General features: G+C 44.1%; 4 pseudogenes across 1 annotated transcript; 1 reads left to right on the forward strand and 3 right to left on the reverse strand.

The window, feature by feature from the left end:
- Positions 1-29,365: 29,365 nt before the first annotated feature.
- On the forward strand, positions 29,366-34,467 carry CYP4F35P (cytochrome P450 family 4 subfamily F member 35, pseudogene; annotated as a pseudogene). The gene is made up of 4 exons (NR_026756.1): positions 29,366-30,839; positions 31,455-31,583; positions 32,325-32,594; positions 33,465-34,467. The product of NR_026756.1 is annotated as a cytochrome P450 family 4 subfamily F member 35, pseudogene (transcript).
- On the reverse strand, positions 38,157-38,888 carry LOC100419891 (zinc finger protein 114 pseudogene; annotated as a pseudogene).
- On the reverse strand, positions 53,190-53,888 carry LOC729774 (SLX9 ribosome biogenesis factor pseudogene; annotated as a pseudogene).
- Positions 67,883-70,700, reverse strand: TERF1P2 (TERF1 pseudogene 2; annotated as a pseudogene).

Below are 72,089 nucleotides of genomic sequence, written 5' to 3' on the forward strand. Positions count from 1 at the left end.
GTGAAGGAGCCAAGATGGAGTCTGTCTGGCCCTCTCAGTTAAGGGAGAGTCAACCAGGTTGAAACAAGGTAGGGTATCACAAATGGGTTGGTTAGGTTGGGGAGGAGTAGGCTGGCAGTAGAATGGTGGGAGGTTGGGGGGTAGTAAGAAGGGGGAGTAGCGTGCTGTAGAGGCAAAGCCTCATGGGAAACCTCTACTAGGATAGTGCACCTGTAGCTTTGCAGGGTTTAGCTCCTGCATCTGCTCTCATGGGCTGGGCTTTTGTTGAGTGCCTGTAGCTTTTCCACAGTGGGTGTGAGCTTTTGGTGGGTCTATGAATCTGGGGTCTGGAGGTTGGTGGCCATCTGCATGGGGGCTTCAAGCCCATATTTTCCTTCCACACTTCCCTGGTAGAGGTTTTCCAAGAGGCTCTGCCTGTGCGGCAGGCTTCTGTTTGGAAACAGTGGGAGTTGGGGGTGGGTTGTTTTTCCTTCATCAATGTTTAGGTACCATGTTCATGATGCTGACCTTGTGATAGTGAGTTCTCATGAGATCTGGTTGTATAATAGGGTGTGGCCCCCTTTCGTCTCTCTGTCTTGTGCCTACGCCTGCCACATGAATCACCTCATTGCCCCTGGACATTCTGATATGATTGGGAGGCTTCCTGAGTCCTTCCAGATTCAGAAGCCATTATGTTTCCTTATGGCCTGCAGAATCATGAGCCAATTAAACCTCTTTTCTTTATGATCATAGAGAAAATTAGTGGAGCAAAGTGGAACTATTAAATGTCAATGTCTTGCAAATCAGCACTCAGCTTCTTTTCATTCAAGTATGTGAAGGCTTCATGAATTTTCCCCCTGAAAATGGACTTGTCTTCCTTTACCACATTGCCAGGCTGTGGCAAAAATAGTGATAATGTAGAAGCAGGTTCAGAAGGGAGTAGCGGACAGAGGTTGGGAGAGTTTGGAGGGCTTCAAAGACAAGAAGATGAATGAAAGTTTGGATCTTTGTAAAGAATTGTTAAACACTTGTGATCAGAAGGCTCACAGGAAAATGGTCAGTGAAAGCCCGACTTAGAAGGTCTCAGATGAAAATGAAGCACTTACTGGGAACAGAAGTCAAAGTTACTTTTGTTTCCTTAGCAAAGAACGTGGCTGCACAGTGACCTCGCCGTGGAGATCTCTGAAACTTTGAACATGAGGGTGATGATTTACTGAGTATCTGGTGGAATGAACTGGGCAGCAAAGCTCAAGAGGTGTCCTGTCTCCATCAAACAGCCTGTGCTCTTATGTCTGATGGAGAAAATGACCTCTGGATGAGACTTACAGTAAATGAGTCCCGACTCTTACATTACATGAGAAACAGAACTCAAAAGTTTGGCAAATTTGCAGCCCGGACATGTGGTCAAAAAGAAAAGCTGATTTTCAGGGGGAAAATTGAGGAAGGCTTCAGAAACTTGCATGAAAAGGAGCCCAGTGCTATTAGACAAGACAATAGGGAAAAGGCCTGGAAGGCATTTCAGAGAAGTTTGCAGCAGCCCTTGCTGTTAGAGGCCCTGGGGCCTAGGAGAGAAGAATGGTTTCCTGGGCGAGTTCCATGACCCCCCTCTGTGTGCAGCCTCAGGACACTGCTGCCTGCATCCCTGCAGCTCCAGCTCCAGCTCCAGCTCCAGTCATGATTGAAAAATGCACAGGTACAGCTTGGGTCACTGCTACAGAGCGTGCCGCCTAGAAGCCTTGGTAACTTCCTCATAGTGTTAAGCCACTGGTGGACGGAGCATGAGAATAGAGGCTTGGGAACCTCTCTATAGATTTTGGAAGATGTATGGAAATGCCTGGGTGTCCAGGCAAAAGCATCCCAAAAAGGCAGAGCCTTATATGAAACTTCTACTAGGGCAGTGCAGAAGGAAAACATGGGCTTGGAACGTCCACACTGGAGGCCACCATCCTGCAGACCCCAGATTCATAGACCCCCAACAACTTGCATCCTCAGTGGGGAAAAGTCACAGGCACTCAACACCAGCCAAGCCCCTGAGGGCAGCCTTGGGGCATAAACCCTGCAAAGCCACAGGTGCCAAGCTGCCCAAGGCCTTGGGAGCCCAGACCTCACACCCCTGTGCCATGGAGGTGGGACATAGTTTCAAAAAGGGTGATTTTGAAGCTGTAGGATTGAATGACTGGCCTTCTGGTTTGGAGTTTCTTGGGACCGGTAAGTCCTGTGTGTGTTTTGTTTTTTTCTGGCAAAATTATTCCTTTTGGCTGGGAATGCTTACCCAATGCCTGTGCAAGCATTGTGCCTTGGAAGTAGTTAATTTGCTTTATATTTCAGAGGCTCATGGGCCTAAGCGACCGTAGCCTTGTGTCAGATGAGACTTTAAACTTTGAACATTTGTATAAATGCTGTAATGATATAAGATTTTAGGAGACTGTAGGGAAGGCATCATTATATTTTGCAATGTGAGAAGGACATGTGATTTGGGGAGCCAGGGACAGAATAATAAAATTCAGCTCTGTGTCTCTACCAAAACTTATGTGGAATTATCATCGGAATGTTAAAGGTGGTGCCTGGTGGAAAGTGATTTAATCAGGGTGGAGAGTGGGGGTTGGAAGATGGGGCATAGGGAGAATGGGGGATTTATGGTGCGGGTGAGGAGTGAAAATTGGGGGTTGGGGGGCGGATGCTTCACAAATGATTAAACACTCTCCTTATTGTTGTCCTTGTGATAGTGAGTTCTCTTCATGATTTTGGAGCTGTAAGATTGAATGGATACTGGCCTTCTGGGTTTCGGACTTGTATTGGGTCTGTGGTCCCATTTGTGTTTTCTTCCTGGGAAATTCCTTCCCTTTGGATTGAAAAAGCTTACCCAAAGCCTGTACCATTATTGTACTTTGAAAGAAAAGAACATACTTTTAAATTCAGGGACTCATAGGCAAAAGGTACTGTAGACTTGTCTCAGATGAGATGTTGATTTTTTTACATTTGAGTTAATGTTGGAATGAGTTAAGACTTTTGGAAACTTTTAAAAAGGCATGAATATATTTTGCTCTGTGAGAAGGTCATGAGTCTGTGGGGATCAGGGTCAGAATAATATGATTTGGCTGTGTTTCTTTACCAAAACTCGTGTGAATTGTAATCCTTAGTGTTGGAGGTGGGGCCTGGCTGGAGGTGATTTAATCATGGATGGGAGGGGGCCGGAGGTGGAAGGAAAAGGGGTGGATAGGGTGAGGAGTAGATTGTTAGTAGGGTGGTGAGAGGGTGGTGGGTAGCAGGAAGGGGGAGTAGCCTGCTGCAGAGGCAGAGGCTCATGGAAATTCTCTGCTAGGGCAGAGCACCTGTGGCTTTGCAGGGTGTAGCCCCCATGGCTGCTCTCATGAGATGGGCTGGTATGGAGTGCCTGTAGCTTTTCCACGCAGAGAGTGCAAGCTGTTGGTGGGTCTATGAATCTGCAGTCTGGAGGATGGTGGCCTCCTGTGTGGGGGCTCCAAGCCCATATTTTCCTTCTGCACTGCACTCGTAGAGGTTCTCCATGAGGTTCTGCCTCTGCAGGAGGCTTCTGCCTGGAAACAGTAGGCGGTGGTGTGGTTGGATCTTTCAACATTGGTTAATCTTCCTGATGCTGATCTCCTGAGAGTGAGATCTCATGAGATCTGGTTGTATGACGTGGTGTGACACCTCTTTCCTCTCTGTGTCTTCTTCCTACTCCTGCCATATGGAACATCTCATTGTCACTTGGCCTTCTGGTATGATTGGGAGGCTCCCTGAGTCCTCCCAGAAGCAGAAACCACTTGCTGCCTTTACAGCCTGCAGAAACATGAGCCAATTAAACCTCTTTTAAAAATAATATTACAGAAAATTTGTACTGTAGAGTGGAGCTATGAAATGCCATCAAGGTGTTTTCCTCTTTTTTTTTTTTTTTACTATTAGCATTTGGCTTCTTTATATGGAAATATCTGAAGGCTTCTTGAATTTTCTCCCTGAAAATGGACTGTTCTTCTTTTACCACATTGCCAGGCTGCCACAACGGTAGCTGAAATTCGAGAAGCAGGTTCAGAAGTGGGTAACGACCGGAGGCTGCACAGTTTGGGGGGCTTGGAAGAAGACAGAAAGATGAGGGAAAATTTGGACTATTGTAGAGACGTGTTAAATTAAAAGGGTGAGAATAGAGACTTGTTACATAGCTATAATTAAAAGAGTGACTGAAGGATGGACAGTGAAGGCCAGGCTTAGAAGGTCTCAGATGAAAATGAGCAACTTACTGGGAACAGGAGTCAAGGTTACTTTTGTTTTGCCTTAGCAAAGAACTTGGCTGGATGGTGTCCCTGCCCTGGAGACCTCTGAAACTTTGAACTTGAGGGTGATGATTTAGGGTATATCTGGTGAAATGAAGTAGGCAGCAAAGCTCAATAGGTGTCTTGTCTGTTTTGAACAGCCTGTGGTCTTCTGTGTGACTATATATAAATGACCTCAAGTTGAAAGTTATATTTAAATGAGAAGCAGGGCTTAAAAGTCTGGAAAATTTGCAGCCTGGCCAGGTGTTAAAAAAGAAAAGCCGATTTTCAGTCGGAAAATTCAAGAAGGCTTCAGAAATTTTCATAAAATGGAGCCCAGTGCTAATAGCTAAGACAATGTTTAAAAGGTCTTGAAGCTATTTCAGAGACCTTTGCAGCAGAGCTTGCTGTCAGAGGCCCCGAGTTCTAGAACGCAAGAATGCTTTCCTGGGTCAGTCCCATGGGCGCGCTGCTGTGTCCGTCCTCAGGACACTGCTGCCTGCATCCCTGCAGCTCCAGCTCCAGCTCCAGCCATCGCTGAAAGATGCACAGGTACAGCTTGCATCACTGCTTCAGAGGTGCAAGCTTCAAACCTTGGTGGCTTCCACATAGTACTAAGCCAGCAGGTGCATAGAACACAAAAGTAGAGGCTTTGGAGCCTTTGTCTGGACTCCAGAGTATGTACGGGAACACCTGGGTGTTCAGGCAGAAGTTTTCCAAGAGGCAGAGCCTCATGGGAAACCTTTACTAGGGCAGTACAGAAGGAACATATAGGTTTGGAGCCCCCACACAGGAATGCACCATTTTCCAGACCCCAGATTCATAGACCCACCAACTGCTGGCACCCTCAGTGTGGACAAGCCACAGGCACTCAACACCTGCCCAGCCCATGAGGGCACCTGTGGGGGATAGACCCTTCACAGCCACAGATGCTGAGCTGCCCAAGGACTTGGGAGCCCAGCCATCCACCCCTGTGCTCCAGATGTGGAGTATAGATTCAGAAAAGATGATTTGGGGGTTGTAGGATTCAATGACTGGCTTGCTGTGTTTTTGAATTTCATGGGGTCTGTAAGTCCCATCTGTGTTTTGTGCTTCTTTCTGGCAAATTTTTTCCTTTTGTCTGGGAATGCTTACCCAACGCCTGTACAATCATTGCACCTTGGGAGTAGTAAACTTGCTTTATATATAATTCAGTGGCTCATGGTCAGGAGGGACTGTAGATTTGTCTCAGATGAGACTCTGGGCTTTGGGCGTATGAGTAAATGCTGGAATGAGTTAAGATTTGAGAGACTCTAGGGAAGGCATCATTGCATTTTGCAATGTGAGAAAGACATGAACATTGGGGGACCGGGGATAGAATAATATGTTTTGGCTCTCTGTGTCTACCAAAACTCATGTGGAATGTTAATGGGAAATGTTAAATGTGGGGGCTGGTGGAAGGTGATTTAATCATGTTGGAGAGAGGAGGTTGGATGGTTGGGGGTTGGGGAGGGTTGGGGGTGATTGGGTGGTGAGTAGGGTTGGAGCGATTGTGGTGGGGTTGGGGGTGTAAGGCAGGGGCTGGGGTGCATCCTTCACAAATGGTTAAACACCATCTCCTTAATGCCGTCCTTCTGATAGTGAGTTCTCTTCATGATTTTGGAGCTGTGAGATTGAATGAACACTGACCTGTGGGATTTTGGGTGTCCATTGGGCCTGTGGTCCCATTTGTGTTATTTTTCGTGGAAATTTCTTCCCTTTGGATTGAGAGAGCTTACCCAATACCTGTACCATCATTGTACCTTGAAAGAAATGAACACACTTTTAACTTCAGGGACTCATAGGCAGAAGAGACTGTGGCCTTGTCTCAGATGAGACTTTGAACTTTTTACATTTGAGTTAATGTGGGAATGAGTTAAGGCTTTTGGAAACTTTGAAAAGACACAATTGTATTTTCTTCTGTGAGAAGGATATGAGATTTGGGGGGGTCAAGGTCAGCATAATAAGATTTGGCTGTGTGTCCCTGGAAAATCTCATGTTGAATTGCAATCCCAAATGTTGGAGTTGGGGCCTGGTGGGAGATTATTTAATCATGGGTGGGAGGGTTAGGGGTGGAAGAAAAAAGGGGTGGGTAGGGTGGGGAAGAGTAGGCTGGCTGTAGGGTGGTGGGAGGGTGGTGGGTAGTAGGTAGGGGGAGTAGCCTGCTGCAGAGGCAGAGGCTCCTGGAAAACCTCTACCAGGGTAGTGCACCAGTGGCTTTGCAGGCTTTAGCCCCCATGGCTGCTCTCATGGGCTGGGCTGCTGTTGAGTGCCTATCACTTTTCCATACTGAGGGTGTGAACTTTTGGTAGGTCTATGAATCTGGGGTCTAGAGGATGGTGGGCTCCTGCATAGTCACTCAAAGCCCTTATTTTCCTTGTGCACTGCCATAGTACAGGATTTCCAGGAGCCTCTGCCTCTGCAGCAGGTTTCTGTCTGGAACGGTAGCCGGTGGAGATGTGTTGGGGGGTGGATCCTTCACCAATGGTTAAGCACCATCTTCTTGATGCTGACCTAGTGATAATGGGTTCTCATGAGATCTGGTTATAGGACGGTGTGGCACCTCTTTCCTCTCTCAGCCTTGCTCCTACTCCTGCTGTATGAAACATTTCATTGCTGTTTTCCTACTGGTATGATTGGGAGGCTTCCTGAGTCCTCCCAGAAGCAGAAGCCACTATGCTTTCTTTACAGCCTGCAGAACCATGAGCCAATTAAACCCCTTTTCATTATGATCATACAGAAAATAAAGTACTGCGAAGTGGAGCTATGAAATATCTTCAATGACATTTCCCCATCGTCTTGGCTATTAACATTGGACTTCTTTTAATGCAAATATCTGAAGGCTTCTTGAAGTTTCCCCCTGAAAATGGACTTCTTTTTCTTCTGCATTGCCAGGCTGCAACAAAGATAGCTGAAAATGTAAAGCAGGTTCAGAAGTGGGTAACAGCCAGAGGTTGGAGAGTCTGGAGATCTTGAAAGAAGACAGGAAGATGAAGGAAAGTTTGGACCATTGTGGGCACTTGTCAAATAGTTGTAATTAAAGGCTGGCAGAAGGATGGAAGTGAAGGCCAGGCTTACAAGGTCTCAGATGAAAATGAGGAACTTACTGGGAATGGGAGCCAAGGTTAAGTTTTGTTTTGCTTTAGCAAAGAACATGGCTGCAGGGCGACCTTGCCCTCAAGATCTGTGAAACTTTGAACTCAAGGGTGATGATTTAGTGCATATCTGGTGGAATGAACTTCTAGGCAGCGTAGCACAATGGGAGGGGGTGTCTGCATCAAACAGCCTGTGCTCTAATGTGTGACCGAGGTTATGTGTGACCGAGGAAATGACCTCAAGTTGGAAGTTATATGTAAATGACAAGCAGAGCTCAAAAGTTTGGAATATCTGCAGCCTGGCCAAGTGATCAAAAAGAGAAGCTGATTTTCAGGGGGAAAATTCATGAAGGCTCCAGAAATTTGCTTAAAATGGAGGCCAGTGCTAATAGCCAAGACAATGGGGGAAAAAGCCTTGGAGGCATTTCAGAGATGTTTGCAGCAGCACTTGCTGTCAGGCCCTGGGTCCTAGGAGAGATGAATGGTTTCCTGGGCCAGCCCTGTGACCCTGTTGCTGTGTGCAGCCTCAGGACACTGCTGCTTGCATCCCGGCAGCCCCAGCTCCTGCTCCGACCTTGGCTGAAAGATGCACAGGTACAGATTGCATCACTGCTTCAGAGGGTACAGGCCATAAGACTTCATGGCTTCCACATAGTGTTAAGCCAGTGAATGCACAGAGCACTAGTCCAGAGGCTTCGGAGCCTTCATGTAGATTTCGGAAGACATACGAAAATGCCTGGGTGTCCAGACAGAAGGCGCCAAAAAAGCAGAGCCTCCTGGGAAACCTCTACTAGGGCAGTGCAGAAGGAAAATATGGGGTTGGAGCCCCCACACTGGAGGCCAGCATCATGCAGACCCCAGATTCATAGACCCACCAAGAACTTTGTACCCCCTGTGGGTAAAAACTACAGGTAGTCAACACCAGCACAGCCCATGAGGGCAGCTGTGGGGACTGAACACTGCAAAGCCACAGGTAGAGAGCTGCCCAAGGCCTTGGGAACCCCGCCCTCATACCCTTGTGCCCTGGATGTGGGACAAGGATTAAAAAAGGATGACTTTGGAGCTGTAGGTTTGAATAACTGGCCGGCTGGGTTTTGGATTTTCATGGGACCTGTAAGTCCCGTTTGTGTTTTGTTCTTCTCTCTGGCAAAAATCTTCCTTTTGGTTGGGAATTCTTACTCAATGTCTGGACAATCATACCTTGGAAGCAGTTAACTTGCTTTGTATTTCCGAGGCTCAGGAGCAGAAGGGACTGCATCTTTGTCTTAGATGAGAGTTTGGGCTTCAGACATTTGAGTAAATGCTGGAATGAGTTAAGACCTTGGGGGTCTTAGCCAAGATGATGGGGAAAAGTCATTGAAGGCATTTCATAGCTTCACTTCACAGTACTAATTTTCTGTATGATCATACCAAAAAGGTGTTTAATTGGCTCATGATTCTGCAGGCTGTAAAAAAAAAGCACAGTGGCTTGGGGAATGGTACGTAAGGCATCATTGTATTTTGCAAAGTGAGAAGGACATGAGATTTGTGGGGCAGGGACAGAATAATAAGATTTGGCTGTGTGTCCCTATGGAAACTCATGTGGAATTGTAATCAGAAATGTTAAAAGTGGGACCAGGTGGAAGGTGATTTAATCATGGAGGGCACTGGGTGTTGGAAGGGGGGGATTGGGGAAAATGGGTAGATTATGGTGGGAGTGAGGGGTGAAAAGTGGGGGTGGGGGAGGATCCTTCACAAATGGTTAAACATCATCTCCTTAATCCTTTCCTCATGATGGTGAGTTCTCGTGATGGTTTTGGAGCTGTGAGATTGAATGGATACTGGCCTCCTGGGTTTTGGACTTGCATTGGCCCTGTCATCCCATTTGTGTTATTTTCCTGGCAAACATCTCCCCTTTGGATTGAGAAAACTTACCCAATGCCTGTACCATCATTGTACCTTGAAAGAAAAGAAATCCCTTTTAAATTCAGGAACTTATAGGCCAAAGGGTCTGTAGCCTTTTCTCAGGTGAGACGTTGAACTTTTTACATTTGAGTTAATGCTGAAATGACTTAAGACTTTCGGCAACTTTTGAAAAGGCATGATTGTATTTTAGTCTGTGAGACGGATATCATATTCGGGGGTTCAGGGTCAGAATAATATGGTTTAGCTGTGTCCCTACCTAAACTCACATGTAATTGTAATCCCGAATGTTGCATATGGGGCCTGGTGGGAGGTGATTTATTCATGGATTGGAGAGGGGTTGGATTGGAAGTAAAAACAGGTGGGCAAGTTGGGGAGGAGTAGGCTGGCTGTAGGGTTGTGTGTAGCAGGAGGGGAGTAGCCTGCCGCAGATGCAGAGGCTCATGGGAAAACTCTACTAAGGCAGTGCACCTGTGACTTTGCAGGGTTTAGCACCTGTAGCTGCTCTCATGGGCTGGGCTGGTGTTGAGTGCCTGTTGCTTTTCCATACATGGGGTGTGAGCTGTTGATGGGTCTGTGAATCTGGGTTCTGGAGGATGGTGGTATCCTACATGGGGTCTCCAAGCCCATAGTTTTCTTCTAAACAGCCATGGTAGAGGTTTTCCAAGAGGATCTGCCTCTGCCTCAGGCTTCTGCTTGGAAACAGTGGGTGGTAGATATGGGATAGTGGGCGGATCCTTTACCAACATTGAAGCACCATCTTCTTGATGCTGATCTCCTGATAGTGAGCTCTAATGAGATCTAGTTGTATAACAGGCTGTCGCACCTCTTTCCTCTCTCTGTCTTGCTTCTACTCCTGCCATATGAAACATTTCATTGCCGCTTGGCTTTCTGGTATGATTGGGAGGCTTCCTGAGTCCTACTATAAGCAGAAACCAGTATGCTTTCTTTATAGCCTGAAGAACTGTGAGTTAACTAACCTCTTTTTTTATGTACATACAGAAAATTAATGCTGCGAAGTGAAGCTATGAAATGACTTCTAGGCCTTCCCCCAATCTCTTGGCTATTAGCACTGAGCTTTTTCAATGCAAATATTGGAGGCCTTCTTGATGTTTCCCCCTGATGATGGACTTTTCTTCTTTTACCACATTGCCAGGCTACAAAAAAGATAGCTGACAGTGTAGAAGCAGGTTCTGAATTACATAATGGCCAGATGTTAGAGAGTTTGGAGAGCTTGGAAGAAAAGAGGAAGATGAGGGAAAGTTTTGACCATTGCAGAGACTTGTTAAATAGTTGTGATTAAAAGGCTAACATAAGGATGGACAGTGAAGGCCAGGTTTACAAGATCTCAGGTGAAAATGAAGGACTTACTGGGAAGAGGAGCCAAGGTTTTTTTGTTTTGCCTTAGCAAAGTAATTGACTACACAGTGACCCTTCCCGGGAGATCTGTGAAACTGAACTTGAGGGTGATGATTTAGAGTGTATCTGGTGGAATGAACTTCTAAGCAACAATGCTCAAGAGTTTTCCTGCCTACATTGAACAGCCTGTGCACCTATGTGTGATCAAAGAAATGACCATAAGTTGGAACTTATATTTAAAAGAGAAGCAGAGTTTAAACATATGGAAAATTTGTAATCTGCACAAGTGGTCAAAAAGAAAAGCTGATTTTCAGGGGGAAAGTCAAGAAGGCTTCAGATATTTGCATAAAAAGGATCCCAGTGCTAATAATTCAAGACAATGGGAAAAAGGCCTTGAAGGCATTTCAGTGACCTTTGTAGCAGCCCTTGCTGTCACTGGCCCTGGGGCCTAGGAGAAAAGAATAGTTTCCTGGCCCAGCCCCATGGCTCCACTGCTGTGTGCAGCCTCAGGACACTGCTGCCTGCATCCCTGCAGCTCCATCTCCAGCTCCAGCCATGGATGAAAGATGCACAGGTACAGCTTGCGTCACTGCTTCAGAGGATGCAAGCTCGAAGACTTGGTGGCTTCCACATGGTGTTAAGCCAGCAGGTGCATAAAGCAAGGACTAGAAGCTTCCGAGCCTTCATCTAGACTCCAGAGGATGTATCAGAAGGCTGATTGTCCAGCCAGAAGCTTTTTCAAGAGGCAGAGCCTCATGGTAAATCTATACTCAGGCAGTACACAAGCAGAGTATAGGGTTGGAGTCCCCATACAGGGAGGCACCATTTTCCATTCCCCAGTTTCATAGACCCACCAGCTGCTTGCACCCTTAGTGTTGAAAAGCTACAGGTACTCAACACCAGCCTAGTCAATGAGGGCAGCTGTAGGGGAAAGATTCTGCAATGCCACAGGTGCAGAGCTGCCCAAGGCCTTGGGATCCCAGCTGTCATATCACCCTGTGCTCTGGATGTGGACATAGATTCCAAAAAGATGATTTGGTTGTGTAGGATGGATGACTGGCCTGCTGGGCTTTTGACTTGCAGGGGGTTTATAAGTCCCATCTGTGTTTTGTGCTTCTTTCTGGCAAATTTCTTCTTTTTGGCTGGGAATGCTTCACCAATGCCTGTACAATCATTGTACCTTGGAAGTAGTTAATTTGCTGTGTATTTCAGAGTCTCAGGGCAGAAGAGACTGCAGCCTTGTCTAAGAAGAGACTGTGGGCTTTGGATATTTGAGTAAATGCTGGAATGAGTTAAGACTTGGGGGATTCTAGGGAAGGCATCGTTGCATTTTGCAATATGAAAAATACATGAGATTTGGGGGACCAGGGATAGAATAATATGTTTTGACTCTGTGTCTCTACCAAAACTCATGCGGAATTTTAATGGGAAATGTTAAAGGTGGGGGCTGGTGGAAGGTGATTTAATCATGTTGGAGCGTGGAGGGTGGATGCTGGGGGTGGTGGGGAGGGTTGGGGCTATAGGTGGGTGGGGAGGGTTGGGGTATTGTAGTACAGTTGTGGCTGAAAGGCAGGGGTGGGGGGTGGATCCTTCACAAATGGACATTTCAGTAAATGCTGGAATGAGTTCAGACATTGGGGGACCTTAGAGAACACATCATTATATTTTGCAGTAGAAGAAGGACATGAGATTGCGGACCAAGTGGAGAACAGTATGATTTGGCTCTGTGTCCCTTCCAAAACTCATCTGGAATTGTAATGGGGAATGTTAAATGTGGGGCTTGATAGAAGGTGATTTAATCATGGTAGAGAATGGGGGTTGGAAGGGGGATGTGGGAGAATGGGGGTGCAGGGTATGGGTGGGGGTGAAACGTTGGGATGGGCGGCAGATCCTTCACAAGTGATTAAATACTATCTCCTTAATGCAGTCTGTGTGATAGTGAGTTCTTATGATAAATGAATGCTGTCCTGCTGGGTTTTGGACTCGCATTGGGCCTGTGTCCCATTTGTGTTATTTTTCTGGGAAAAACTTCCCTTTTGTTTGAGAAAGCTTACCCAGTGCCTGTGCCATCATTGTAACTTGAAAGAAAAGAATTGTCTTTTACATTCAGGGACTCATAGGCAGAAGAGATTGCAACCTTGTCTTGGATGAGACTTGAACTTACTACATTTGAGTTACTGCTGGAATGAGTTAAGACCTTTTGAAACTTTTGAAAAGGTATGTTTGTATTTTTCTGTGTGAGAAGGACATGAGATTTGGGGGTGTCAGGGTCAGAAAAATATGGTTTGACTGTGTTTCCCTACAAAAACTCATGGGGAATTGTACTCCTGACTGTTGTAGGTGGGGCCTGGTGGGAGGTGATTTAATCACAAACGGGAGGTTGGTAGGGGTGGAAGGGAAAACAAGTGGGTAGGGTGGGGAGGAGTAGGCTGGCAGTAGGGTGGTGAGAGGGTGGTGGGCAGAAGGAAGAGGGAGTAGCCTGCTGCAGAGGCAGAGCCTCATGGAAAACCTCTACCAGGGCAGTGTGCCTGTGGCTTTGCAGGGTGTAGCCCCCATGGCTGCCCTCGTGGGCTGGGCTAGTGTTGAGTGCCTGTAGCTTTTCCATACTGAGAATGCAAGCTGTTGGTGGGTCTATGAATCTGGGGTCTGGAGGATGGTAACCTCCTGCGTTGGGCTTCCAAGCCCATATATTTTTTCTGCACTGCCGTAGTACAGGTTTTCCAAGAGGCTCTGCCTCTGCCTGAGGCTTCTGCCTGGAAACAGTGGGGTGTGGGGGTGGTAGGGGACAGATCTTTCACCAATGGTTAAGCAACATCTTCTTGATGCTGCCTCGTGGTAGTGAGATCTCAGGAAATCTGTTTGTATAACAGGGTTATACAATGTGTGGCACATTTTTCCTCTCTCTGTCTTGTTTCTACTTGTGCCATATAAAACTTCCCATTGCTGCTTGCTCTTCTGGTATGATTGGGAGGCTTCCTGAGTCCTCCCAGAGGCAGAAGCCTCTAGGATTTATTTAAAGCTTGCAGAACCATGAACCAGTTCAACCTCTTTTCTTTCTGATCATACAGAAATTTAGTGCTGTGAAGTGGAGCTATGAAATGCCTTCAAGGCCTTTTCCTTATTGTGTTGGTAATCAGCACTCAGCTCCTTTTCAGGCAAATGTCTGAAGCCTGCATTAATTTTTCTCCTGAAATGGACTTTTCTTCTGTTACCACATTGCCAGGCTGTGACACATGTAGCTGAAAATGTAGAAGCAGGTTGAGAAGTGTGTAATGGCCAGAGGTTGGAGAGTTTGGAGGTCTTGGAAGAAGACAGGAAGGTGAGGAAAAGTTTGGATCAGTGTAGAGACTTGTTAAATAGTTATAATTAAAAAGGTGACATAATGATGGACAGTGGCCACCAGGCTTACAAGGTCTCACATGAAAATATGTGACCAAAGAAATGACCTCAAGGTGAAACATATTTAAATGACAAGGAGAGCTTAAAAGTTTGGAAAATTTGCAGCCTGGCCAAGTGGTCAAAAAGAAAAGCTTATTATCAGTGGGAAAGTTCAAGAAGGCTTCAGAAATGTGCATAAAATGGAGTTCAGTGCTAATAGCCAATACAATGTTAAAAAGGCCTTGAAGGCATTTCAGAGACTTTTGCAGCAGCCCTTGCTATCACAGGCCCTGAGGCCTGGGAGAAAAGAATGGTTTCCTTCTCCAGCCCCATGGCCCCACTGCTATGTCCATCCTCAGGACACTGCTGGCTGGATTCCTGAAGCTCCAGCTCCAGCCATGGTTGAAAGATGCACAGGAACAGCTTGGGTCACTGCTTCAGAGGGTGCAAGCTGCAAGCCTTGGTGGCTTCCACATAGTGTTAAGCCAGCAGGTGCGCAGAGCACAAAACTGGAGGCTGGGAATCCTTTGTCTGGACTCCAGAGTATGTATGGAAAAACCTGGGTGTCCAGGTCGAAACTTTTCCAAGAGGCAGAGCCTCCTTTACTAGGGCAGTACAGAAGGAACATATAGGGTTGGGACCGCATACAGGGAGGCACCATTCTGCAAACCCCAGATTCATAGACTCACTAGCAGCTTGCACCCTCATTGTGGAAAAGCTATAGGTACTCAACAGCAGCCCAGCCCATCAGGGCAACTGTGGAGGTTAGACCCTGCAACGTCACAGGTGCAGAGCTGCCGAAGACCTTGGGAGCCCAGGACTCATACCCTTGTGCTCTGGATGTGGGATCTGGATTCAAAAAAAATGATTTGGAACTGTAGGATTCAATGACTGGCTGTTGGATTTTTAACTCCTATGGGGTTTGTAAGTCCCATCTGTGTTTTGTGCTTCTTTCTGGCAAATTTCTTCCTTTTGGCTGGGAATACTTACCCAATGCCTGCCTGTACAGTCATTGTACTTTGGAAGTAGTTAACTTGCTTTGTATTTCAGAGGCTCAGGTAGAACATATGGCAGCCTTGTCTCAGAAGAGACTTTGGGCTTTGGACATTTCAGTAAAAGCTGGAATGAGTTAAGAGATTGGGAAACTGTAGAGAAGTCATCATTGTATTTTGCAGTGTGAGAACAACATGAGATATGGGGGCCAGGGTCAGAATAATATGATTTGGTTCTGCATCCCTACCAAACTCATTTGTAATTGTAATGGGGAATGTTAAAGGTGGGGCCTGGTGGGAGGTGATTTAATCATGGAGAAGAAAGGGGGTTGGAGGTAGGGGAGTGGGGAGAATAGGGGAGATTATTTTGTGGGTGGGAGTGAAAGAAGAGATTGGGGGCAGATCCTTCACAAATGGATAAACACACTCTCCTTAATGCTGTTCACATGATAGTGAGTCCTCTTGATGATTTTGGAGCTGAGAGATTGAGTGAGTACTCTCCTGCTGGGTTATGGATTTGCATTGGGCCTGTGGGCCCATTTGTGTTATTTTTCTGGGAAATTTCTTCCTTTTGGACTGAGAAAGTTTACACAATGCCTGTACCATCATTGTACCTTGAAAGAAAAGAACTCCATTTTAAATTCAGGGACTCATAGGCAGAAGGGACTGTGGCCTTATCTGAGATGAGACTTTGAATTTTTTACATTTGGAATGAATTAAGACTTTTCAAACTTTTGAAGAGTCATGATGGTATTTTGCTCTGTGATAAGGACTTGAGATTCTGGAATATCAGAGTCAGAATTATATGGTTTGCCTGTGTGTCCCTATGAAACTCATATGGAATTGTAATCCCTAATGTTGAAGCAGGTGACTTAATTATGGACAGGAGGTTGGTGCTGCTGGAAGGTAAAAGGGATGGGTAGGATTGGGAGGAGTGGGTTGGCAGTAGGGTGGTGGGAGGGTGGGGTTAGAGGGAAGGGGGTGTAGCCTGCTGCAGAGGTAAAGCCTCATGGAAAACCTCCACTAGAGAAGTGCACCTGTGGCTTTGCAGGTTTAACCCATCAGCTGTTCTTGTGGGCTGGGCTGGTATTGAGGGCCTGTAGCTTTTCCACACTAAGGGCGTGAGTTGTTGGTGGGTCTATGAATCTGGGATCTGGAGGTTGGTAGCCACATGTGTGGGGGCTCCAAGCCCATATTTTCTTTCTGCACTTCCATAATAGAGGTTTTCCAAGAGGCTCTGCATCTGAAGGAGGCTTCTGCCTGGGAACAGTGGGAGTTGGGGATGGGGGGCAGATCCTTCACCAATGTTTAAGCACCATCTTCTAGATGCTGACCTTGTGATAGTGAGTTCTCATGAGATCTGCTTGTATAATCGGGCATGACAACTTTTTCCTTTCTCTGTCTTGTTCCTTCTCTTCCGATATGAGACATCTCCTTGCTCCTTGACATTCTGGTGTGATTGGGAGGCTTCCTGAGTCCTGTCAGGTGCAGAAGCCACTATGCTTCCTTACAGCCTGCAGAATCATTAACCTATTAAACCTCTTTTCTTTATGATCATGGAGAAAATTATTATGGCAAAATGGAACTGTTAAATGTCTTCAAGGCCTTCTCCCTAATGTCTTGGCAATCAGCACTCGGCTTCTTTTCATTCAACTATCTGAAGCCTCCTTGAATTTTTCCCCAGAAAATGGGCTTGTGTTCCTTTACCACACTGCCAGCCTGTGACAAAGATAGCTGATAATGTAGAAGCAGGTTCAGAAGGGGGTAGCAGATGGAGTTCGGGAGAGTTTGGAGGACTTCAAAGACAGGGAGATGAGGGAAAGTTTGGATCTTTGTAAAGAATTGTTAAATACTTGTGATCAGAAGACTCACAGGAAAATAGACAGTAAGGATCAGATTGAGAAGCTCTCAGATGCAAATGAGGAACTTACTGCAAACAGGAGCCAAGGTTACTTTTGTTTTGCTGTAGCAAAGGACGTGGATGCACAGTGACCCTGCCCTGGAGATCTGTGAAACTTTGAACTTGAGGGTGATGACTTACTGCGTATCTGATGGAATGAAGTTCTGGGCAGCAAAGCTGCAGTGGTGTCCTGTCTGTATCAAACAGCCTGTGCCCTTATGTGTGACTGAGGAAATGACATCTGGATGGGTCTTACATTAAATGAGTCCGAACTCTTATATTAAATGAGAAACAGAACTCAACAATTTGCTTCCTGGCCAAATGGTCAAAAAGAAAAGCTGATTTTCAGGGGAAAACTGAGGAAGGCTTCAGAAATTTGCATGGAAAGGAGCCCAGTGCTAATAGCCAAGACAATAGGGAAAAAGCCTTGAAGCCATTTCAGAAACCTTTGTAGCAGCCCTTGCTAATATAGGCCCTGGGGCCTAGGAGAGAGGAATGGTTTCCTGGGCCAGTTGCATAACCCCTGTCTGTGTGCAGCCTCAGGACACTGCTGCCTGCATCCCTGCAGCTCTAGTTCCAGCCAGGGCTGAAAGATGCACAGGTACAGCTTGCATCACACTTCAGGGGTGCAAGCTTCAAGCTTTGGTAGCTTCCACATAGTGTTAAGCCAGCAGGTGCACAGAGCACAAAACAAGAGGCTTGGGAGCCTTTGTCTAGACTCCATAGTATGTACGGAAAAACCTGGGTGTTCAGGCAGCAGCTTTTCCAAGAGGCAGAGCCTCATGGGAAACCTTTACTAGGACAGTACAGAAGGACAATATAGGGCTGGAGTCCCTAAATATGGAGGCACCATTCTCCAGACCCCAGATTCATATACCCACCAACAGCTGGCACACTGAGTGTGAAAAGCTACAGGCACTCAACACCAGCCCAGCCCATGAGGGCAGCTGTGGGGGATAGACCCTGCACAGCCACAGGTGCAGAGCTGCCCAAGGCCTTGGGAGCCCAGCCATGACACGCCTGTGCTCTGGATGTGAGACGTCCATTCAGAAAAGATGATTTGGAGCTGTAGGATTCAATGACTGGCCTGCTGGGTTTTTGACTTGTATGGGGTCTGTAAGTCCTTGGACATTTTAGTAAGTGCTGGAATGAGTTAAGTCATTGGGGGACAGTAGAGAAGTCATCAGTGTATTTTGCAGTTTGACAAGGATACAAGATTTGGGGAGCAAGAGCCAGAATAATATGATTTGATTCTGTGTCTCTACCAATACTCATGTGGAATTGTAGTAGGGAATGTTAAAGGTGGGACCTGGTGGGAGGTGATTTAATCACGGAGAAGAGTGGGTGTTGGAGGTAGGGGTGTGGGGATAATGGGAGAGATTATTTTGTGGGTGGGAGTGAAAGATGAGGGTGGGAGGGCAGATTCTTCACAAACGGGTAAACGCTATGTCCTTAATGCTGTCCGCATGATAGTGAGTTCTCTTGATGATTTTTGAGCTGTGAGATTGAGTGAATACTGTCCTGCTGGGTTTTGGACTTGCATTTGGCTTGTGGTCCCAGTTGTGTTTTCTGCGAAATTTCTTCCCTTTGGATTGAGAAAGCTTATACAACGCCTGTACCATCATTGTACCTCGAAAGAAAAGAAATCTCTTTTAAATTCAGGAACTCATAGGCAGAAGGGATAGTAGCCTTGTCTCAGATGAGACTTTGAACTTTTTACACTTGGAATGAGTTAAGGCTACTGGAACTTTTGAAAAGGCATGATTGTATTTTGCTCTGTGATAAGGACATGAGATTCTGGGATATCAGGGTCAGAATAATATGGTTTGGCTGTGTGTCCCTATAAAAATTCAGGTGGAATTGTAATTCCAAATGTTGAAGGTGGGGCCTGGGGGAAATGATTTAATCATGGATTGGAGGTGGTTGGGGGTGGAAGGAAAAGGGTTGTAACTGAGTGAGTTGTAGAGAAACCCCACACTATGAGACGAATTCAGGAGTCCTTTATTGCTGGTGACCGAGAGAGCGCTAGTGCTCAAACTTCTCTCGGCCCCTAAGAAGGGGCTAGATTTTCTTTTATACTTTGGTTTAGAAAGGGGAGGGGGAGCCTTGCTGAAGCAATCTTACAGAAGCAAAACAGGCAAAAAAGTTAAAAAGATAAATGGCTACAGGAAAACAAACACTTCCAGGTGCAGGGGCTTTAAATCCATCAAAAGGTGAGAGATGTGGGGCTTTGGGTGCTATCAACTGGACACAAATGTGGGGGTTTTAGGTACCATCAACAGGGTGAATTCCTGGGAACTGTGGATATAGCTTTCCACAGTATCTTGTCAGTATTTGCATTCTTTGATGTGCTGGGAGTCAGCTTGCACAGGTTATGTCCTTGAGGAAGGGGTGTGTGTAAGGGGCTGCAAGTGAAAGAGCCAAGATGGAGTCTGCCTGGCTCCCTCAGCTAAGGGAGAGTTGATCAGGTTAAAACAAGGTAGGGTATCACAAAAGGGTTGTTTAGGGTGGGGAGGAGTAGGCTGGCAGTAGAATGGTGGGCAGGTGGGGGATAGTAGGAATGGGGAGTAGCCTGCTGCAGAGGCAAAGCCTCATGGAAAACCTCTACTAGGGTAGTGCACCTGTGGCTTTGCAGGGTTGAGCCCCTGCAGCTGCTTTCATGGGCTGGGTTGGTGTTGAGGTTTGGAAAAGCCTGTAGCTTTTCCACAGAGGGTGTGAGCTGCTGGTGAGTCTATGAATCTGGGGTCTGGATGGTGGTGGCCCTCTGCGTGGGGGCTCCAAGCCCACTTTTTCCTTCCACACAGCACTAGTAGAGGTTTTCCAAGAGGTTCTGCCTCTGCAGCAGGCTTCTGTTTGGAAACAGTGGGAGGTGGGGGTGGGTGGTTGTTTCTTCATCAATATTTAAGCACCATCTTCATAATGCTGACCTTGTAATAGTGAGTTCTCATAAGATTTGGTTGTATAATAGGGTATAGTCCTCTTTCCTCTCTGTCTTGCACCTACTCCTGCCACATGAATCATCTCATTGCCCCTGGACATTCTGGCATGATTGGGAGGCTTCCTGAGTCCTCCCAGATTCAGAAGCCACTGTGTTTCCTTACAGCCTGCAGAATCATGAGCCAATTAAACCTCTTTTCTTTATGATCATAGAGAAAATTAGTGGTGCAAAGTGGAACTATTAAATGTCATTGTCTTGGCAATCAGCACTCAGCTTCTTTTCATTCAAGTATGTGAAGGCTTCATGAATTTTCCCCCTGAAAATGGACTTGTCTTCCTTTACCACATTGCCAGGCTGTGGCAAAGATAGTGATAATGTAGAAGCAGGTTCAGAAGGGAGTAGCGGACAGAGGTCGGGAGAGTTTGGAGGGCTTCAAAGACAAGAAGATGAATGAAAGTTTGGATCTTTGTAAAGAATTGTTAAACACTTGTGATCAGAAGGCTCACAGGAAAATGGTCAGTGAAAACCCGACTTAGAAGGTCTCAGATGAAAATGAAGCACTTACTGGGAACAGAAGTCAAAGTTACTTTTGTTTCCTTAGCAAAGAACGTGGCTGCATGGTGACTCGCCCTGGAGATCTCTGAAACTTTGAACTTGAGGGTGATGATTTACTGAGTATCTGGTGGAATGAACTGGGCAGCAAAGCTCAAGAGGTGTCCTGTCTCCATCGAACAGCCTGTGCTCTTATGTGTGATAGAGGAAATGACCTCTGGGTGGGACTTACATTAAATGAGTCCCAACCCTTATATTAAATGAGAAACAGAAGTCAAAAGTTTGGCAAATTTGCAGCCCGGACATGTGGTCAAAAAGAAAAGCTGATTTTCAGGGGGAAAATTGAGGAAGGCTTCAGAAACTTGCTTGAAAAGGAGTCCAGTGCTAATAGACAAGACAATAGGGAAAAGGCCTTGAAGGCATTTCAGAGACCTTTCCAGCAGCCCTTGCTGTTAGAGGCCCTGGGGCCTAGGAGAGAATGGTTTCCTGGGTGAGTTCCATGACCCCCCTCTGTGTGCAGCCTCAGGACACTGCTTCCTGCATCCCTGCAGCTCCAGCTCCAGCTCCAGCTCCAGCCATGACTGAAAGATGCACAGGTACAGCTTGGGTCACTGCTACAGAGGGTGCCGCCTAGAAGCCTTGGTAACTTCCTCATAGTGTTAAGCCACTGGTGGACGCAGCATGAGACTAGAGGCTTGGGAACCTTGCTATAGATTTTGGAAGATATATGGAAATGACTGGCTGTCCAGGCAAAAGCATCCCAAAAAGGCAGAGCCTTATATGAAACTTCTACTAGGGCAACACAGAAGGAAAATATGGTGTTGGAGCCCCCACACTGGAGGCCACCATCATGCAGACCCGAGATTCATAGACCCCCCAACAACTTGTATTCTCAGTGGGGAAAAGTCACAGGCACTCAACACCAGCCGAGCCCCTGAGGGCAGCCGTGGGGCATAAACCCTGCAAAGCCACAGGTGCCAAGCTGCCCAAGGCCTTGTGAGCCTAGCCCTCACACCCCTGTGCCCTGGATGTGGGACAAGGTTTCAAAAAGGCTGATTTTGGAGCTGTAGGATGGAATGACTGGCCTTCTGGGTTTGGAGTTTCATGGGGCCGGTAAGTCCTATCTGTGTTTTGTTGTTTTCTGGCAACATTCTTCCTTTTGGCTGGGAATGTTTACCCAATGTGTGTACAAGCATTGTACCTTGGAAGTAGTTAAGTTGCTTTATATTTCAGAGGCTCATGGGCCTAAGAAACTGTAGCCTTGTGTCAGATGAGACATTAAGCTTTGAACATTTGTATAAATGCTGTAATGATATAAGATTTTGGGGGACTGTAAGGAAGACATCATTGTATTTTGCAATGTGAGAAGGACATGAGATTTGGGGAGCCAGGGACAGAATAATAAAATTCAGCTCTGTGTCTCTACCAAAACTTATGTGGAATTGTCATCGGAATGTTAAAGGTGGTGCCTGGTGGAAAGTGATTTAATCAGGGTGGAGACTGGGGGTTGGAAGATGAGGCATAGGGGGAATGGGGGATTTATGGTGCGGGAGAGGAGTGAAAATTGGGGGTGGGGGGCGGATCCTTCACAAATGATTAAACACTCTCCTTATTGCTGTCCTTGTGATAGTGAGTTCTCTTCATGATTTTGGAGCTGTAAGATTGAATGGATACTGGCCTTCTGGGTTTCGGACTTGTATTGGGTCTGTGGTCCCATTTGTGTTTTCTTCCTGGGAAATTTCTTCCCTTTGGATTGAAAAAGCTTACCCAAAGCCTGTACCATTATTGTACTTTGAAAGAAAAGAACATACTTTTAAATTCAGGGACTCATAGGCAAAAGGTACTGTAGACTTGTCTCAGATGAGATGTTGATTTTTTTACATTTGAGTTAATGTTGGAATGAGTTAAGACTTTTGGAAACTTTTAAAAAGGCATGAATATATTTTGCTCTGTGAGAAGGTCATGAGTCTGTGGGGATCAGGGTCAGAATAATATGATTTGGCTGTGTTTCTTTACCAAAACTCGTGTGAATTGTAATCCTTAGTGTTGGAGGTGGGGCCTGGCTGGAGGTGATTTAATCATGGATGGGAGGGGGCCGGAGGTGGAAGGAAAAGGGGGGTAGGGTGAGGAGTAGATTGTTAGTAGGGTGGTGAGAGGGTGGTGGGTAGCAGGAAGGGGGAGTAGCCTGCTGCAGAGGCAGAGGCTCATGGAAATTCTCTGCTAGGGCAGTGCACCTGTGGCTTTGCAGGGTGTAGCCCCCATGGCTGCTCTCATGAGATGGGCTGGTATGGAGTGCCTGTAGCTTTTCCACGCAGAGAGTGCAAGCTGTTGGTGGGTCTATGAATCTGCAGTCTGGAGGATGGTGGCCTCCTGTGTGGGGGCTCCAAGCCCATATTTTCCTTCTGCACTGCACTCGTAGAGGTTCTCCATGAGGTTCTGCCTCTGCAGGAGGCTACTGCCTGGAAACAGTGGGGGGTGGTGCAGACGGATCCTTCACCATTGGTTAATCTTCCTGATGCTGATCTCCTGAGAGTGAGTTCTCATGAGATCTGGTAGTGTAACCGGGTGTGGCACCTCTTTCCTCTCTGTGTCTTCTTCCTACTCCTGCCATATGGAACATCTCATTGTCACTTGGCCTTCTGGTATGATTGAGAGGCTTCCTGAGTCCTCCCAGAAGCAGAAGCCACTTGCTGCCTTTACAGCCTGCAGAAACATGAGGCAGTTAAACCTCTTTTAAAAATAATATTATAGAAAATTTGTACTGTAGAGTGGAGCTATGAAATGCCATCAAGGTTTTTTCCTCTTTTTTTTTTTTTACTATTAGCATTTGGCTTCTTTTATATGCAAATATCTGAAAGCTTCTTGAATTTTCTCCCTGAAAATGGACTTTTCTTCTTTTACCACATTGCCAGGCTGCCACAACGGTAGCTGAAAATGTAGAAGCAGGTTCAGAAGTGGGTAAGGACCGGAGGCTGCACAGTTTGGGGGGCTTGGAAGAAGACAGAAAGATGAGGGAAAATTTGGACTCTTGTAGAGATGTGGTAAATTAAAAGGGTGAGCATAGAGACTTGTTACATAGCTATAATTAAAAGAGTGACTGAAGGATGGACAGTGAAGGCCAGGCTTAGAAGGTCTCAGATGAAAATGAGCAACTTACTGGGAACAGGAGTCAAGGTTACTTTTGTTTTGCCTTAGCAAAGAACTTGGCTGGATGGTGTCCCTGCCCTGGAGACCTCTGAAACTTTGAACTTGGGGGTGATGATTTAGGGTATATCTGGTGAAATGAAGTAGGCAGCAAAGCTCAAGAGGTGTTTTGTCTGTTTTGAACAGCCTGTGGTCTTCTGTGTGACTATATATAAATGACCTCAAGTTGAAAGTTATATTTAAATGAGAAGCAGGGCTTAAAAGTTTGGAAAATTTGCAGCCTGGCCAAGTGGTCAAAAAGAAAAGCTGATTTTCAGTGGGAAAATTCAAGAAGGCTTCAGAAATTTTCATAAAATGGAGCCCAGTGCTAATAGCTAAGACAATGTTTAAAAGGCCTTGAAGCCATTTCAGAGACCTTTGCAGCAGAGCTTGCTGTCAGAGTCCCCGAGTTCTAGGACCCAAGAATGCTTTCCTGGGTCAGTCCCATGGGCGCGCTGCTGTATCCGTCCTCAGGACACTGCTGCCTGCATCCCTGCAGCTCCAGCTCCAGCTCCAGCTCCAGCCATCGCTGAAAGATGCACAGGTACAGCTTGCATCACCGCTTCAGGTGTGCAAGCTTCAAACCTTGGTGGCTTCCACATAGCCAGCAGGTGCACAGAGCACAAAACTAGAGGCTTTGGAGCCTTTGTCTAGACTCCAGAGTATGTACGGGAACACCTGGGTGTTCAGGCAGAAGCTTTTCTAAGAGGCAGAGCCTCATGGGAAACCTTTACTGGGGCAGTACAGAAGGAACATATAGGGTTGGAGCCCCCAAACAGGAATGCACCATTTTCCAGACCCCAGATTCATGGACCCACCAACTGCTGGCACCCTCAGTGTGGAAAAGCCACAGGCACCCAACACCAGCCCAGCCCATGAGGGCACCTGTGGGGGATAGACCCAGCACAGCCACAGATGCTGAGCTGCCCAAGGCCTTGGGAGCCCAGCCATCCACTCCTGTGCTCCAGATGTGGGATACAGATTCAGAAAAGATGATTTGGGACCTGTAGGATTCAATGACTGGCCTGCTGGGTTTTTGACTTGCATGGGGTCTGTAAGTCCCGTCTGTGTTTTGTGCTTGTTTCTGGCAAATTTTTTCCTTTTGTCTGGGAATGCTTACCCAACGCCTGTACAATCATTGCACCTTGGAAGTAGTAAACTTGCTTTATATATAATTCAGTGGCTCATGGACAGAAGGACTGTAGACTTGTCTCAGATGAGACTCTGGGCTTTGGGCATTTCAGTAAATGCTGGAATGAGTTAAGACTTTGGGGGACTGTACAGAAGGCATCATTGTATTTTATAGTGTGATAAGGATATGAGGTTGGGGGGCACCCGAGTCAGAATAATATTTGACTTTTTGTCCCTACTAATACTCTCATGGAATTGTGATGGTGAATGTTAAAGGTGGGACCTGGTGGGAGGTGATTTAATCATGGAGAAGAGTGGGTGTTGGAGGTAGGAATGTGGGGAGAATGGGGGAGATTATTTTGTGGGTGGAGGTGAAAGATGAGGGTGGGGGTTGGATTCTTTGTAAATGGTTAAACACTGTCTCCTTAATGCTGTCTGCATGATAGTGAGTTCTCTTGATGATTACAGAGCTGTGAGATTGAATGAATACTGTACTGCTGGGGTTTGGACTTGCATTTGTGTTATTTTTCTGGGGAATTTCTCCCCTTTGGATTGAGAAAACTTACCCAATGGCTATTGTACCTTGAAGGAAAAGAAATCCCTTTTAAACTCAGGGACTCATTGGCAGAAGGGATTGTAACCTTGTCTCTGATAAGACTTTGAAATTTTTACATTTGGAATGAGTTAAGACTTTTGGAAACTTTTGAAAAGGCATGATTGTGTTTTGCTCTGTGAGAAGGACATGAGGTTCTGGGGTATCAGGGTCAGAATAATATGGGTTGGCTGTGTGTCCCTATAAAACTCACGTGTCATCCTTAATGTTGGAGGTGTGCCAGGTGGGAGGTGATTTAATCTTGGATAGGAGGGGTTTGGGGTGGAAGGAAAAGGAGGGTAGTGTGGGGAGGAGTAGGTTGTCAGTAGGGTGGTGGGAGGGTGGGAGTAACCTGCTGCAGAGGCAGAGGCTCATAGGAAACCTCTACTAGGACAGTGCACCTGTGGCTTTGCAGGGCGTAGCCCCCATGGCTGCTCTCATGGGCTGGGTTGGTGTCGAGTGCCTGTAGATTTTCCATACTGAGGGTGTGAGCTGTTGGTGGGCTTATGAACCTGGAGTCTGGAGGATGGTGGCCTCCTGTGTGGGGGCTCAAAGCCTATATTTTCCTTCTGCACTGCCATAGTGGAAGTTTCCTAAGAGGTTCTGCTTCTGCAGGAGGCTGCTGCCTGGAAACAGTGGGTGGTGGTGTGAGTGGAGAATCCTTCACCATTGGTTAGTCTTCTTGATGCTGATGTCCTGTTAGTGAGTTCTTATGTGATCTGGTTGTCTAACAGGATGTCACACCTCTTTCCTCTCTCTGTCTTGCTCCTACTCCTGCCATATGAAACATCTGATTGCCGCTTGGCCTTCTGATATGGTTAGGAGGGGCCTGATCAGTGTTGGCCTGCTCAGTGGACCTAGTCAGTTGGGACTTGGTCAGTGAGGCCTATTTAGTGGGGGGTGGTCAGCAGGTGTCTGCTTAGAGAGGGTCTCATTAGAGGGATCTAGTAGTGCAGGTCTTGGTGAGTGTGTTCCTAGTGGCAGACAAATGTTTGGTGTCTGGTCAATGCAAACCTGGGCTGTGGGACTTGGTCAGTGGAGACCTTGTCAGCTGGGGCTTAGCGGTGACCTTGTCAGATTGGGCTGGGTTACTGGTGACTATGTCAAGGGGTGCTATTCAGTGGAGGCCTGGCCACATGGGACCCAGTCAGCAGAGATGCTTGTCAGTGGGGCCCTGGTCAGGGCAGGCTGCTCAGTGGAACCTAATCAGTGGGGGCCTGGTCAGAAAGGACTTGATCAGTGGTGGCTTTTGTAGCACTGGTCTACGGGGTGACCTGGTCAGCGGGGATCTGAGCAGTGCGTGCCTGTTCAGTGGGGCATACTCATTAGAGTCCCGGTCAGGGGCATCTGGTCACCTCAGGCGTGGTTAGTAGGGGACTGGTCACTGGCAGCCTATTCCCTGGAGGCCTGGTCAGTGGGGCTTCATCTGTGGGACCAGGCAATGGGGTCATTATCGGTGGAATGTGATCAGTGAGGCCTTGTCAGTAAGGACCTGGTCAGTGAGGCCTTACCAGTGAGGCCTTGTCAGTAAGGTCCTTATCAGTGGAGTCCTGGTCATTGTGGGCCTGTCAGTGGGAATCTAGTTAGTGAGGCCTGGTGACAGGGGTCTAATCAGTGAAGGTGTGGTCAGGGAGGATCTGATATGCTGGATCTGGTCAGCAGGGACCTGTTCAGTTGGGGCTGCTGAGCACTGCAGGGAGATGTCAGGAGAAATGCATGTTGAAGGCCCTGTGGACAGCTGGGATGGCCCAGTGGTGTTCAATGGCCCAGTCAAAAGTGGACAAAGCAGGTGTTTGGATGGACCTGGGAGATCTTGCTCAGAGATTCTGACAGGACAAAGGTAAAGGAAGGGCCAGAGTGGTCGGAGAGATGGTCACAGTCTATGGGCTGCACAGGATGGAGGAGGCCAGGGAACAGGCAGGGTGGGCAGCTGGGTTTCAGGGAGAGGCATGTGCATGTTGGGAGGTCAGACTCTGTGAGGGCTGTGGGGGCATCAGGTGGACTGGGCTCCAGGAACACCCTCAGTGCACTGGGCAGGTCTTGGCCCAGGGTCCCTGGACCCTGGCTGGGTGATGTGGTCATTTGCTGGGGGACTATTGTCAGGCACTGGCCACCCAACCTGGGTAGCACTGTCCATCTCAGGACTGCACTTCCTCAGATCCTGCAGAGGGCACAGCCTCCAGCCCAGGAGGGGCAGCCCCATGGTGCAGCCTGAGCTCTCCATGGGTCTGGAGCATCCCCTGCCAGCCCTGCACTCCCTTTTCTCCCAGGTCCCGCTTTTCCAGGGACAGCCAGTGGGGAGGCCCCATCCTCCCTTCCCTATGTGTCTCCTGGGCTGAAACTTGCAGTGCACCGGGACAGGGATAAGGCTTCCCTAAGGCCTATTTAGGGAAGGGACTGGCTTCCAGCCTGGCACAGGTCCTCAGCTCTGCCACGGTTGCCTTAGACTGAGATGGATCAGTCAGTGCCCTGAAGGTAAAGGTAGCAGACTGTCCCTGCTGTTGGGAGGCTGGTCTAGGGATGGAGGACTTAAGAGGTCTTCCCAGTCTGTCAGGCCTGGGCAGTGCTGTCCTGTCTGAGGACTCAGAAAATCCAGTCCTGGGATGGGACAGTGCTGCCCAGGGTGGGTGGCCAGGGTCTGACAGTAGTCCCCCAGGGAGTGACCACATCACCCAGCCGGGGTCCAGGAAGCCTGGCCTGAGACCTGCCCATTACACTGAGGGTGCACCTGGAACCCACTCCACCTGATGCCCCCACAGCCCTCACAGGGCCTGACCTCCCAGCATGCACCTGCCTCTCCCTGCAACCAAGCTGTCCACGTTGCCTGTTCCCTCACTTCCTCCATCCTGTCCAGCAGGATGGGATGGGCAGGAGGACAGCCTGTGTGCACATTTCATGGCAGGTAGGAGTGACACACCATCCCTGGGAGGCGACTTGGTTCCTCCCAAACCCGGCCCCAGAACTCTGTCCCTGGGGTGGTTTTACCAAACCCGAAACCCAGAAATGTGGTTGTGGCTCAGGGGTCAGCACCCACTAGTGCCCGGACACTACTGGGAGGCTGGGACCTGACCAAAGCCCGTGGTGTCTGTGGCCTGAGGACAGGGTGTCTTGGGGCCATAAGGACAGGCCACAAGTTGCCATTGGGTCATAGGGGCTCAGCCCCAGTGTTTGTCCTTCCCTGGCTCCTTCCCATCAGTGCCTTGGAGCCCAAGACCAAGCATCCAAGGTTCCCTCCAGGAATCCTGGTGGCTCAGCTTACTTTGTCATGTTTCATCTGAGAGCAAAAATGTCAGATCGGATGCACAGAAAAATGGCTCAACATGCTTAATGACTAGAAGAAATCTAGGAGCAGCAAGAAGGTAATGTGGAGAGGGGAGGACCTCCATGGGACCTCCATGACCGGTGTCTGCAGAGCCAGGGGTACAGGCACCCAGTGCTGTGGTCTGGCACCACCTCTCAGAGGGTGGGTAGCACACTGTCCTTACCTCGGGGACAGCAGGTCTGGTCACCAGCTTTTGTACCTGTCTCTGCAAGCATTGCATTGCTGGAAGAGAATCTCATGCCAGAGCTTGGACCATGCCTTGCTCAGGGGTTAGGGGTTGTCTCTTGGTGACCTAATGAAAAAATAGCTCCAGATCATAGTTCCCACAGAGCCCAAGGCTGGAAACCTCCAGAATCCTCCGGCCCCCGATCCTCCCCAGGGACCCCTGTGGCCTATCTCACCAGAGCATTCTTCCATCTGTAGATTTCTTGGCTGCTCCACAAGGGAGTCCCACTTCAGGTGTGGTGCTGGGCATGATCACTCCTGCTGGATGTTTAGAAGGTGGAAACCAAGGACCTAGGGAAATACCAGTTACAGCCTTTCCACCCTCATCCAGAGCAGGACAAAGAGGCCAGGCGGTGTCAGGAGCCCAGGTCTCCAGCTGGAGGGAACATCAACCCTGCAGTGGGAGCAGGGGCCCATTGCACATCCTAGGCAGAGATGGTAACGTAGGCACCACAGGTAGGCAGGGATTGGTACCCCTCCCTGGCGTCAGAAAGAAGCCAAACAAGGAGCTTTCTGCAGAATGAAACCTCCTTTCCTTTCAGAAGCACTGCTGACAGTTTGGTGGTTGCCATTGGGACAGTGAGCCTTTTGTTCTTTCTGAGGTTGGGCTGGTTTCTCCTCTTGGCCCTGCCCTACAGACCGTAAAGGAAATCAGCAAGAAGTCCCCAGCAAACATCCACAGATGGCCCTGGACATCAGCCACATTCTGAGAAACATGTCACGTTCTGGGAGGGCTAAGGCATCAAGTAAGGCCTATGGGGCTGGAGAATCCGAGGGCAGGTGGGGCAACCCAGAGCCATGGGGGCTACCCATGGGAATTGGGAGGTCCCAAGGCAGATGCAGGGGTTCCACAGGAGAAGTCCCAGAGCCACCAAGTGCTCTCCTGTCCCAGGGAGCAGTCAACACCATGGACTGAACACTTACTGGGCTTCAAGCTCTGGGCCAGGCTGGGGCATGTGGGGCCATGAGGGAGCTCAGAGTGGGAGACAGAGAGACAAGTGTGCTCAGAGGGCACCCATTTCTGGGTGTAATGTGGTCCTGAGATTTTGGCTGAGAAGGGTTTCCAGGGTTTCATATGTGTTATGGAGCTGCTTCCTCTCCCCAGCCTCACCTTGCAGGAATCCCAGTGAATATATTGCCACCCTATTTGAGCTCAGTGCCCTCATAGTGTAATGGCACCAGCAGATCTGCCTGTGCATGGACTTCCTGTACTACCCATTCCTGAGGGGTGATGCTTCTGCAGGGCCTATGACCTGGTGCACAACTTTAGACACCATCATCCTGGAGCAGCACTGCACCCTCACTAGCCAGGGTGTTCATGACTTCCTCAAGGCCAAGGCCACGTTCAAGACTTGGGACTTCAGTGATGCACTTGTGCTGGGCAAGGTGGCTTCTCCGGTATCTTAATTTGCCATGGAAGGTGCTGGATAAAGGAGGGACAGTCAGATATGTCTTAGAGATGACTGTAGAAGGCTGCCTGGAAGGAGTGAACAAGAGCCAGGAGACCCAGGAGGGAGCTTGTGGGGCAGGTCTGGAGATGGCAAGGGAGGGATCCTGCTTGGATGAAAAGTCTTCAGGGACTGTCTCAGGTTACACTCAGGTGCCCTCAGAGCTAATGTGTTCAGAGGTCTTGTCTCCAGGATGAAAATGGGAAGGAGTTGTCAGAAGAGGACATATAAATGGAGGCTGGCATCTTCATGAGTACCAGCGGTGGTCCCGGTGTGGGTCTCTCCATCCAGGGACATGGTGGATGGACACTACATCACTCCATTCTGCCCTTCCTTTCCCTCCTCCCATTCTCCCAAGGGCCTCAGTGCATGGGCGGTGTCCAACCTCTGGTGCTGAATCAGCCAAGAGATCCAAGCCTGCTTGGCTGCCTCTTAGGATATGAAAGCACAGCCACTGGGCTCTACTGAATCCTATGCAACCTCAGAAGACACCCAGGAGTGATGCCATCACGTGGTGCAAGAGTTCTGAGGGACCGCAATCCTGAAGACATTGAATGGTGGGTGCAGGGCCTCATGGCCTGTTCCACAGCTCCTCTCATTGGCTCTGCTCCAGGTGGTGAAGGGGGATAACATTTCTGTCAATTCTGCCATGATTGCCTAGCAGGAAAAGGAGCAGAGCCCAGAAGCAGGGCCTGGTATGCAGCCTGCCTAACAAGGGAGAATTTATAGGCTCTGTGGACGGAAAGATCTGGGAGTCCATATCTATCACGCACTAGCTTGCTGAGACATTAGTAAAGTCAGTTTTCTGAACTACATTTCTGTCATCTGTAAATTGAGAGGAATTTCTTCTACCCCACGAGGCTTCTTGGATAGTTAGTGACAGTGTGTGTAGAGCAGGTGCCATCCAGCCGGCATTTGGTGTCCAGACCACTCCTCTTCCCCCTTGATTTTCTGCCTAAATTTGCATTTTGTTCTTAAGATTTTCACTCCCCTTAATTCTGCTCTTCCCTCTGATTTCTGCCTTACTGTATATCCCATGGAGTCACCAGGATCAAAGTGGGTAACCGTCATGTATGCATGTATGTGTGTGTACATATACACATTGCTGGGGTTGGAGTGTGGTGTGTGGGTAAGTGTGAGTTGGAATCACTGACTAAAACTCTCCACACCAGGCTGTGTTCCTGCTCATTGCTGGAGGCACTGTCAGGGGCCCTGTCCTCAACCCCGGGTCTGACACTTGCAGATCAGGCAGGACATTCTGGAGGAATCATGCCCTTGGAAGGATCCCTGAGGAGTGACTGGTGGGTATTGGTGGATAAATACCCCAGCTCCCTTGCTTTGGGTGGGATGACTCTGAGGCACATGTTCTGTGCTGTCTCTGCAGATGTGCCTGGCAGGGCTGAGTCCTGGCTGCCACAGAGGAAACTTTCTTGATGAAGGTCCCTTTAACTGCTGCATTCCTTTCCTGTCTCAGTTCCCCACTCCTCTACTGGTGTTTCCTGGGATTCGCACCCTAAGGAAGAACTGGCAGTCGAATTACTATCCTAGAGTTATCTCCAAATAGAATTTTTGTATTTGAATATGTGCCTCAGGATCTACTTCCAGGAAATTTATACTAAGGCACACATTTTTCTGTCAGCTCCTTCAATCCCCATAGGCCTGCCATTGTGCTGTTTTTATCGAAAGGGAATATGAGGATCAGAGAGGGGAAGTCACTTGCCCAAAGTCACCCAGCTGAACAGTGGTGGAGTTCAACTTTGACCATGGGAAGTCTGGCCCCAAGGTGGATGCTTGTTTGTATCCCATGAGACTCCTCCCTTACCAGGGTCAAATGAATGAATGGAGGATGTTAAAAGTAGAGTCTCTGATGCCTCTGCCAGTGAAACCCCAGGCTCATGGCTGGCACCTATGTTCTCACTCTTACCTCATTAGGAGTATAATGAAAAACATGCTCAGTGCTGACCGCGTGCCTGGGGGTGTTGTAGGCACTCTGCTTACTTTAATTCATTTAATTTTTACAATAACCTTGTTTTTACTTCTAGTTGTTAGATTAAAAAACAGTGGCAAAGAGCAATACAGAGAGTTGCCAAAATTCACACCGCTGGTCCAGGTTTGAAGCAAGCAATCTGTACCTGCAGTCCTTGTCTGTAACCATGGCACCCTGGCTTCTCACACATCTCATCGTGGAGTTCCACCATGTGTCAGGCATGGCACTGAGCACCTTCTTTTAAGAATATAATTTGTAATTATGTAGATTCTTAATTCTACTTCAAAATGCCACACAGCCTTCATGTGATAAAATGAAACAATTGGTGAGTCTAAGCATTGAGAAAAAACGTTCTTTTTTCCACTCCCGACTCCATTCCAACAGTTGGGACAGTGTTTTCTCTGTGCCTGTAGAAACCTCAGCTCCTGTGCTGAGGAGCCTGTTCCCTTTGGGGAATGTGGCAGTCAGGTACTGGCAGGGACCTCGAAGTGGCTGAAGGGTCATTAAGAAAAAGCTGTTTACGTAGGTGTGGGCAGGGCCAAGGGGAACCAGGGGGGATGGCGCAGGGCCCTGGGGTTAGCGTCATCTGGGAGCTGTCACCACCCTCCAGGCTGGTGGGGCCATGGAGAAGCTGTTTCAGTAACTCAGAGAATCTGCAGCTGAAAGAGGAGGCCAGAGGAGACATCACTCACTGTGCCCTTTGGCTGCATCTGGATGCCCTCACTGACCACACTACCATCCCCTTATTAGACTGGAGAGGCTGCAGGGAGGGGTTCTAAGCCTCCTATAGTGGCTCACCTCCAACAGTGAGTCAGCACCAGCCCCCCTAGTCCCACAGCACAGGGTCCACTTAGCCCCTGTATCCTGCGTGGTCCCCTTTCCTGCTGGGAAGCAGATATCCAAATGAACAGCAGAATCCTGTCTCTCCCTTCAGGCCCCTCTGCTCCTTATAAGTGGTGTTTTCCCTTGGTTTTGGATGAGAAACACCCTTTCCTCTTCCACAGGGATTGTTTCTGTGGACCCCACCCTGAGTTTTCCCCTGGTTAGGCAATGGGCAGGTGGGGATGGTGGGACCAACTCTTTAGAACCAGCAATGACAAACAGATCCCACTTGGGGGAAGTTGATGTTAAGTGTCATGGGTCCTCTGGAATTTTCTGAAGCTTTCCTGTTTTTTTTTTTTCTCCCCCTAACCAGCTCAACTGATCTCCTGGGATCTCTACTAAGATGTTGGCAGCCCGGTCAGCTGGTCTGGCCCTGGACGTGCCTTCAGGGTCTGGTTATGCTTCATGACCTGCATTGTGGTCAGTGGTAAGCAGCACCTGCTTCTAGCTTTACTGTTGGGTCAGATTTTATCCCCACTCCAGCTCTGCAGTGTGGCTGCTTCTTGATTCATCCATGGACCCTGCACGAAATTGCCCCATGTTACTGTTTGTGCATCACTGAGGAAGGAAGCATGAAGGACGCACAGGTCAGGCCATTCCATTGCCCTCCTGGTGCTGGGTTTGCCCTCCCAATCCTGGGGTTGCTTCAGGGGCTGGTCGTTCTCCATAGCCCCCTCCACATTTCTCAGGTTTCTGCTCAAAAGTCACCTTTCGGAGGGGTCTCCACCTGTCACTGTGTTTTTAAGAGCTCCTTCGGTTTCTTTCTAGCTCATCTCACTCTGGTAATGTCTTTGATTACCACCACCATCTGACCTGGTCTTATGATCTGTTAGCTTCCTTCATCAGATGTGAGCACCAGGATGGCAGGGGCCTCATCTGTCCTGTTCCTCCTGTGGCCTGGGTCCTAGCACCATGTCTGGTACAGTGTAGATGCTCAAGGGAAGTTTACTTTGTAGAACTGTTTATCTGGGAGATATTACTGTTGGTCTAACCTGTACCATATTGTAAACCTCCAGCCATTTTGCAGACTTTGATCACAGTGAAACGTTCCATGGGAACTTGGGCCATGAGAAACATCCTTCCTAACCACGTGACTGCAGAAACATCCTTATCACATCCTCCTGGGCAAAGGCCCAACAGCCTGACTGCAGGGACATCCTTGCCATATCCTGCTGGGCAGCAAGCTCTACCACCCAGATCCCTCCCTCCCAGTCCCATGATTACCCCAGCCTGTGAGTGGCAGTTGGTTCTGGCACTAAGCTGGTTTCCTCCTCCCCAGGGTTTTGCTGGCAATAAAGATGTTGCTGTTGAAGCCACCAACTGTCCCTCTGTCTTTCTTTAACCCTCGCCTTGCCTTCCAAACCTAACAATAACTCTACCTCTCCATTTTACCAATGAGGATGTGGGACTCAAGGAGAGCAAGAGACTTACCCAGTGAGTCACAGAGCCTGAACTTGAACTCAGTTCAGCTGAATCCAGAACTTGTTTCTCCCTGAGAGTCCAGGGAAGGAAAAGTGGAACTGCAGCCTGTAGGTGCCCTCATGCTTGTCCTAGAAGACCCCAGGCGGGCTCCTGGGAATTGCATCTTCATGCACACAAAAGAAGAACTGCTCACTGTCGCATCAGCTAAGGGTCCCCATTGTCCCAAATTGTTACTTCTTTTCAAAGTTTTGTTTTAATAATTACAGTTCTCACAGCTCAGTGTTGAATACAAAGCACAGAGGCATGTAGAAAGTCTTGTGTGGGTTTTTCTCAATTTTTTTCCCAGTGACTATATCAATAAGTTTACCAAAGAACACAAATACGCTCATACTTTTTATATAGAGATGAGGCCCTCCCTCCCATATTTCTCTGCCACTATTCTTCTATTTTTTTTCTTCATGTGAGGACCACTCTTTCAATACTAGCCCATGTGATTGGGGTGAGGCTGGCCACCCTGGGCAATCAGCAGGGTAATTAATTCAGGGACAGGCATGTGATCCAAGCTGGGCTGATGGAAGTCATCCCTGCACTTTTGATGAAACTGCTGGGAATGAGGTGCTTTCTTTTTATTGGCATAGCTATTTGCAAGGAAGTAAATGATATGGAATTTATGGGGCCATTTTTGCTGTTCTCTCAAAATAGCTAGCATGAAAAGCAGAGCTGACACAGGAAATGAAGGGACAGAATGAGTCTTGGTTGATATTATTTGACCCCTGATCTCACTGAGCCAGAAGCCCATCTATTTAAGGATATTTTTAGTAATTAGAGTCAAGTAATTCAATGTTCTCCTGGATCGAGTAGGTTTCAGTCACTTGCAGTTAAGAGAGTCCTGCGTAATAGCAATTTCTCTTATGGTTAGGTCCCACCTTCCAGAGCTTTAGAGCTGTAGAAGGTATAAAGTAAACCCAGGCAGTGCTGAGCTAGCCAGCCTCCTGGATAAGTGTGCAAAGGAACCCTGGAATCACTACCACTTTGGTCTGACAAGTAGCCTTGCCTGCTGCTTACCATACAGCCATAGGGGTACTGTTTCCCTGAGCCCTTAGGCATTATACCACTTTTTAAAAATGATTTTTATCTAAGAAAATGTTTTGTAGAGATGGTGTCTTGCTATGTTGCCCAGGCTTGTCTTGAACTCCTGGCCTAAAGTGCTGAGGTTACAGGCATGAGCCACTGTGCTTAGCCAGCACTATACTTCTATTAGTTGTCAACGTTTTCTTTGTTCTGTAGTTTCTAGTGTGTGCTTGAGCATGTGTGTGTGTGTGAGTGTGTGTGTGTGAGTGTGTATGAGTTTTTAGTTTGATCTTGCAGGGTTATTTCAAGCATCAAGTGGGATCCTTTAGGCACAGCACTCAGCCCAGTGACTGGCACATATGGTAAGCTCTCTCTGTTCTCCTCTTTTCTCCTCCTGATTCAGAGAATGACTTAAGGATCTGTGATGTGTGCCAATTTTCAATGCCCTGGATAAATAATGGGGAGATGAAATACTGTTGCCAGAAATTTGCACTAGTTTTAATTCATTTTATCTGTTTAGCAATGAGATATCTCAAAGTAACTGAATAAATTTATGTCATATATATATATATATATATATACATACACATAAGTATGTTTCTTGAGAGCTGACAGGCTTAGTTTTTGTTCCCTGATGCTGCGGTAGAGGCCACTGTGTTCTGATTTCTTGAGTGATGGCTGCCAGCTCTCCAAGTGTCACAGTTGGTGAGGCATCCATGGAGGTGAGCATCAAGGATGTGTGGCCAGTCAGCATCTGCAAGCCCATTTTGTCTATTCTCCTTATTTTTATAATATGTTTTATTCATTTTTAGGTTTACCGTTTAATTTATTGTAAGTATGTCTCCTAAAATTGTTTCTTAGTTCTACTAGGGGTTAGTTTTATGAAACAATTCCAGAAATAGTCCAGGGCAGCCATGGATACCCAACATGTCATTGGGCAGTGAGAAATCTTGTATATTGAAGACTGTGTTGTTGGGACCATCATTCCAATGGTCTTCAAGGTGCTAACTGGACTCAGGGCATTTCATCCTATTTCCAGAGATCAGCAAGCAGAGAGAGCAAAGGGAACATGATTAAGGGAAAAGAGGAGCAATAACTCTTCCCTTTCCAAACAGATTTTCAGAAATCCAAACCAGTGAATTCTGCGTTTCACATTGGCCAAGACTATAAGCTCTGCTCACTGCAGTTATGAGAAAAACTGGGAAACTCATTTAAAGACATTAATCAGGGCCAGGCATGGTGGCTCATGCCTGTAATTCTGGCAATTTGGGAGGCCAAGGTGGGAGAATCACCTGAGCACAGGAACTTGAAACCAGTCCAGGCAGCATAATGAAACCCAGTATCCACAAAAACAAAACAAAACAAAATCTGGGTGTGGTGGTGCACACCTGTTATGCCTGCAGTGCTACCTACTCAGGAGTCTGAGCTGGGAGGTCACAGGAACCCAGGAGGCTGTAGTGAGCTATGTTCATGCCACTGCACTCCAGCCTGGGAGACAGAGTTAGACCATTTTTCAAAAACAAATTATAAATTAAATAATAAAATAAGGATAAATAAATAAAGACATGTAAACTGTGCTCCTTGTAAATGATAAATCTATGCTCCCTTAGTGAAGAAGATGAGAATAATGGATATAGCAGGGAAATGGACAGAATTGGCCACATTAGACCACAATGAAAGTCATAATAGGCACCCCAAATCGGTACCATTAAAGCCACATAATGTGACCATAATGCAGGCAAATTGTGACCAATTAAAACAAACTGACAAAAAAAAAAAGGGTATCCTGGAGCATACGAATTCTAAATCTAAATTGAATGGAACTCAAAGAAGGCTTCACATTGAAAATAAAACCATGGGTATGTAAGTGAATTGTAACAAAGCTACTACATAGCAACATTAAGGTGGCAGAGCAGAAAGGGGGCTAAGACAGCTATCTGTCATTTTATACCATTTTTTTTAAGAAAAGAAAAACTATAAAATTATGAATTTGGGTTCTAATTGAGAGATAAGACAATGATAACTGCAACAACTGTTAACATTTACAGTGCTTCAGTCCTGCTATGTGCTCATTCATGCCCAATAAGTGAAGAGCTGGAACTGAAAGCTTTCTTATATTTATTCCCATTGTAGTCTCCCTCCAGAGTGCGGAATCATGTGTAACAAGAGGGGTAAGTGTTTAAAGAGGTCTTTTCTACATTTTTTACTTCCATAAGCAGTCTCTGCAGTGTGAGTTCTTGTATGAACTACAAGTCTGAGGCAACACTGAGGCTTTTTTCATGTTCCTTGCTTTCATAGCTTCTCACCAGTGTGAGAACAAATAGCTACTCAAGATGAATGAAGATGAATGAAAGGCTTTCCATAGAGTTTACCTTCACAGGGTTTCTTTTCACACTACTGTAAGATATGAGAGTCCAGGAAAGATGTTCTCATGCATGTTAACTCATTGAGCTCCCTTCCAGTGTGTCCTCCTCAGTATGGTGAAAAATTAATGATGATTTTCCACCTTTCACTCACAGGGCTTCTCACTATTGTATCTCTTAAGGTGGCTTTTAATTCTAATGACTTTGCAAAGTCTTTTCCACATTTGTCACATTTATAGGGTTTCTTTCCAGCATGACTCCTTATATATGCATGTTTTGAGGCTTGCTGAAGGTTTTCCCACATTCCTTACATTCATAGGGCTTGTCCAGAATGTTCATTCTTAAATGTTTATTAAGGTGTAGGGAATATCTAAAGCCTTTGCCACTTTTGTCATATTCATAAGATTTCTTTCTAGTGTGAATTTTCATATGTCTCACAAGAAATCACTGGTAGGTAAAGGCTTTCCCATATTTGGGACATGTATGGCTTTTCTCTCCAGTAGTACTTCTGCTGTGTGAACCAGAATTTGGAGCAGGGGCAGAGGTTTTTCCACTTTGATGATTCTTATTCTTTGTCTCTACAGTACAGGACTGCATCTGCACAGCATGGACTGAGTTATTTCTGAAGAAATCTTCATATTGAATAAAGTTATACATTTTCTCCCTAACATGAGTTATGTGGGCCCTAAGGCATACATCTTCACTGCAGGTTATTCCAAATGGACGCCACTCATGCATGTTTGCAGTTGTATTAATTTTACTATGTATATGATGGACATTGTTCTGACTGTCTATCCATGTGTTTGATTTTAGCTGTTTTTCTCCCATATGAAACCCAGTGAATGTTGTACCTCAAGACTATCATATTCATTGTTTTCATACATATCACTTTATTTCAATAGTTTTTGGGAAACAAGTGGTTTCTGGTTACATGGAAAAGTTATTTGGTGGTGATTTTCTGAGATTTTGGTGTATGCACTACTCGAGTCATGTACACTGTACCCAATGTGTAGTCTTTCATCCCTCATCCCCCTAACCTTCCCTCCGAGTCCCCAGAGTCCCTTATATCATTCTTATGTCTTTACACCCTCATAGCTTAGCTCCCACTTATAAGTGAGAACATACAATATTTGTTTTTTTATTCCTGAGTTACTTCACTTAGAATAATCATCTCTAACTCCATCCAGATTGCTGCAAATGCCATTATTTCATTCCTTTTTAGGGCTGAGCAGTATTCCATGGTGTATCTATAACACATTTTCTTTGTCCACTCATTGGCTGATAGACATTTAACCTGGTTCCACATTTTTGCAACTGCAAATTGTGCTGCTATAAATGTGTGTACAAATGTCTTTTTCATATGACTTATTTTCCTCTAGGTAGATACCCAGGAGTGGGCTAATACAAATTTAAATAGAGATAATTATAAAATAAAGTAATCACCAAGTGAAAATTACTATTTCTAGTAGTAAAACAAAATGCATTTATTGAGTAAAATTTGAACATATTTCTGCTCACATAAAGAATATGTAGCTTCTGTATTTTGTATAAATGATATGCTTCATCTCACTAGACTCATCCTGTGGTTAATTTGTGGGGGAGGGCAGGAGAAAATAACATATCTTTAAATTTAGCTTCTTGATTCACATTTTTCTTCAAGTTTCAATAGCTCTATTTTAGGAAAATGCCTCCAAGAAGATATTCAGATGCTTTGGGCTTTCTGTGGCCTCAAGGCAAAGTGAAAGTGAGTCTCAAGTCTCTTATTGTCTTCATGCTGTTCTCTGGATCTCTGCTTTCTCTGTGGCAGAGGGTCTCTCTGGTCTGATCGCTGAGGCCATTGCATTGCTTTTCTCTGAGATGAAGCTTGTACTCTTGAATCAGAGTACCGTGGAATTCCCTGCCTCCTGTTGGCTTGGATAAGATCTTCAGATCTCTCTGAGTTTCAGCATCCTTCTTCTTCCACAGTGTGTCTGGAATTGTCACATGTGGCCTTTTTGGCTGGCTCATTTTGCCCCTTGGTGCAGTGGCCCCATGTTATGTATGTTAGTTTTCAACTCAGTTAAGTTGCTTCCTATTTACCTCTATGACACTTCCACATTGCATAGATTCATAGGTCTAGCAAGAGGTTTCTTTATATAAACCAAGCTGCCAGAAACAGAAGAATGCTCACACAGTAGGTCAGATAAACCAAATTTATTACTCACAGAGGAGCCGGAAGAATCAGCAAAAGCCTAAGTTCTATGGCAAGCCTGACCCTTGAGGTCAGAAAAGTTGCCCAGGGTTGACAGAGTCTCCTCTGCACATGCTCCACTGTGTACTGCAGCTGAGGAACCCCTGAGTGCTCTGCCCTAGGTTTCACACCCCATGTGCTACTTGGCTCTTTGAGTTTAAGAGTTGCCGAAATATCCTGTTCTAGGAACAACAAGGGCAGAGCCCAGACAATCCCAGACAGTTTCTCTCTATCTCAGGATATTGTCTTCTCGGAACATTCTAAAATTATTCTGAGAACCAGGAGGTACATAAAGCTGAGTTGGTCAAGGCCATTCAGGTCTTGTCCTCCTGATCACATAAACAAAGTAGGCTATAAAACAATAAGCATTAGCAGAAATAATCATATTGCATTATCACAGCCATTCTTTATTATGATAAAAAGAATTTATCCACCAAAAAGTTTTCTGAATTCTAAATCTGAATGAACCCAATAAAACAGAGATTTGGGCCTGTTGTTACAATTTAATAAAGGATTTACTAAACCAAAAAATTTACTTAAATACATAAACTCTGGAAGGAGTATAAAAATCATAAAGATTCATTTCAATAAAGGCTGGTATGCAAGGTTATCAGACATGTGACAGAGTAGTAGAAAATGTTGACAATGCTTAGGGCACAGTGAATATCATTGATTTTCAAATGAACAAAGAAGATAGTCAACTCAATAGAAAGATGGGCCAAAAAATTCCAATACATTATTAACAATATGACAGATGCAAATGTGCACAATAAAATGAGATCTGTATTTTCACCACTCGCTTAGAAAATTAAGAATCCTAGATAACATTGTGTGATGAGGATATGAGGATAACAACCTTTATGGGCAATGGATGGGAAATTCAATGGTTTTAAACATTTCAGAAAATAACATGACAGGATCCATTTGAAAGTATGCATACTCTACAACCTGTCTCAATGACGGTCACATATACCTGATATAGTTTGTATGTGTGTCCCCTCCAAATCTCATGCTGAAATGTGATCCCCCATGTTGGAGGTGGGGCCCAGTGAGAGGTATTGGATCATGGGGTGGATCCCTTATGAATAGTTTAGCACAGGAATGTCCAACTTTTGGCTTCCCTGGACCACAATGGAAGAATAATTTTCTTGGGCCACACATAAAATACACTAAAAATAGCTGCTGAGCTAAACACACACACACACACACACACACACACACACACACACACACACGAAGTCTCTTATGTTTTAACAAAGTTGACAAATTTGTTTTGGGCCACATTCAAAGCTGTTTGACCTGCATTCAGCCTGCAAGCTGCAGGTTAGACAAGCTTGGTTTAGAACCATCCCCTTGTGAGTGAGTTCTTCTCAGTGAGTTCATGAGAGATCTGATTGTTAAAAACAGCCTGGGACTGCCCCCTTCTCTCTCTTACTCCCTCTCTGACCATGTGACACACTGGCTCCCCTTCACCTTCTGCCATGATTGTAAGCTTCTTGAGGCCTCACCCAGAGCAGATGCCATTGCTTCCTGTGCAGCCTGCAGAACCCTGAACCAAGATAAACCTCTCTTTTTAAAAAATAAATAAATAAATTACCCAGCATCGCGTGTGTCTTCATAGCAATAGTAACAGACTAACATAGACCCTGACAAATTGTGACACATGACCAAAAAGTCTTTTCATAAGAATACCACAAGGAAGTGAATATTTCAGTAGCAGGATATCAGTGTGAATTCTACTGCAAGACTGGATAGGGAAAATGTGGTTGATTCATTTTGTCCAAAACTATGCAGCAGCTACAGGGGAATAAACAACCAAAAATAGCCTACAGCAGTGTGGAAATACATGAAGGATGTGATGCTCTGTGAAAAAAATAGAAATAAAATTAGCTTTATAGCACGATACTCTTTAAGAAAAATGTATACACTTGTGTATATACACATACACACACTCAGAAAACAACCTTCTTATCTTGTAAGAATTCTTTAAGAGTAAAGAACTTATATCAAACACATTTGCATGCCTGTCTGTGACAAGGGATAAAGAATAAAAAAATTGAATAAGTAAAACCAGAAAGAAACTTTTAGGAAACAATAATAATAATGTCTCATGAAGTAAAGAATATGATTAATTTTTTGCAACTGTGGTATAAAAACAGAAATTGTCAAAATCACATGTAATGAGGTTTAGCATAGAGCTTATTGTAGGGCAAAAATCAAATTTTAAAGACTTAGTTTGCATAGTTGGATGGAGGAATGGTCTCCTATGTGAAGTAGTAAGATACACGAAACAATCCCATGGGTGTATGGGAAGGAAATACTCAAAATGCTACTTATATTTATCTTTTACTCATTTTCCCTACAGTTTAGTATCTAAATGCTAGAGGAGGCCAGATGTGGTGACTCACACCTGTAATAGCAGTGCTTGAGGGTGGGGGGCAAGGCAGGAAGAACACTTGAGGCCAAGAGTTCTAGGCCAGCCTGGGCAACATAGTGGGTTTTTGTGTCCACACACAAAAAATAAAAATTAGCCAGGCATGATGCTGTGCACCTGTAGTTCTATCTACTGGAGAGGCTGAGGCAGGAGGATCACCTGAGGGAGGAGTTTGAGGCTGCAGTGAGCCATGATCACTGTACTGCACCATAGCCTGGGTGACAGAATGAGACCCTGTCTCTTAAGTGAAAATAAGTAAGAGTTGGAGACCACATGATCTTTCTAGTTTTCAGCCCCTATTGCAGTTTCCTGTAGATTATTTTGCTTATTCCCAATGTTCCAGGTGTCTCTGCACATTGTAGCCTTGTCCTTCTACCTAATCAAGGCCCCAGATCCAGCAAATGTCCTCAGAGATGGGCTCCGCTGGTAATCTGTGATCACCTAGGAAAGGCTTATTTTTCTCTGAAATTTAGTTCATTGTAACTTTAGGCCCATAGTGTTTTGATGGCTTTAAACAAAAAAAAAAATTTTTAAGTTCATCCAATGTCTTCTCATTATGGCAGGAGAAATTGCCCCTGGTAACTATTTTAATTGGAAGAAGAATTTCTAATGTAGGCATTGTAATGAGGTTTTTGGTCTTTGGCCTTACTGGAGCAGTTAAATTCAAGTCTATTTCCTATATTATGCATGTATTGAAGGATCAAATGAGAAAATATATGTAGAGCGTATAAAGTGTCTAATGTACACTACTGATATACAGTTGTATTATGACTACACACTGAAAACACATAATCAACCAGATTGCTTCCTGAGACCTAGAGCCAGGCCTTTCCAATGATACTTAACGGTCAAATAATTCTATTCAATTTTTCATGGGACTTGGGGTTTGGTCCATGAAGTGTTGCCATGGTATGCAAATCAATTATGTCAATAAGCCTGCTAGTTTATTCAGCAAATATATTCTTGTAGCAATAGTTACTCAATGAAAGAACTAATATATTTAATTTCTAGTAGAAGCTACTTCGTCATTGTGAACTGGTTACAAACCTTGAATGCTCTAGCTATTTTGAGGAGCATTAATAGGCATTACCCAAAGAAGATGATATATTCCTTAGACAGCAAGAACTCTTATTCTTGTTTATCTTCCTTTTGATGAACTCTACAGTCTCTTGGTAGTAAATCCAGATTCTGTCGGATGTACAAAACAATCCCCCATAAATTTAAATTTATGCCTATGATCATGTGTAATGAAATTAGCCCTCAAGAGCCAACTTGAGACCATGTTCAGAACAGAAGCTTCAGAAACCTATGGCACATGAATATAAGACCATTTTAGACACAGTCCCCAAATTACCTCTGAATTCAGTAGGAAAAAAGTGACAAGGAACAATATTTAGGGCATCTAGGATAGTGCTACATTCTCATGCCTAACATAAGCAAATTAAAACCTCATACTAATGCTCTGAAGCCTAATAATAACTAGTAAGGTTCATGTCTGTCAAAAAGCCACTGCAGGCTACTGTTAAAACCAGCTACACAACGATCTGAAAGCCATTTGCCTCCCTCTAGTTAAAAACAGTCCCATGTCTACTGATGATGTAGTTAAGGCTGTATCAAGATCTATCTCTCAGCAGGGACATATTGCCCAAATGCTAATGTTTGACCAACAAAAGTTTTGCAGCCAGAGCTTGTGCCAGTATTGGTAGATAGAAAATACAAAATCAAACCATTTCTCATGAATGATTAAACAATTAAAAAAATGAATGCAAGAAGCTTGTGTGCATGTGCATGGGTGTATGCATGTGTGTGTATATTCAGCTTTGTTAAATTTATTTAACTTTATTAACTTTGTTTAAAATTTAATTTGAAAATTAGATTGGGGAGCAAAATATCATTCTTTCTCTCTCATCATAAAACTTTTGGCTCATGGGATTATGACATTCTGCCATGCTTGGAAAAGTTGGATTTATGAAACCAGTAGCTGGACTGAGCCTGCCTATGCAGCTCTTACACAAGTGCTTCCTATTTTGTGCACAAGCAGCCTCAAGAGCCCAAAGATAGTGATTGAGAGAGACAGGCTCTGAAGCCTTTTTATTTCAACTTCTTGGAATCACCACCTTGCTAATAAATATCAAAATCTTTGGTGTCATTTATCAGATTAATTACTTTTTCCATAAAAAGAGTGAGTTGAGAAAATAACAAGCAAGAAACTCCCTGTCCCTTCTTCATCCTGAAAACAGGAGAATCAATATCTTAACCCTGTTTTTGAGAGATGAATGGGTAGGTCAATATTGCTTGGCTATTTGTCCTTCCACTTGGGAGAGATTACTGCTGCATTTTCCCCTCAATCTCTAGAATCATGGCTTATAGAAAACAATTATGTACTGAATTACTAATTGCATCAAAACTTTATTAGACTTCTTATCAAAGAGCATGCTCAGATTTATTTATTATTAATAGTAATAAAAATATAAAAATTTAAAAACAATATTATAAGTAACAGAGAAAACTATGCACTGTTATGAAAGCCTTTCATATTTAGGGATATCAGGTAAGGCTTCCCTTGGTGGTGAAGATGAAGAGCAAACTAAAATAAAAGTAAGAGCTAATTATATAAATCTGGGATGGTAGTGGGAAAAGCATTTGAATAAGAAGACCAAAGTCCAGAAGGCAAGAAAAAATATATCTGAATCATTTAGCTCAATAATGTTCCTGCCACAAGATGGGGGAGAGAGAAAAGAAACAAATTTTCTACTGCTTGAACCCATTTTTTGACTCTTGATTGGACTCCTAGTACCAATGTGAAGTCTTTGGGAATTTTTAAGCCAAGCAATTTACAATGTAAATTGTATTTACATTTCAAGTAAGTCATTTTGCATATAGCACAGAAACATTTTTGGAGAGAGAATCAGGGAGAGCACTTTAGAGGTGCTCACTGTAGCCCAGGTGAGAGAGTGATGGGGTGGAATCCATAATGGCAATGAAGACAGAAAGAGAAAAATTCATTCAAGAAATAGAGAGAAGGTAAAATCTGACAACACTTGGCGACTGAAAATGGAAATGTGAAGAAGAAAATGTCAAGAATTACACTGAGATGTCAGGTGTAGGTAGAGGTCGACATCACTTGCTGGAAAGAAAAAACCCAGGAAGAATACCACTTTCAGTGAAAGAGACATCTGGGTTGCTTAAAGTATCATGAAATGGGACTTTTCCAGTTCCAGGCAGGTAAGTTAGGAGGGCTCAACCTTGAGGCACAAAAGATGGTGATGGTGGTAACAGTGGCCTTGAGACCAGGACCTATACCAGACTCCAGAAAGATTAGTGTGATTTGGAGTAGCTACAGACCGGAATATTTCAGTGAAAAACAAAACAAAACATTCATACTTATTCTTGGAATCTTGCTTTATTTGAAGGAGTAAATAGTTGGGCCTTACAGCTGCAAGTTTTGGTAAGCCCTAAAATGAAGAGAAAATTGTATAAAATGGAAGCAATTCACCAATTCTATTCACTAAACATTTAATGATTTTCTTCCAGGTTTAAGTATTATGATAGACATTGTACAGTAATTAATTTATTGACCATCTTCTCTGGTGTTTGTATTAATACACAAAGAGATATAACTTTAAAAGTATAGTATTGCTTTCAGCTTACACCAATCATTACCCATTATCCCAATTCATTAAATCAGATTGTTTCAGTGATAAGTTACATTTTGAAGTTAATGAAATACTTAAAAGGCTGTGATGTTGTAACTGCAGATGTAGTATGCAAAACACGTTTGATTCATGTTGCTCAACACAATTTCATCATAAAATCTTATCTATAAAATAATATTTTTACACATCTATTATTATTCTCTTGCTTTATGTAAACTTTATATCTATCATTTATCTCTATCAAATAAAGTTACATTTCTAGTTTTTTATTCCCAACTATAAATGACAGCATTAATTTTTACAAACATTAATGATGAACTATACTCACTCATAACTATTTATGTCTAAGTTTTCTTAGAGTTATTGAACAATTTCTGAGTAACTAATGGCTAGCCTTTTATTATTCTATGATGATAAATATTTTTCAGTATCCAGGCTTCAGACATATTTTTGAAAACTTATTTCTCTATGGGTCAAAATTTAAATCAGTTGTAATATGTGATCCACTCACAAATATCTTCTCCAGGCTGAGCTATTAAAATGAAATACCAAAGTGGCTCCCCAAGACACCCATTTATAGTCTATACGTGCAGTGCAGGGTTCCTGAACCAAGGCACAGTGTAATCAGGGAAATTTTATTTTTTGTTTTCTTTTTCCTAAGATGTTTCTTATTCCCAGTTATATAAAAATGTATATTACAGGCAAAGAAAAATTAACATGAATGGAAGTAAATATAAAGTATATTCACATTAATATCAGCTTTGCTTTATCTATTAAAGTATATGACAAGCTTGCGGTTTTCAGGACCTTGTAACTCCTGGTTCATTGCAAAGCACAGAAATTCTTCAGAGCCTCAAGAGTTGTGTTTAATGCACTATTTAAATAGTCTCCAACCACTAGGTTAGATAGCTTAGCAGTCAAATAGCCTTTGAAATCTCTGTAGACTCACCTCAATTGAGCAGTCCTGATAATTTACAGAAGTGTGTAGTGCACTAAGAGATCCCTGATGTATGATGTCTTTGCCTGTAGAGTGTTTTCTGTGTTTATCCACTGAAGTGTGTGTGGGGGTGTGTTTCTGTGTGTAGGTGGGTGAGTATGGGGGTGTGTGTGTGTCTGCGTGTAGGTGGGTGAGTATGGGTGTGCACGGGTGTGTGTGTGTGTGTTTATATTGTGGTGTGTGTCTGTTGGGGTGCTGCCATCAGGGATTTGGAAGACTGAGAACCATAAACTTGTAAACACTCCTACATGTCTGCTTCATAAGAAGTGTATTGAACATGGCCAAAAGTAACTAAACCAAGTAAACAAATTAGACATTAATTAAGTTTAATGTTGGGCAGGAAAGAAGTATTAAGACGAGGTTAAATGAAGAAATATAACCAAATGAATGAAAATTTTAAATTGATTAGTAGAATGAGACAGGAATATTTTTTAAAGTTTATAATTTCTAATGAATATCAGTATACAAAACTAAGAATTATATGGCTGTCAATTGACTAAAAACTGTACTTAAGATTTGAGCTAGTGAAACAACCATACATGATCTTCTAATTCCACTTTTCTGTCTCAAGAAGGACTTGTTAAAATGATTTTTTTTGAAATTTTACATTCTCATCTTGAAAGAGCATCACAAAACTTACATGAGAATCTGGATTGTCATAAGAGGTCTGATTTTTTAATGGTATGTTTGTATTTCTATTATGTACATCAATGTCAAGCATTCATTTCCTGAGCTGTTCTCCAGAACACAATTTAACTTGTAATGGACACTCAATAAATGGTCGGTTGGATAATCAAATCAACACCTTAGTTCCATCAATTTTCATTTCATATAAAAATCACTGATCTTCTATACTCATCAAAGAAACAGAGAGATGAAGGAGGGAGAGGAGTTGAGACTGAGAGGATGACAAGCAGACCTCATTCTGCACTTCTGAATGCTTGGAAACACTTGCCTTCCCCAAAAAATTGGTATTTCCTAGGCAGCAAATGGGAGTTAAAGAAAGTCCATATTTCTGTATTACAATAACTTACACTATAATACACAGATGACATACATTTCTAAGCTATTCAATTCATAGAAAATGTAGATAAATTTAGGTGAGCAAGGTGTAGGAGAAGGGTTAGTAATCCAGCTGAGTGTGATTGTGAGATTAAATCTAATATTATCTTATACAATTGTTGTATAATTGTATCAGTTGACATATCTGTTGAAACAAAAGGTGGGAGAGTTTTGCATGAGCTTCTGAAATTTACAGGATGATGTTAGGAGAGAGGTTGGTCAATGTGGCTAGGCCAGATGTATTTACTAATTGAGGCTTAAGAAAGTTAAGTTCCTAACCTCTCCCAGAGACTGGGAGATAGAGGCGCTAAATTGTATAACATTTATATTTAATATATATTTAATAATATATATAAAGTCTTAAAATGCCAATTTTGAGTCTTTTCATTTTCTTCTTAAAAACAGAGGTTTTATTGTGTTTGGTCCACAGTTGGTATTTCACATTATCTCATGGTCCAGGGTCCCTGGGTGGGGGGCCCTGTGCAGTACTTGGCAGGGCGTGTGGTGGGGGGAGATACAGCAGTAGACCTGGTCAGGCCCGGAAGGGGAGAAGGAGGGCTGGAGCTCCTTAAAACCTACTGAGGGGCTGGGCGTGGTGGCTCACACCTGCCATCCCAACACTTTGGGAGGACGAGGCAGGCAGATCACATGAAGGCAAGAGTTCCAGATCAACCTGGCCAACATGGTGAAATCCCGTCTCTACTAAAAATACAAAAAATTAGCCAGGCGTGGTGGCACAGGCCTGTAGTCCTAGCTACTCTGGAGGCTGAGGCAGGAGGATCGCTTGAGCATGGGAGGCTGGTGCAGTGAGGCGAGATTACTCCACTGTGCTTCAGCCTGAGAGACAAAGTGAGACTACATCTCAAAAAAACAAAAACAAAAACAATCAAAAAAACCCTACTGAGGGCCACGGGGGTAAGGGGACTAGTATGGAGAGGGGTCAGGCTTAACACTAACAACGGAGAATTCCACTACCTTGTACGGGCCTGTTTCCTCACCGGGCCCCAGCGTAGGTCTGAGGGTCTGAGTTCTGTTGGTCTGAGGGTCCTAGGGAAATCCAGCCACTCAGGAGCCTGAGATATTTTAGCATCCTGGCCGGGCCCCCTGTCCCAAGGGACTGATTTCCCAGCACCCACTGTCCCCGCCCCATTCCTGGGGGAAAAAAAAATTTTTTTCTTTTGTTAATACTTCTTGAAACTTTTGCGGGTACAGAAACCACAAACTGATCGGTTGACAAAAGGGGGAAGAGGACAGGCAACCGGAAACCTTCGGGGACCGGCTCCCTCCATGCCCAGGTCTCGTCTCCCCAGCACAGCTAGGCCCACAGCCTGGACGCGCCAGCGGGGAACCTCACCCTACACGCATCGGGATACGGCCTTGATCCCTTCCCCCACAGCCTGGTGGCTCAGTCCTGCAAAGGAACGAAAGCAACGGGGAAAAAAAAACCCTGCTGCCTGATCCCACGCTGCTACTCAACAGACGCTCTGTTGACTGGCAGCACTGAACAGGTTAAAAAAAAAAAAAAAGAAGAAAACACAGAAAAACCCAAACACCCAGATGGGGAGACCATGTGGGGAGAGAGCGTGCTGGGAGCCTCAGTAGCTGGTCTCCTCTTGGTAGTAAGGGAGATATTCAGGGGCCTCCGCTGGCCCCGGGCCATCGCCTGCACCCGAGGGAGCCCTGTGGGCCACTGTCCCTTAGCACAGCCTGTAATGGAGTGTGGAAAGGAGAAACCAAAAATTCTCTAGAAAGAAATGGCATCAAAATTGAGGCTTAAAGGTCTATCTTTAAGCTATCTTTGTTGCTATCTTTTTCAAAAGGAAGAGATTGGTAGAAAAGAGAAAAACCTTTTTTTTATTTCTGTTGTCCTTCCACTAGTATTTATTATGGGAAATCTGTGTCTACTGCTTCTTCAGAATTCATTACACCTGGTGAGTCCCACGGGCCAAGGCCCCCATATAATTTCTATGCCTTTGCTTAATTAAGACACTGTGATAGACTGGGCAGACATTTCCTGGCAATTTATGATCAGCTGGAGGAGCTTAAGTCTTAAAGCAAAGCTGTGAAAATATGCAGTTATGTTTATATAAAAAGTAGTGAAATTATAACTTTTCATGTCTTAGCTAAAAGTTGAAAAGGCACATTGTTGTGGTTGACAAGCTGCATTTATACTTTTTGTTCTTTTCCTATTCATTAAAAGCCATTCACAAATAAACAGGAAGAAAGAGACACACACTCTGAGTTTGACACTTGCTCTTTTTTATTAGGTATTTGGAATCCAGGTCAATGTGAAGAACTTCCCTAAGACTCATTGCTGGCTAACACTGGGATTAGTTACTCAAAGAGCTTTGTAGTGTGACCATCATTAAGACTTTTACAGATGTCTTTATTTAATCACATAGGTTTAGCAGAGTTCAGCCAATAGACTGTGGAATGGACAGAATGAGCCCAATGCTTGTCTGACAAAATATGTTGAATTTGTCAGTTCTAAGTGTAACACTTGGATCTTCCACAGCTATCACCATGTAGTACAGTGTTATTCACCTATCCAAGTTCATAGAAGATTCCATTCCAGGCTCTGCACCAAGTATTTTCCATCTATAACAGGGATAAAGTTTTAGATATATTTTCTAAGTTTTCTTACGGTTGGGCTGATTTCTGTCCTTGCACCCTGCTAGGGTCTGACTGTTTCTGCCTTCTCAGAATTTGTATGTTGAAATTTTAACTCCTAAGGTGACGGTATCAGAGGGTGAAGACTTAGGGAGGTGATTAGGTCATGGGGGCAGATCCACATGAATGGGATTAGTGCCCTTATGAGGCACTCAAGGAAAAGCCCTCGCCTCTTCCACCAATGTGAGGACACAGTGAGAAAGCACCATCTATGAACCAGAAAACAGGCCTAAGCAGACATGGAATTTGCTGGTGCCTTCATCTTAGACTTCCCAGACTTGAGAACGGTGAGAAATACGTTTCTGTTTTTTATAAGCTACCCAGTCTATGGTAGTTTGTTGTAGTAGCCAGAATAAACCAAGATACAGCCAATTTCATCATTTGGGCTGAACTTTGAGAGTGAAATCTTAGAGGAATGAGGAGCAAATGATATAGGACAGTTGCATTCAGACAGGAAGGGAAAGTAACAGGAAAGCTTACCCCTTCCCATCCTGTCAGATAATGGAGGCAGAAAAAAAAAGTACAACAAAAAGGTTCCTATTCCCACATAAGAATCACACATCAAATGCAAAAGTCTTTTAGGAACATAGAAGTATGGGGCAATACACTAATATCAGAGCAGTAGATTATTTTCCAAGGCAGAGTCTGCAGGCCCCTAGAACAACTTGTGCCTTCAGCTGGATGCCAGATCCATCATGGCTCCAGAGCAATTCTGTGGGAAGACTGCAGAATGGGTTCAGGTGGTGAGTCCACTATGGAGCCTGGCTCTCCATTGTCTGCACTTGTTATGACAGGGATTTAAGATTTCCCAAATGCTCCAGAAGGGATGTGGAAGTGTTGAGAAAGGAGTGGGCAACTGTCAGAAGCTTGGGGTCAGAGTGGATAGGATAAAGTCGGGGTGGACTTGAATACACACAAATGCCTGAAACCTTGGACTCCAGGAAGCCAAAGCTTCACTCCAAAAGGATAGGCAGAGCTAGACAGAGCTCAGCAATCCTCAGACAAGGAGAGGTGGACCAGCCTGTCCACAGCTGGGCATAGAGGGCATCTAACGATTCCACATGATCTGAATTTTTTTCTCTCCACTATCACAAGGACACAGTAAACCCCTCATACAACTTGGTGTCATTCCAGGGAAGTTCAGGAGTAGGAGACAGAATATGAAAGTCTGAAAAGCATCTAAAACAGGCAGCCTGGGAAGGCTCAGGGTGCTGGGCCCCCGCCTGGGAGCTGAGAGTGGTCCTGCTCTGCACTTCCCAGACACCCCCAGTGGGGTGCACCACCATACCCCGCCTGCCCAGCCCTGCTGCAGGACATGGGCCAGTGAGGCCCCGCAGAGCACTGGGATGGGGGAAGCTCAGGCAGGGGGAGCCAAGCTGGGCCTCAGGGGCCTGGGGACGCACCACCCCCTTGCTTTCCACAACTTGAAAACAAGGACTGATCAGTCACTGATTCACAGTCCAAAAACCAACCCCCAAATCCCAGGGCTTCCAGCAACAAAGAAGGACCTCTCTCACTTCCGGGTCAGCAAGAGCTTCAGGGCTGGGCCCACTCCACATCTCCTCCCTGCAGAAGGACCCTCTGCTCTCCGCCCCCAGAGCAATGCAGTGGGCTGCCTGGGTTTGGAGCAGCTGGGTAGGGCGAGGGCAATGGGTGGGGTAGGGGGGTGCAGCCCAGGGGTTGCAGACAACAGGCGAGGAGCAGACTGAGGGCCTTGCCAGGGCCATCTGTGTCCCTGGTCACTGATGGTGGCAGGGGAGACTGAAAGGGAAACAGACTCCCAGGTGGGGAGGGCCCCGAGCCAGCCCCCACGGCAGCCCCTGCAGGCCTCAGTGCTCCTGGATCCCACCAGGGCCGCAGCAGGAACCGAGGCTGAAGCAAATCAGGGCAGCTGGTGGCACAGCTTGGGCCACACCCAGGCACAATTCCTTCCCAACACAGCCAGGAGGCTATCTTGGGGGCACCAGTGCCTGCACGGGGATGGACTTGGGGCCTCCACAACTGCAGTCCCCACAAACCCTGTGCACGGTCCACCCTGACTGCGTGGGGGCTGGGGCCCCCAGTGGAGGGATGTGGCTTGTTGTCCTGAGGAAAGCGGGGGCAGCTGTCCCAGGGTGGGCCCAGCCCTGTGAATCAGGGAGCAGCTCATGGGAACGGCCCTGGGGGTGCAGGGGAAGTTCACAGAGCCATTTATTGAACCCCACAACCGACCAGAAGGAAGGGCGTCCACCAGGCTCAGGCCATGGTCCTTGAGGGGCCGGTGCTCTCTACTTGGCCCACACATGTGTCCTGAGGAGTTGTGGCATGCCCACTGCCCTGGTCAGAGCTGGCCGCCATCTTCCAGCTGCATCTGCCGGGCCAGCGTCTGCCCGATGGCCACCAGGGTGCTGGCTCTGTAGGCCGGACTGGACAGCAGCTCCTGAAACCGGGTCCTTCCTTCCTCGAGAAGCTGCTGTCTCTGGGCTGCGCTCATCCGGCTGAGCTCTGAGGGCCAGGGCTTGTTGCTCTCCCTGCTGCAGGCTTGGCGCCGGCTGCCAGCCTCGAGCCCCAGCAGCTCGGGCAGGGCATCCCTGAGCGGGTGCAGGTGCCCCACCACCACCGTGGCCCTCCGCCTCCGCTCCTCCCTGTGCTTCTGCTCAGCCAGTTTTATGGCTTCGATTTTCTGCAAGCATTGCTCACGTCTCAGCTTCATTTTCTCCTTCTTGGGCAAAACGGTCTTGGCCTCTGCACCTCTCCTGATGGAAGTGACGCTCCTCACATCCAGCTCCAGCTTCTGCACCAAGGCGCTGGGGTCTATCTTGGTCCTGGCAAAGATGTTGGTGTTGATGAACGGAGGTATAATTCTTATTAGCCCTGTTTTTATAGATGAAGACAATGAAAGAGCTATTGCAAACTTATAACTGAGAAAGAGATCTGACCTAACCAACTCCATCTGCTTTTAACCTCCAAGCTGTCCTTGTTCATTCCTGGGTGTAGGGTGAACTAACTTTGGGAGGAACTTACTTTATAGTGTGAAACAAAGATATTAACACCCCTTTCTCAAAACAAACCTCCTTCTTTCCTGGGGACTAGACTGCCTTTGTAAGACTAACAAATTAGCTACAAAATTAGAAATTGTGGTTTAGGAGTCATGCAGCTGGAGGCTACAAGATTCTAATCCTCCCTAAACTGCTCCTAAGATCAGTGCTTGAGGTATTTTGCAGACCCGGCACTTGATGGATCAGCTGGCGCCCAGTTTATTGAAACACTCAGATCGATAAACTGGCTCATCTGATCTTGTGGCCCCCACCCAGGAACGGACTCAGTGAACGAGGACAACTTCAATTCCCTATGATTTTATCTCTGACCTAACCAATCAGCACTCTGGACTCACTGGCCTTCCTCCATGCACCAAATTATCCTTAAAAACTCTGAAAGCTCTGGGAGATGGATTTGAGAAATAATGAATCTCCAGTCTCCTGTACAGCTGGCTCTGTGTGAATTCACTCTTTCTCTATTGCAATTCCCATCTTGATTAATTGGCTCTGTCTAGGCAGTGGCCAAGGTAAACCCACTGGACATTTACAACACTGAGGCACAGACAGGTTGAGTGACCAACCCAGAGTTTCACAGGACACAGTAGAGTCAGGATTTGAACACAGACATTCTGACTCCAGAGTCTATGCCCTTAACCACAACTGATACTAATTCACTTATGTTTTTTGTCCATGTTTTCATTTATTTTCTTTAATCTACAGTAAAACTTTGATTTTTACACTGGCTGAGGATGAAGTAAGAATGTTGCAAATAGAAAAATGTTAATTGAAAGACACAATTTATCTTATTCTATCACCAAAAATGATCAGGCCTATTTTGACCATGAATCTCGCAAGCTGTGCTCTCTAAACTTTTGGATGAGAGGGTGTGGGCTCAGAGTCTGGGAACGCTCTCTCCCTCACTCCCTCTACTAAGTAGGTTCCATGCTCTATTCAAGTTTGAGAGACTCTGCTTGGTTGGGGCCTGCATTTATGTTACTCCTATTCTTTATACTTGGCACATCACAGACCGTGAAAAAATAATCTGGTGGAAATGGCAACTTTGGATTTTTAATCTCAGTTGTTAAAATTTTTCCAAATGAGAACACTTGGACACAGGGCAGGGAACATCACACCATAGGGCCTGTTGTGGGGTGGGGGGAGGGGGGAGGGAGAGCATTAGGAGAAATACCTAAGGTAAATGACAAGTTAATGGGTGCAGCAAACCAACATGGCACATGTATACCTATGTAACAAACCCGCATGTTGTGCACATGTACCATAGAACTTAAAGTATAATTAAAAAATTAAAAATTTAAAAAAATTTCCAAATATATTTATCTTTTGAATAATCTAAGGCCCTTATCCCCCTAAGGTTTACATGGCATAGTTCATACTGCTTTTACTTTTCAAAGCCGTTAATCTTTTGTAATAACATTTTGTATCCAGTTATGTTCCTTTGCTTAGTTTTCAACTTTGTTATTCTCCAAGCTGATTTTATTAATTAACGCAGAGAGAGTCAGGAGCATCTGAATTAATTAGGTGATAGTGAACTAGGAGGAAATCACAGGCCTCAGTGTGAGATAAATCTGGATTTAAATCCTGGCTCTAACTCAGTCCATGACCTTGAGGAGGTCAGGTGGGTTCACTGGGCTCAGTTTCCAAATCTCTAAAATGGAGATGACAAAATCCACCTCACAGAATTGTTGAAAGGACAATTACATGTTTGAGAACATGTTACTGTAGTGTCTATAACCTATCAAGTGTATAGCAAATGATGATGATGATGATGCTAATTTAAAAAATATCTATTGAAGGTCCCAGAAGTTTTACTTTAACATGTTGATTTTTGTCCCATGGAAAGGCATATGATTTGGTGGAAAATATAACCCCAAATGTTATTATGCATTGCTCTGTAAGATATTAACAAGTTTTATATATAACCCAAATATCTTAACATTTTAAAATTAAATGGTCTATAAATACCTAGCTCCTCAAATATTGTTTGAACTGGTCTTAATATCTAATTGTTTCCCCACCTAATTAATGAGTTGAACAAAATCCTTGCCATATATTCATATTATATTTGCATCAGTGTCCTAATTATATCGTTTGAAATTATACTTTAGCAATAAGAATAAAAGTCATAATCAAAATGTTAGCACTTAACATGAGAATGAGTCTATCAGTCAGAGTTTAGTCAAGAAAAACTGGTTGCTCTAGATAATCCAAATTAAAAAGGTTTAATGCAGATGTCAAGAAGCCTATACAACCATTGGAAGACTAGGGGAAGCTGAGGTCAATGAAGCCACGGTGGACAACCTCAGCTCAGCTCCCAGCTGAACAGTTTCCTGTTCATTGTCCATTGTCCTTGAACTTCTAGATATTTCTCTTCAACCATCACAGTCTGCAGCGATGAAGGGAGTGGCTTTCTGGTGGAGCCTCTTAGAATCTCATGGCTGTCCACATTTCTGCCTTTAACCCCCTTTAGCCTGTCATTCGTTTCAGCCTTCCAAATCTTCAGCAAGGGAAGGGACTTCTTGGTAAACCAACCTGTAACCATATGGGAAGGGCATTCTGCAAATATAGCTCCCAACTTTTCTGAAAGACAGAGGAACCCTTAGAAGGGAGAGTTGGTGATGCCAAATTGGCAATAAATAACCCAGGACTGCAGCTCAGCTCAGCACCTAACTCCATAGGGCACTCACTCACTTCAGGAAGGGTGCATTTACTCAGTAAGACAGATTAAAGGATCACTTGGTTCATATGGACTCAGACAAAAGTGGGCTAAGTGATCTTTAAACAGATTTGACCAAGCTGAGAAATACCAAAGACTTATGATTTTTCAATCAGAAAACACAGCATGGAATAGCAGAAAGAGTACCAGACTGGAAGCCAGAGAACCTGGAATCCAGCTCAGCCTATACTGAACTTGCTAGCTGGGGAAGCCCTCAGGGCGGTCACTTCACCTCTCTGTAATTCAAGTTTTGTCTTCTATGAAACAAGGAAAATAGTATCTGTCATGCCTCAGAGAATCACCACAAGGTTAACATATGTGGAAATATTTTAAAGTGTACAAACACCATATCAACATTAAAGTCCCCATATGAACATGAAGACCTAAGGTTTTCTTGGTTTAGTCTGAAGAAGCTTCCAACACAAGGCTGGATTAGGAAAGATGAAAATGAAATAAAAGTTGGACCGGGACTGGGCGCAGTGGCTCACGCCTGTAATCCCAGCACTTTGGGAGGCCAAGGCGGGCAGATCCTGAGGTTAAGAGATTGAGACAAGCCTGGCCAACATGGTGAAACACCGTCTCTACTAAAAATACAAAAATTAGCTGGGCATGGTGGCAAGTGCCTGTAATCCCAGCTACTCAGGAGACTGAGGTAGGAGAATCACTTGAACCTGGGAGGCGGAGGTTGCAGTGAGCCAAGATCACACCATTCCACTCCAGCCTGGGTGACAAGAGCAAAACTCCATCTCAAAAAAAAAGTTGGACTGGGAGCCTTACAGAGTTCACACATATTTGTAACATTCTTCAGATGTCATGTGCACAAATTGGAGTTATTAGTCCAATATTTATAAAGAAAAATCATATTTTGAATGTAGCCAAATAACTTCCTAATTAAAATGATATGATCCTTAGAAGGTTTTTGGGGAGGAGGTAATGGAGAGAGGATCAGAATTAGGAGGATCAAAGTAGAATGCATATACTTGAAAGTAAATATAAGGCCAGGTGCGGTGGCTCACGCCTGTAATCCCAGCACTTTGGGAGGCCGAGGCAGGCGGATCACCTGAGGTCAGGAGTTCAAGACCAGCCTGACCAACATGGAGAAAACCCGTCTCTACTAAAAATACAAAATTAGCCGGTCATGGTGGCGCATCCCTGTAATCCCAGCTACTCAGGAGGCTGAGGCAGGAGAATTGCTTGAACCCGGGAGGTGGATTGCAGTGAGCTGAAATCGGGCCATTGCACTCCAGCCTGGGCAACAAAAGCGAAACTCCATCTCAAAAGAAAAGAAAAGAAAAGAAAAGAAATATAATATTTGGCCAAAGAAAAATAAAAGCTCTACCTAATCAGTCTGCAGAAATGCCTAGAAAATAAACCATCTTCTAAGTATATCAGCAATTTTAAAGACGATAAAGTATGAGGAAGGGGGGGAGTTGTCTATGAGAAAAAGTATATAATTTTACAACATTTTATGTTTATTAAAAGGGAGCATGGGTTAAAACCACCATGAGAATTAGGTCATCAAACCATGAACAATAGACTAATATTCCCCCAAAATTCCTACGTTGAAATTCTAATTCCCAATATGATGGCATTAGGAGATGGAGCCTTTCATAAGTGATTAGTGATTCATGAATTGGTGAATGAGATTAGTGCTCTTATCAAAGACATGCAAGAGATCCACTGCAAGAGAAATCAATTGCAGGAGAAGACACAGCGAGAAGACAGCCATTGTCTGTGAACCAGGAAATGGTCTCACCAGATATGGATTCTGATAGTGACTTAATCTCAGCTTTCCAAGCCTCTAGTAGTGTAAGAAATAAATTTATGTTGTTTATAACCTACCCAGTTTATGGCATTTTTGTAACAAAAATTTCTGTAACAGCCTAAATGGACTAAGATACCATCTCTAAGTAGAACAGTCATCCTAAAGTAGTTACAACACAACAAAAACAAGGGGAAGACTTAATTGAAAAATTTCATTCATGAGATGTAATAAACCAGGTGAATTTAGTAATGGGAAATGATTCTGCGAGGGACTTTTAGCATTCTCACCCTCCAGAAGCATGTCAGAAAAATCTAGCACATTATTCCCTGGGTGGGACAGATTTGGGAGAATGCATGCTACCTTATCAGCTCTCTGTCCCTCCCTGGGAGACTGATGCTTCCCAATGCACAACTCAATTCAAAGCAGCAATGTACTCTGAAATTTCATCTCTTTCTTTCTTCTTTCTCTTTCTTTCTTTCTTTTTTCTTTCTTTCTTTTCTTTCTCTTTCTTTCTTTCTTTCTCTTCCTTCCTTCCTTCCTTTCTTCCTTTCTTTCTTTTCTCTTTCTCTTTTTTCTTTCTTTTTTTCCTTCCTTCCTTCCTTCCTTCTCTTTTTCTTCTTCCTGAGACAGGTTCTCACTCTGTTGCCCAGGCTGGAGTGCAGTGGCATGATTATAGCTCATTTCAGCCTTGAACTCCTGGCCTCAAACTATCCTCCCACCTCTGCCTCCTGAGTAGCTGGGTCTACAGGCATCCACCACCGTGCTTGGTTAATTTTTTAAAGTGTTTGTAGAGATAAGGTCTCACTCTCTTGCACAGGTTGGTCTTGAACTCTTGGCCTCAAGTGATCTTCCCACCTCAGCCTCCCAAAGTGTTGGGATTATAGGTGTGAGTCACCGTGCTCAACCCAGAAAGTATTTTTATGTAAAAATAAATTATGCAATGGCATTTTATGAACTTCAAAGAAAAATACTTTATTTGTGTTGTTCTCATATCTGAGAATAAAAATGATTAATTTTCTAAATAAAACATTCTGTTATTTTACAACTTTTCTCAAAATGGAAGGGTTTAAATTGTGATTAAAAGTAGTAGGTAGAGTGTACACTTATGTTCATAGCAGCATTACTTACAATAGTCAAGATTAGAAACTACTCAAGTGTTCATCTACAGATGAATTGAAACAAAATTTGTATATATATATATATATATGAATATTATTCAGCCTTAAAAGGGAATGAAACTCTGACACAATACTACAACATGGAGGCATCTTGCAGATATGCTAAGTAAAATAAGCAAGCCACAAAAAGACAAATACTATGAGTCCACTTACATGAAGTGTCTAAAGTAATAAAATGCATAGAAATGGAAAGTAGAATTATGGTTGCCAGGAGCTGAGGAGAGGGGAAAATGAGGAGTTGTTTAATGGGGATAGAGTTTCAGTTGTGACAGATGGAAAAGTTCTGGACACTGATTACACAACAATGTAATTCACTTAACACTATTGAACTGCACACTTAAAAATGGTTAAGATGGTGAATTTTATGTTATGTGTATTTTACCACTATTTTAAAAATTAGTTGAAAAATAGTAGGCCAAAATTTGTTTCTAACTATGGCTTCCCACCGCCATTTAGGGGGAGTTTTGTTGTGAAATTTTAGGCGATTTACTTTGTCAAATTTTACTGAGTCATGGGTTTGTTTTCCCATGGAAAAATTACTAAAATAAGGGCATGTGGAAATACATAACACTTAAGTCACTTCCAGGAGAGGGATTGCAAAGGTGTGTCCATAAGACTTTTGACTTTGATGAGATAAAAGCTAGGCTGCCTTTTCTTCCTTCTCACTGCATCCCATCTCCTAGGGCCAGCCTGTTCCTCAAAAGAGTGAAAAACATAGGAAAATTACTGCCTTAACTATCCTGATCTTCATTTTTTTTCCTGTGTAAAATGAAGACATTAATAAACAATGCCTTTCTTGTTAGAAATGTAAAGGTCAAACATAAAGAAACGTGAAATCCTAAGTCCTGCATGCCTTCTACCACTGGTCTAGTCACGTGTGCCAGCTGAACATTCCCTGGGCTGCAAGTGATGTGACTGATGGTTTTATTCCTGGTTTTCCCAGGGAGAAATCTAGACACAGAAATCCTGAAAAATGCCTCTGCGGAAAGGTGGATCCAAAGTGGTTCTTCTAAGGGAAGCTGCAGAATGTTTCTCCCTCAGCCTATAGCTTGACAGAATGCTAAGATATCAAGATGAAACTCTGAAAACCCGAGGATTTTTCATGGATTTCATTATTCTATTGAAGACCTACAAAAAAAAGTGGCTGATAAATATATTTTTAGAAATTGCTTTAGTATGATTTTTATTAATTTAAATTAACATTTATTTAATTAACTACATAAAATCTGTGTATAAAAGAGGCAAAAGATTATTCTTGCTCTCAGCCAGACAGTTGCTGATAAGGTAGTTTCGACAGGAATCTCACAGAAGAAGAGGGCCCTGACTCAACAACCATCAATATGGTTGGAATGTGGTATTTGCTCTTCCTGGAAACAATGCTTCCCACTTATAGAGTTTATATTCAATGTGGTGTTAATACATAGACCTCATCCAACTATCTCTCTGTGAAATCTGAGTTCCTACTCAAGTCAATATCCTGTAATATGCTAAACAAAAAACCTCCTGTATTAGTTTCCTGAGGCCACTGTAACAAAGTACCACAAACTGGGTGGCTTAAACAACAAGGATGTATTCTCTCACTGTTGTGAAGGTCAGAAGTCCAAAATCAAGGTGTTAGCAGGGACACCCTTCCTTGGAAGGTTGCAATCCTTCCTTGCCTCTTTCATCTTCTTCTGGGCCTTTGCATTTCTTGGTCTGTGGCAGGATAACTCCAATCTCTGCCAGAGGTTACAAATGGCCTTATACCCTGTGTCTCTGTATTTTTCCCTCTTCTCATACAGACACCAGTCATTACACTAGATTTTTGTATGCACTGTAAATCCAGGGTGGTTTTATCCCAGAATCCTTTTTATATCCCAAATATATCTACAAAGATTCTCTTTTCAAATAAGGTCACATTCTGATGTTCCAGGTTGGAATGCTCTGAATGTTTGCGTACCCCCAAAATTCCTATGTTCAAACTTTTTTTTTTTTTGAGACAGAGTCTTGCTGTTACCTGGGCTGTAGTACAGTGGCACCATCTCAGCTCACTGCAACCTCTGCCTCCTGGGTTCAAGTGGTTCTCCTGCCTCAGCCTCCCTAGTAGCTGGGATTACAGGTGCGTGCCACCACGCCCAGTACTTTTAGTAGAGACAGGGTTTCACCATGTTGGCCAGGCTGGTCTCGAACTCCTGACCTCAGGTGATTCATCCGCCTCAGCCTCCCAAAGTACTGGGATTACAGGCATGAGCCACCATGCCCAGCCCATGTGTTGAAACTTAATCCCCAATATGAGAGTGTTAAGAGATGTGGCTTTTTTTAGGGGGGGGGGTGATTAAGCCATGAACACAGATTCCTCATGAATTGGATTAATACCCTATAAAAGAGGCTTCAGGGACCTTGGTCAACCTTTCTGCCATGTGAGGACGCAGCGAGAAGGCACCATCTATGAAGCAGTGAGTAAACCTCCACCAAACATTGAATAGGAAGTCATCTTGATCTTGCACTTCCCAGCCTCCAGAACTATGAGCAATAAATTTTCTTTTGTTTATAAATTACCTAGTCTATGGTATTTTTGTTATAGCAGCTCAAAAGAACTAAGACACAGATGCGTATAAATTTAGGGAAAAATTATTCAACCCACTATACCTCTTTCCCTTTCACTAATTCCTATTTGATTAATGGTGCCTGTGGTTTATTTAGTGACAACCATATCTATGGTCAATATGTGAGATTCTCAGAAAAGGAAATGTAGCCATCAGCAGCCAACAGAAAGTGGGAGGCAATGGAAAACCTACCTCATTCCCCATGTTAGAGAAAAAAAATCAATACATGAAGACATGAAATAATGCTTTGTGGGTCTGTTTTCTTGTAGCTTCTGTATATGTCAATCTTTTATGCTCAGCTTTCTTCATATCTTATTTTTTAATTTTAGTATAAAAATAAATGTTTTATTGCCTTCAATTTACCATTATTATTTTTTACATCAGTTGTTCTTCGTGTGTGTGTATGTGTTGGATTTACTTTTCTGGAGTGTGAATACATGTGGTATGTGTGTATGTGTGTGACCTAAATAAGTTTTTCTCCTGAAAAGAAAACAACATCAACATTTAAAGATGAGGTTAACAGAACTCACTTTATTAAATGCCTGCTATGTGTCCAGGCCTTGAGCTAAGGAATAAGAACAATGATGAATAAAGGCCATCCCTGCTCTCAAGGTGTTTGTAGACTACAAAGGAGCCTGCAACCTTGCAGCAAAACAAAAAAGTAAAGAAACACAAACCACGGAACATGTTGCACTCAACAGAGGTTCATTCTCACCCATTGTGAAGATGCTGGGAGTAACTGGAACTTTGTTGAAGAAAACAGGGAGATCATTTCTGTTTTGTCTGTGTAGCACCGTGACTGCCTAGCACCATGGAGAAAGGGACCCCCTTTCAGAGCACAAACTCTGACCACAGAGGCCCTTGGTCTATCCTTTGTTTTACTCTAAACTTTTCTCAAAATAATCATGGATGAAGCTGGAAACCATCATTCTAAGAAAACTAACACAGGAACATAAAACCAAATATCGCATGTTCTCACTCACAAGTGGGAACTGAACAATGAGATCACATGGACACAAGGAGGGGAACATCACACAATGGGGCCTATTATGGGGTGAGGGGCTAGGAGAGTGATGGCATTAGGAGAAATACCTAACATAGATGATGTGTTGATGGGTGCAGCAAACCACCAAGGCATGTGTATACCTATGTAACAAACCTGCACATTCTGCACATGTATCCCAGAACTTAAAGTATAATAAATAAATAAATAAATAACCCTTTGTGAATCTGTACTTCTGGAGAAAAACCCACACAACTCTGGGACATTAGTATGCATCACAAGTAAGATTTTAAAAATAATGTAAAAAGTGTTATTTCTGTTTTTGTTACCTTGTCATTAAATAAGGTTTCTATCTTCCTTGACCTCTCAAGATCAGTGATTTAGCTACATGTAAATGCCTTCTTGCATTGGATTCTTCCCATAAACCAGACTCCTCATTTCTCTCGTGGATTGGGCCTTCTATGACTGCACTTATATAGCTGCTTCAGAATAGAAAGCTACTTTCTCTCTTAGCAAGGTATGGCTTTTCCAATGTCCCCTCTTGCTTTGCCAAGTTGAGTTCCAAAGATGTGTTAAATCTCAGCTAAATCAGTGTATTTGCCTTTCCTGCTTATGGCATTAATTGCACTTTACCCGTGCTATTATTTTCCATTTAACTTCTTAGACTTCCTAATTCCTTCGTGTATTCTGGGATACCATTTGGATATGGAGATATTATGCAAATGATGTAGAAAGGGAATGAACTTCAGCACTCCAGGTCAGAGTTACTTGGCTACTTTTAAGTATTTTTTGCACCTTATTTTTTGGTCCTTGGGAACCTTGGACAATAAGCTGTTATCCACTTACATTTCTGAATTATACTTACATGAATCTGGTGCCAGAGAAAGTTCTATGGTAAAGAATTAAAAGCAATGATCCCACTGTTTACAATCAGAGCTGGTGACTAACGAGGGTGCCTCTACTGACTCCTATCCCTGTTGCTAATCTTCCTCAGAGGAGTAAAGTTCATTGAGACTGAGTATCTTCCAGACTCCTATTTTCTTCCACATAAAACTATATATTTTGTGAAAAAATTGGATCAGGGATTTTACTCTCTCAGGCATTAACTAGTAATTCACTTTAAGAAAAGTGCAAGGAGAGGGGACAGAATGAAAATTGTAAGCTACCCTTTGGATGGGCTTATGAAAGGCCCATTTACTCACAGACTATAAGAAATGGAATGTGTATATTATCAAAAAGCAAACTGGAATCAGCCATGAAGTTGTGAATGTAAAAGAGTGGATTCTCCATCTTATTGTGTTTTTCCTTTTAACTTAAGAGCCAATTTTGCTAAGGAAGCCAAAATCCCTGTCTGCCTGGCCCATCATACTCGGATGTATGTAGAAGGTAGACAGACAAGGCACATGACAATGGCACAGATGCTTTTGGGTTTATGTCTGTCAAAGGGGGAGAAATTGTTCTTTTAAGATCCAGATTTTGAAGGCAAATAAACAAAAATTTCAGTCCCAAACCCACCTCCTCTTCATTGTGTGGTCTTTAGTAAGTTTCTGAAAATGTTTAAGCTTGGCTTTGTCAGCTAGAAAGTGGCAATAATCATTTAACCCATAAGTACCAGGTCCTGGCTGGATCAGTTGGCATGCTAAAAAAAGGATAACTGAAGAGGGTTTAATCAAGAGTTCATTCAGGGTATGGACAAAGCTAAGGAACCCACTAGAAGCAGTGACGCACCCAGGGACTAGAGGTGGTGAAGGCCATTCCTACCATCAGTCCTGTAGGGATGGGGGAGGTGGGAGCTCTTATCAGAGCACTGGGGAACCTGCACATGGGAGATACTACCCAGCAAGAGCTGCTTCAGTGAGGGATGCTGCCACCGCCACTGCCACATCACTGCCAGGCCAGGTGGGGGTGGAATAAACCCCACTAAGGCTCTTTCCTCTTGCTCTCCAATCCCATGGCAATGTGCTCCATTGGCTGCACTTGACATAAAGTCAGAGGACAAAGGAAGAGAGTGGCCAAGGAGGTGAGCTTCCTTTGCACAAAATCAGGTTAGAAAAGGATGAAGAGTGGATATGGAGGAGCAAATAGATAATTTTCAGCATCTCTCTGTATTAGATGACTGTTGTTTGCCCAGTATCCCTTCTTTTGAGTAAATGCTATGCCTCGCTCCATAAAACTTGAATGAGGCTGAAATAACATTTACCCCTCTCCAATGACCAGGACCAGAGAACTTCATCACCCTACCCTCTAGCAAATCAATCAAATTCAAATTTGAGATTTAATACAGGGTTTCTGGAAAATAGATAATCTCTTTTTCATCTGGATTATGAGCCATAAGGATGTAGACTTGGGGCAAGCAACAGTCATCTTTCCAGTTATACAGAAAGAACTAGCCTGACAGCAAAGACAATGCAAAAAGAGCACAGAAGAGTCCAGGAATAGGGAGAAAGAGGCAGGTCCATGGTGACTTTGTTTGAGGCCCTTTGTTTAATTATATCTAAAGGCAGTTATGCTTTTTAACATTTCAGTAATATGCTTTTTAATATCCTATTTTGGAAGAGTGGAAAAAGTTAATAAGGAAATGTGAAGCACCCAGAGGTTAGCAACAACAGAAAGTCTCTATGATATCAGAAATGGAGCACAAAGGGAGGCAATGGCACTACGGGATTCTCTGAGTTGGGGCCTCAGTAGGACCTGGAATCATGGAGAAGGAACTGCTTAGGAAATGCCAAGGCTGCCAAGCTGGAAGCATGGCAAAGACTGCACAACAGGAACCGAAACCAGAGAAGAGATGCTACCTCAAGTACAGAGAGTGAGAAGAAATAGTCTGGCTTCTCCTTCCCTTCCACCCTTTGGATGCCTGCTCCTCTGCCTTCACTTAGCTAAACCTAATTGTGAGACTAACATTCAGAGCTGAGCAGAAAAAGGGGCAGGGTATGGCTTTCAGAGCAAATGAGTAATACACGTGGTCAGGACATATTCATTCTGCTTTCCTCTTTCCTTCCAAAATGCATTCCAAACTTTAGTGAAGGATACACAATTTTTTTCTCAAATCTCAGAGAATGGGGGTCAGGTTATTTTCTGCTTAGAAACTTGAGTGGGTTACTACATAAGACAAGGCAATTTGGTCTGATATTCAAGTTCATTTAGACTATTGCCATAATTTATGGGCATGAAATAACATGATAGAAAAATGTAAAGGTAAATTGAAATCCAGTCACATTAGGCTACTTGCTCTTTTTTTTTTTTTTTTTTTTTTTTTTTTTGGGACGGAGTCTCGCTCTGTCGCCCAGGGCTGGAGTGCAGTGGCGGGATCTCGGCTCACTGCAAGCTCCGCCTCCCGGGTTCACGCCATTCTCCTGCCTCAGCCTCCCAAGTAGCTGGGACTACAGGCGCCCGCCACTACGCCCGGCTAATTTTTTGGATTTTTTAGTAGAGACGGGGTTTCACCGTTTTAGCCGGGATGGTCTCGATCTCCTGACCTCGTGATCCGCCCGCCTCGGCCTCCCAAAGTGCTGGGATTACAGGCGTGAGCCACCGCGCCCGGCCTGCTCTTTTTGATTAGAGTACATTTTCCTGCACTTGCTAATAATATTCCTTCTGCCAGGCTTACCATCTTCTTCCCCATTTTTCTTTACTGAGATTTTATCTTCACATCACAAATTAAGTGCTATTCCTTCAAGAAACATACTGGCTTGCCCAAACTTTGTTGTATCTCTCCCTTCTTAAACTCTTATATCATTCTCATGGCACTTAACACTTTAGATTTTGTGTTTTAGATATTGAAATTTCTATCATATGCTTTGATAATAGATTGTGATTTCTGCAAAGGCAAAGAGTGCTTTCCTCAACTTTGTATCCTTTGGGGTGGGTTTAAATGATCTCTTATACCTACTAGGTGTTTGATAAATGTTTGTTGTAGCAGATGAACACCTGAAACAGTAATTCAGAACCTTAGGTTCTAGTATTTTCTATGTCACATTAGTGTGACTTGCAGAATGGCTCAGCTTAGCTTTTCCTATGTATAATGATTTCAGACTAGATGAATTCCAGGGTCCCTCCTGGCCCTTTCAATTCCCTAATTTCAAGTAGAATTTAGAAGAAAAAATTTGTAAGCAGCAATTTTATAGTTCTATTATGGAATTTCTACTTGGGGAAAGCTAACATTTCATGATCTCATTCTTGCTGGATTCTTTCTCAAGATTTTCCATGGAGCTGAAATTTACCCATGACCTTGAGAAAGAAATGCACATGCTTCATGATCCTCACTCCACTTTCTTGTCCTTAATGCTTTTCCTCTGATGATTGCTCATTTCACACCCCAAAAGCAACTCATTTTATAAACCTTTTACAGCGCAGCAAGCAGTAAAGAATAAGAAATTACAAAATATTATATCCTATGAAGAAACACTCTCCTAATGCATCCACAAAGAATCAAGCTCATAATTGCTGGTTTGTCAATTATAATGGTAAAATATGTATTTATATAATACATATGATATGTTGGATGCTATTGGAGTGAGTTTGGCATATTTATTTATTTATTTTTTATGGTACTCATCCATGTTTCTGTTCATATATAGGATAACAAATTCAGAAACAATGGGAAAGTAATATATGAAACCTTAATAGAAAATACAATAGAGATTACAAAACACTACCATTTGATTTTTTATGCAAATACTTCAATATTCCAATATTTTTACTCACTTGCTAAATAAAGCACATGACTCGAAATGCTAAATAATTCTGTTAGTGTAAATCTTTTAGATAAAATGTTGGTGAAAAACCAAAATTGTTTGTAAGGTATGTATGACCTTGTTTATTATCTATCACAGACATCAAGATGATCATAGTTAATACCAATTTAAGCTTTATAGAATACTCTTTTAGGCCCAATATTGATATATTAAATGAAGGTATCAGAGAATCTTGTATTTATGGCATCAGGTTATAAAGATCTACTCAAAACCATTTTTGTCAAAGTTTAAGCACTGGAACAAAAGTCAAATTCTTTCTAAATGAGACACAAATGATTCTTGCTAATAGTACAAATTTTGTCCCATGGGCAATACTATTGTCTTTTTCTTTTTTAAAACAATTATTTCGATTTTTTTTTTAGATTCAGGGAACACATGGGCAGGTTTGTCAGCTGGGTGTACTGTGTGATGTTGAGGTTTAGGGTATGGATGATCCTGTCACCCAGGTAGTGAGCAGAGTCCCCAGTAGGTAGTTTTTCAGCTCTTGTTCCCGCTCCCCACCTACCTCCCCAGTGTCTGTTATTCCCATGGGTCCTCAGGTATTACTGTTTTCAAGTTTTTTTCTTTACATGAAACTACTGAAAGCGAAAGTATGTCATGCTTATAGGTTACTCTGTACATTTATCATTCTATTAATAAACATCTTAAGTAATTAAGTAGTATATTAAGGCCATAAACCAAGTCATTATCTCCTGTCAAAGGACTACTGTTATTCAATTGTCTAGAAAATTCATTTTAGGCAGGATGCAGTGGCTCACATCTGTAATCTCAGCACTTTGGGAGGCCGAGGTGGGTGGATCATGAAGTCAGGAGTTCGAGACCATCCTGACCAGCATGGTGAAACCCCGCCTCTACTAAAAATACAAAAATTAGCTGGGCATGGTGGTGTGTGCCTATAATCCCAGCTACTCAGGAGGCTGAGGCAGGAGAATTGCTTGAACCCAGGAGGCAGAGGTTGCAGTGAGCTGAAATTGTGCCATTGCATTCCAGCTTGGGTGACAGAGAGAAACTTTGTCTTAAAAAAAAGTAAAATTCATTTTAATGGATTATGTTACAGTGTTGAGGTCAGCCTACAGACACAAAATAGGTTAACTGAATTTTTTTTTCATAACAGGTTTTAATTTTTTCATTGGAACAGGTTTTGGGGGTGGGGATACTAAATGTGGCAGGGTTCAACAAACTTACATTTTATCAAAATAAAGTTCTTAAAGAATACAATGATAGCACATGCTTTAACTCTTACAGCACAAACCCTCATATTAATTGATGGTCACAGAAAAATACTGTAATGCTTTAAACAAAAGTTTTAAAATACATCAATGACACAAGTTTCAAACAAAATACAGTGATCAAAATACTTAACTGTCCTTTCATCAAGCTTTTACAAACACAATCAGTCTTCGCTGTCTGAGCAAATCAGTTTTAGTTTCTTCGTGGTCCTCCATCTGTCTTTTAATGTGACACTTGTCCGGTTGTTGAATTTATAATGCAATAGTATTTTAGACCAGTTTCCCTCTCCATATTTCCTCACGCCAGATCTCAAATTCTTGTCTTCTTCCTGAAGCCATGCCTGTCTTTTTCTAGCTTGATGTTTTTCAGGAGTTACCGGTTGACTCTTTGAAACAGGTATTCTGCTTTCAGTGGCTCTTCTGCTTTCTTTTTTCTTTTTTGTACTTTGAAGAGTTCCTACTCTTCTTTCTTTCTTATTAAGGTCTTGTTGCTGGGTCCCATGTTGCAACTTAGATAAGAAAAGATTCTTATGAGACCTTTTTCTTGTATCCAAACTAGCTTCAGTTTCCATTTCAACATAATTACCATTAAGTTTATCTTGAGAAGTTATTGTTCTTGTTCTTTTACTTTCTACTACTTTTGCTGCTGCCTTCATTAGAAAGGTTGATGATTTTTCACTTAGCACATAATTCACATAACTCTTAATTTTCTCCATCATGTGATTGTAGCTGAAGTGTTGAAAAAAGGAATGAAATGTATCTTTCTGAGAGATTATCATAAGCAATTTGCTTTTGAGAGGCATATAAGAATTTGGATCACCAAATAGTCTTTCAAAGACTTCTTCTGCTTCTTTAAAGTTGCCATTTTCCATACAAACAGCTATAGCCTGTATTTTAATTAAATTCTGTATTTCTTCTTGAAGTTTGTCATGTTTCTTTTCAATTGAACCCCAAATTATCAGGGCCGATTCCAAGGGTGTAATTCGTTCATCATTTTCAAACTGTGCATCAAGGGTTTTTCCTGCTGCAATTCTTGTCAAAAACTGACATATGTATATCGTTCTCAACTGGTAAGCTGTTAGACTGGATAGTCCATGAATAATAGCCTCTGCGCTGTTGCGGGTCCTGCAGAAGTCCTCAGAGCGGCCGTCGGGGAAAGCTCGGCAAAGAGAGAAACAGAGGAACTCGAGCATCCAGCCGGCAGCCACGGCCTCGGCCTCGGCCTCGGCCACCAGGCCCGCGTCCTCCTCCTCCTCCTCGGGGGCCCCCACCTGCACCTGGCACTTGAGCCGTTCCTGGCATTCGAACTGCTCCTCGTCGTTTCTCTCTGTTTCTGCCATCTGCTCCTCGGTAGGGTCGGCATCCCTACCATCCGCCGGCATATTTATTACAATTTATTTTTATGAAAAAAGATTAAAAAGAGATATGTCTGCTCTAAGCAGTTACGTGAAAATGGATAAATACAAAAGCAAGCACAAGAGTATTCAGTAGAGAATTCTGAGCCTGAACAATCAAGTTTCAGGCAAATCTTGTGTGGTTCATAATTTTAGCCCTTTATTATGCAAACCTGCCAATTCAATTTTCCAATGCAAGAACTGTTTGGGGTGATTATCAAGTTATATTTACTGTTCTGTGGATCTACTAAAAGATGCACTATCTTGAAAGAGTCTGTTCAAATTACCTTGGAACACACTTTTAGATCCTCTTTTGTAAGCAAAAGTTGACAGACTAAAATGTATTCTTTTTTAACTGGCATCAGCATGTGAGACTTTAGAAAAATTGGTAGAGCAAATAATGATTCTGTTGCAGAGCCAGACAAATAACTTCCAAATCAACAAATTCAAACAGAGAAAAAAAGTTGCTGATCTTAGATGAATTGCCACGTTGCCACTTCCTTTCACATGTGTCTTGGTAGAAAAACTCTCATATAGAATTTTTCCCACCCATCAGAAGAAAGTAGTTATTATCTCAATTTCCTATCTCCTCTTCTGCATCTCACCTTCTGAGGAGATAAATATTAGAATCTCAAAGTATCCACTGCTAAAACCCAGAGAGAAGGGGTTGGGATGCAAGTTGGAAAAACTGGGAAAGTATTAACTTCTGGACTTATCTTCCCCCTCTGGCTTCTCTCATCTCTCTCAGTCTGTCTGTCTGTGTCTCTCTCTATCTTCCTTCCTCTTTCTAAAAGAAGACCTTTGAAAGAGTTTTATGTATATGCAGAATCAAATTTCTCTCATCTCTTCTTCTCTCTTCAGTGCACTCTGTTTAGGCTTCTGTTGTCATCTCTCCACCAAAACTGTTTTAGTCAACATCGTCGATGACCTCAATGCCACTAACACCAAAGTTCTAGTTTCAAGCTTTGTCTAACTCAACTCTAGCAGCATGAAACACAACTTATTACTCTCTACTCCTTGAAGCATTGTCTTGTCTTCCAGGAATATACACTGCCAGTGTTCCTTCTCTTATTGCCTGCTCTTTTTCAAGGTTCCTTGCTGGCTCCTCTTTTTCTTTCTGACAAATAGAAGTATTTCATGGCTCAGGCCTTGAAACTCTTCCCTTATCCATCTAACTATCCATTCACACTCACTTTCTTCATGAGTTCATTTAGTCTTGTGATAACTTCTAAATACATAACTTTAGTCTCAGCCTCTTTCCTGAGATATAGACTCAGAGATCCAGCTGACTACCTGATGTCTCCACTTGAATGTTCAATGGCCATCTCAAAGTCAACATGTCCAGAACCAAGCTTCTATATTCAATCCAGC

The sequence above is a fragment of the Homo sapiens genome, chromosome 18, assembly GCF_000001405.40.
Source record: "Homo sapiens chromosome 18, GRCh38.p14 Primary Assembly".
Classification (NCBI taxonomy): Eukaryota; Metazoa; Chordata; class Mammalia; order Primates; family Hominidae; genus Homo; species Homo sapiens.